The sequence below is a fragment of the Dendrobium catenatum genome, unplaced genomic scaffold (genome assembly GCF_001605985.2).
Source record: "Dendrobium catenatum unplaced genomic scaffold, ASM160598v2 fragScaff_scaffold_993, whole genome shotgun sequence".
Lineage (NCBI taxonomy): Eukaryota > Viridiplantae > Streptophyta > Magnoliopsida > Asparagales > Orchidaceae > Dendrobium > Dendrobium catenatum.
The window spans coordinates 733,273-805,361 of record NW_021319455.1 but is presented as its reverse complement, the minus strand read 5'-3'; the positions used below and the strand labels follow the sequence as shown (position 1 = coordinate 805,361).

Genomic DNA, 72,089 nt, shown 5'->3' with positions numbered 1-72,089 from the left:
GGCCTTGGACGGATAATTACGCTGAGTTCTCGATTAAAAGTTCCAAATGTTGCGAATCATAGACACGAATTGCCGCTGTCGAGATGCTTGACACCCGGTGGACTCATGTTACCGTTGAATTCGATGAAGGTTATGGTTTTGCTCGTTAGATGGCGTCGTAGAAGAACCCCCTGTTTTGGTGAGGAATTAGAACGGCATTCTTTTTGAGATAAGCTGATGCCTTGAGTCTCTGCCGTGTCCAAATTACAAAACGGTTCCATCGTGGGGAACGTACATATTTTTATGCAATGGAGAACTCCTTGCCTTCCTGATAGAATTACCGAAGGCGAAGCGCCGGAAGGAGAGATCCAAGAGCTCGGGCCGGCGGGCTGAGAGTTGAGATGGAAGGGAGGAGCGACGGGGAATCCAGTAAAGGCATGTGTCTTTAGCTGCGAAGCATTACTGCTTGCCCGACCGCGACGAGGTGAGGAACCAAGGCGAACATGTGCTCAGTTAGTATTCTCAGAATAATTGGATTTGATTCACAAACAATTTTGAATCCAACGTATCTAGATCAGAGCCCTACATGGGGTCCTGGTTGGGTACCCACTAGGTACCCACGTTCTGCGCTGGCGGGCTTTGCCCACCCACACCCACCTATTGTGACTTTCCGGATGTCATACCCACCCACACCCACCCACTTTCCAAGCTTATTGAATGCAGTCTGCCATAGAATGATGGCATTGTGATTTTATGCCATTTTCTTTGACTGCAAACATTCAAGCCACATATCAAAATTTATCATAGTCGTGACGCGGTTCAGTGTTGCGCACTGTATAGTAAGGATTATTATAATATATTGCATGTATAAGATGATTAGTAATGTAAATTGGTTCTCCTCTGATGTTGAGTACCCACCCATACCCACCCACGAGGCTATGGGCGTACCCATACCCACCCATGCCCATTGGGTATGGGTGGGTACGTGGGTGGGTGTGGGTATGGATACCCAATGCAGGGCTCTGATCTAGATAGAGGTAAACACTTAATCCCATTTATTCTTGCATCTATAAAGAAGATCCATAACCATCAATCCAACATGCATTTATTGTCTTTAAAGTAGAGAATTTATTGGACTTCAAATATAATTAAAATTTGTCTCAGTTCAGTGTAGCTTCTTGCAGTTCTTAGCTATGCTTGTAAACATCTCAGCTATGCACATTAACATCTTAGCCAAGCATATAAACCTCTTGATATAAAAGGCTCTCTATTAAGTTATATGGTGGTCTTAGAATCTTAATTAATACACATAAAGCTATCTGAACTTTGTTAACTGGTTCTTAATAATTCTACATTATATAGAGTTTTTTTGCATTTCTCTTCTCATTATGTAGAATAATCAGATGTGGCTCAAATTTATACTTAATTATACCTATATCTTATAGAAAATATGATTTCGTTTTGGACAAATTTTTGCAATTGTTTTTTTTTTTTATACTTACGAATAAATTTTTTGCTATAAAACAACTTTAAAAGATAGTAAGAAAACTGTCTCAAATGAAGTCTAAATATGTAATTCTATTGATAATATAATTCAAATCTTCTTCAAACCTTGTTACAATCCACACTTCTATGTTTGAATAAGGGTCAAACCTCATATTATTTTTGTTTATTTTTTAGCCTTAAATATGGCTTGAAACTCGTTTGAAGCTCTCCTTTGAAACTAGGATTCTCTTTTATAATATGACTTAGTTTGATTGCATGCATTGCAAGAGATAATGAAGGCATTCTAATCTACTTAATAAATAATAAATCAACATCAACATCAACATCTTTTTTTTAAAACAAACAATACAAAGGGAAAACGAAAGAAAAGCATGAAATACCAACAGCTAAAATATTCAAATAGATGACATATTGCACAACAACCCATAATTAGAGAAACAAGAACAAGGCCCCTAAATGGCCGCAAACTTAAAAAAAAAAAGAAGAAGAAGAAAGAAAAATCACACAAATCTAATAATATTAGGATAATTCCATCATACGTGAATCCTTCCCTTGCGTGAATCAAAATTTCCTGAATTTTATTTTACCATTGGTGCCCAGCTAATTTTTTTCTGGGAACTAATGATTCTTTGAGCAACGGCGGTTGCTGGGCTTGGCCCTGCCGAAACCCCTTGCAGCTTGCACAGTATAACATCCTCCATGTCAGGCCTTTCGTCTGGCTTTTCCTGAACACAGGCCATTCCCAGCTTCAGCATCCATGCCTTCTCCAAATCTGTTTCAGCCATATCATCTACTTTCTCGAGCCTTTTCGCTTCAATGTCTTCGCAGTATTTTCGCGCCGACTCAAACAGATTATTGTCCACCGTGTTCCTCTCCCAAAAAACGGTCTCCAGAACGACGATGCCGAAGCTGTACACATCCGCCTTCTCCGTAACATTTTCCCCCTTGGACTGAACGCACTCGGGAGCCACATAACCAGACGTCCCAGGTGCTGAGGTCCGCGTTGTCGATGTAGCCTGTAAGCCTCCCACCAAAAGCTTGGAGATGCCGAAGTCGGAGATCTTGACTCTCCAATTCTCATCAATGAGGATGTTTTCCGGCTTTATGTCACGGTGAATGATCTTGGTCTCGCACTCGCGGTGCAGGTAGTGAATTCCCCGGGCAACACCGAGAAGGATCCTGGATTGCTTCTTCCAGCTAGGGGGATCAGACTGTAATATCAGATTGGCGAGTGATCCCCTGCTTATGTATTCGTATATCAAGAGACGTTTAGATTCTTCGTAACAGAAACCGAGCAAGCGAACCAGATTCGCGTGGTGAGCTCTCCCGATGATCCTGATCTCTGCATGGAAATCACTCTCCCCTTTCTCCTCTTCCGCGCTGAGTCTTTTCACTGCAACAGGGACGGGGTTTGGCCTTCCATACATGGTCAGATAACCCTTGAAGACAATCGCGTGGCCTCCTCTCCCCAATTCCGAGGCGAAGGAATTCGTGGCCTTGGCTAGTTCTTGGAAGGAGAAGCTCCGCGGCGCGACCTCCTCCTGAAACGCCAGCTCCCATTTGCGCCATAGCAATCGGTACCTCCCATAAAACAACCAATAACCTCCGGTGCCGGCGACCAGCAAGGCTAGAAAGACGCCGGCGTTGATTGCGACGCACAAGAGCACGGCCTTCAGGTGTATTAGGCTCCTCTGTTTCTCCTCAGCTTTGCCTATCTTGATGTAAGCAGTGCTAATGCCTGCGGTAAAGTTGGTACCTTTAGCAGCGCGACTGATCGGTAGCTTATGCTTGGCGCAGTTCTTGTTGAAAAACACGGCAGCCTCGCAGTTGCATTCGGCAAGGCAGGTGCTTCTGCATTCATCCTCGCTCTCGACGGAGATAATGCTGTAGGCCTCTTCATACAACACTAAATTGTCAACGTGCTCCATCGAGAAGGTGGTGGTAGTATCGGAAGTGCCTGACCAACAGTTTGGTTCGGTAATACTTTTCTGGCATCCATTGTCCGGAGCGCCGGAATCGGTGAAGTTGAATCCAGGCAGGCAGCGACACTCAGCGCTGCTGTTGCTGATCACGCAGTAGCTGTTCATGCCGCAAAAGCTTTCAGTCTGGCAAGCGTCTTGATGAGTAAGAATTTCGTATACCGGAGTGGACCTGTTGGTGCCTAAGTTCAGCGCGAACAGCTGGAAGTATTTATTCGAATCTAGCGTCGCATAGTAGAGCATTTTTGTTTTGCTGTCTTTTGGGTTATACTGTGTCAAATTGATCTGATTGTCAGCGGTGCTGAGGAAGAGACGGCCATCTTCGCCAAGGATCCACTTTGTGTACCTGATCGGCGAGGCCCATGTCTGCGAGGACCATATAGCAGTGCGCTCTGTTCAAATCCAATTTTTTATTTTTTTCTAAATCTTTCTTACTTGATCAAGAGATTGGGATAATAAAAGGACCGTAAAGACAGATTAATTACCTGTAGTTGTATCACCATCCGCAGCAATATTCCTCTTGAACGAGTAAAGGACCAGGTTGGAGTCGCACTGCATGGTGAGAAAGTAAAATAACTGGTCGGTGCTATTCTGGCGGGAGGTCAGGCCGGTGCCGCAATTCAAAACCTGACCTCCTATCATTGTGTCGGTCGGATTATCAAAACTCTGCCAAGTGATACAAGAGTCGCCTTTGACGCCGCCACTCCCGGCCTGGACGGATATTACGCTGCAGTTCTTCGTAAAAGTCCAATTGTTGGAATCATAGACCACGAAGTTGCCGCTGTCGAGCATGCTTGCACCGGTGGACTCTGTACCGTTGAATTCGATGAGGGTTATGGTTTTGGCTCCGTTAGATGGCGTGAGAAGAAACCCCTGTTTTGTGAGGAATAGAACGGCTTCTTTGGAGATAAGCTTGATGCCTTGATCTCTTGCCGCTGTCCAAATTACTAACGGTTCCATCGTAGGGGAGACGTACATATTTATGCCAATGGAGAACTCCTTGCCTTCCTGATAGAATCCGAAGGCGAAGCGGCCGGAAGGAGAGATCCAAGAGCTCGGGCCGGCGGGAGAGTTGAGATGGAGGGAGGAGCCGACGGGGATCTCAGTAAAGGCATGTGTTTTAGCTGCGAAGCCTATTACTGCTTGCCCGACCGCGACGAAGGTGAGGAACAAGGCGAACATGGCTCAGTTTCTCGGGCCTTTCTGCAAGCTAGGCTTCTTTCTGTTTATCTAAGCAATGGAATGATGATAAATAGCGGAGAGTTCATTGACTAAAACCCCACGCAAGTCAAGTAGGAAAATAACATTTTAATTTAATCCCTAAAGTTTTTAATTTAAATAGTCTTAAAATTCATGCATAATCTGATTTTTTTTGTATTTAAAAAGATTTTTTTAACATTATATATAATATATTAAAATGGGGAGAGGTGATTGGTTGTTGACTTGAGGAAGAAGAGTCTACTTGGAATTATTTGGCCAATATGCCTTTAATTGAAAGGATATTTGATTTAATTTTCATTAGAATGTTAAACAAATCATTAGATTTATTTTAACATAAATATAAAACATTAATAATCTACTAATTATAAATTTATAATATTATATCCAATTTAAGTAAACATAAATTAAAAAGATTTATCAGAACTAAGTTTTATTTATTTTTTTTACATAATTTTTTTAATGTCTATAAATTGGACAATTTTCTTATATTTGTCTTTTTTTTTTTAATTAAAATGTATCTGGTCATTGCTTTGCTTGGGGAAGAATAGCTGGCTTTGATAATACTAATAGCATGCCTTTAACTAATTCTTTTATTGCTATCTATGCTTTTTAATTAAAAAATTTCTAGTTCAAGATATTTTTTAACTAAAAATATACTTTAAAAACAATAATAAAGTCGTTTCTAATGAGAAAAATTATTCTGATTGGAGATTTGGGTGGTCCGGAGGCCAACCAAAATGCGCCACATCACCCGGTACACAACGATACTTAGCACCAATTCGAGCAAAAAAGTGATGTGACGAGTTTTGATTGTCCTCCAAATAGCGTATGGTGTCTGCATGTACAGAATATTTTTTCCTCCCTAGAGCTACAAATTAAATATATTTTTCATGATGAACCGAACAAAAAAAAAAGAACATAAGAACTCAAATACTAAAAAGTTAAATAAATTCCTTAATAAAAGAATACATGAATAAATAGTTAGATGGCCTCAAAGAAATGCAATATCTATCATTTTTGTGAAAATCGAACCGAATGTTGAAACAAAAGGATGATATATTCAATTTTCAAAAGTTCAAATTGGGATGAAAATAATGAAGTAATACAGATATTTTAATATAGCTTAAGTGACATTATATGATGCAATAATGATATTTTTACTAATCAAATATATAATATTTTAAATCAGGGAACTATGCCATTGAAAGCGTTGAATTTTTTTCTAAATCAAAATTTTGGGAAATGATTGTTTGATTATTTATGAGATTGTTGCGGGCTGAAAGATTCGTGGCAATAGAGTGAATAAACTTTTTGTCCTAGTGATGCACGGATATCCAACACGCAAACAGAAAGATAAGAGTAAAACACCTGATATTTTTTTACGTGGAAAGCCCGAAGAGGGAAAAACCACGGTGCCTCGCCCAGGTGAAAAGATTCTACTAAACTTTAGTGAATTACAAGGGTTGACCCGTCCCTCGATTTAGAGGCGGTCGAATTACAGTAATTTGGAGAGCTAGTCAAAGGTATGAAGATGGTCGTACGGATGTTCGGCGGCAATCATCGGCCAGGCAAAGGTCCGGCAGCCGGGAGAAGGTCCGGGGAAGGCGGCAGCCGGGCGAAGGTCCAACGAAGGTCGGGCTGAAGTCCAACGATGGGCGGCAGCCGGGAGAAGTTCCGGCGGAAGGCAGCGGCCGGGCGAAGGTCTGACGAAGGTCGATCTGAAGTCCGGCGATGGGCAGCGGCTGGGCGAAGGTCCGGCGAAAGGAGGCGGCTAGGCGAAGGTCCGACGAAGGTCGGGCTGAAGTCGACGCACGGACGGTGGCTCGGGCGAAGGTCCGGCAGCAAAGGGCGGTTTGGTCCGGCGCAAGGTCCACGGCGGCGGACGTAGTGGTCCAGCTTGCAGGCGGGCGGTTCCTGCGGTTTGTCCCCGACGAAGTCGGGCTGGAATCCGGCTACGGGGGCGGCCGGACGTGGTCCGGCGCAGGTAGGTGGTCGACGACAGGTGTCGATGGATCCGGCGACAGGCGCTGCGGGCGGTGGTTCTGGCGACGGCGGCGGACCGATGTGGTGTCTGGCAGCGGGGCGCGCGCCCTGGCGGTGGTCCGCGATAGGAGTCTGCCAGGACAGGTAGGTGGCTAGAGCTCTGAAGCTTCAGACTCTCTCAAATTCTCTAGCCTAAAGGTCCCCCTCATGTAGAGAGTGGGTCTTCTATTTATAGATTTTCATGGTGACCCACACACTAAATCTAGAGAAGATTTTGGGGGCAGTTCAGAGGCTCATCGGATTGGCTCGTTATTTGATTCCTCCGATTGAGTATGGAGTTTTTCAACTGTTTAAGTGCCTTAACAATTCGGAATTTGAAGATCTTGGGTTCGTTGGATTCGTCTTGCCGAGACGCTCGATTTGACTATAAGCATGCCATATTTGGATATGATTTCATTATCCAAATAATGCTTTAACCCTTCTAAATGTGGTTCGGGCCCCCGATTCTCTACACACAATCAACCTGTGTGCGAATATAATTGGAATGAGAATCATCAAGGCTTAGAGCTCATAAAAAAAACAAAATATTATGCTTACTACGGGCCACCAACAACATCAATAATTAAAGCAAGTAGACCAGAAAAAAGAATTAGACAAAGGACTTGTGGCTAAGAATTACACCTTAAACTTTCATGGACTAAGAATCTGCCTTTTTCAATTGGAATTCATAAAAGAGAAGCTTTGGGGGTAGAAACTTCCACCGCTTTTTCTTATTGTTTTCTTTATATAGCTTAACTTTTTTACTATTTTTTAAAACAATTTTTTACTACAAAATTTTTTAATTAAATAAAAAATTATACTAAAAAACTATTTTAGAAAGTATTAAAAAAATCTATCCCAAATGATGCCTATATTCCTTTCCCACCAAATAATTGAAAACATGACAAAGACATTTAAGACAGAGCTTCTTAATAATAATATGAGTGAAATGGGAGCTAGCTTCTAAAACTTGAAGCTTCAGAAGAAGACAATTTCCGTAGCAAGAAGGCAATAGATGAATGAGCTTGTCATGCAATACCTAAGAACTGTCTCTAATAATTTAATTTACCTATTGGGATGAATGAAAACATCTACACCAAAACGATCTTTATTGAACCGCTAATACAAATATTGGAACGGAGAAACGAGCTAGAACCTGATGCGGAGCATCACAGTTTAATGTCACCTCAAGACTATCTTATCATTTTATTCTTAGTTGTTATTCAACATCGTTCTGTTTTATTTAGCATTGCATTTTCATTCTGTTAGTACGACATCACTTTTTGTCGTTTTGTCCTTTAGAATGTAGTGGCTTGGTGACTGAATCCGCCTAAGCCTAATATATATAGTTTGCTTGCTTAGATAATAGAGACTTTTGATTGCTAATTTCTACAAACGACTTGCATTTTGCCTCTGTTTTCCTTTTCTTTTTTGCTTCTTCTGCAGGCGTTGCTTCAGCTTTGGTATCAGAGCTTGATATCATGGAAGAATGCAATAAGTGTGGGACTGGTGAGTAAAATCGCAGTCTAGAAGCCCTTTAGGCCTCGCACTCTAGAGTAGTCCGACAGTTGGATGAAATAGCTTCAGATTTGTGTCGAATCTCTGCTGAGATGAGGCGAGAGTTCCAATCCATCAGAAGAGAGTTAGAATAGCAGCAAACACCGTGTCCGACAATGCAGCCACTAGGTTTTCCACATTGGCACAGAGCTTGTGTTGGTCGGAATCGGAGAGGGATTCATATAGCTTTAGAAGTCACTGATTCTGAAGAGGGGGTTGGGAATTTTATCCAGAACATGTGTCTGAGTCAGACAACAAACACACTATGCAGCGACCTCGACGACATCATCGCAAACAGGAGTAGCACAAAGGTGAATTTAGGGTGAAGATGGACATACCGTTCTTTGATGAAAAATTGCACATCGAGGATTATTTAGATTGGGAACGTGCTGTTGAAACATTCTTTGAATACATGAAAATAGAACCTGAAAAACAAGTCAAATATGTTGTGAGACGACTCAGGGGTGGTGCGAGTGCGTGGTGGCTCCAGTTATTGTAATGTTGTAGGCGTGAAGGTCAGGGACAAGTCCATAGCTAGTATAGGTTGAAACAGCTTCTTCGCTCTCATTTCTTGCCAACGGAGTATGAGCAAATGTTCAACATTGTACCCAAGGAAATCGTTCTGTTAATGATTACACTGAAGAATTTTATCGCTTGAGTGCGCGTAACAATTTGAATGAAACCACGAATCAATTGGCCGCAAATTATATCGGGGGTTTAAAAGAGTCCATCCAAGATAAACTTGAGCTTAATTCAATTTGGACGTTGTCACAGGCTGTCAATTTCACGCTCAAGGCTGAGATCCAACTAGCTAAGCATTCCAGACATCAGTCAACTAGAATATCTTATTTAGAACAGCTTAATGACACTTTTAGAACTCTAATTACTAACGAGCCAACACCTGCTCCGCCACAACCTATTATGCAAGCATCTATGCCAGTAGATCCAAAGGGTCAGCCAAAGGCCAAAGTACCATTTAAAGAAAATCCATATGCTAGACCTTCTACTATCAAATATTTTCGTTGCTTCCAACAAGGCCACAAGTCAAACGAATGCCCGCGGAGACAACAAATTCAGCTTCTAGAGGCCGAGGCTGATGAGGAGGGGGAACATTCAGAAAATGAAAAGGAAGAAGAACCGAAAGATATAGTTGGGGATGAGGGAGAACAACTTATTTGTGTCATAGAACGGTTGTTGTTAGCTCCACGACAACCAAATAATTTTCAGCGCAATGCTATTCTCAAGACCAAGTATACTGTAAAGGGCAAGGTGTGTCAACTTGATTGACAATGGGTGCACTGAGAATGTCGTGTCTCAAACTATGGTGCAAGCGTTGCAATTGAAGACGACAAAAATCCTCACCCATACAAGATAAGTTGGGTAAAGATGGTAATGGAAATTTTTGTTATAGAAATGTGTCGCCTCACTTTCTCAATTGAGAAGAACTAAATTTTTTGAGGTTTTATGCGATGTGGTAGACATGGGTGTATGCCACTTGATTTTGGGCAGACCATGGCAGTTCGATGTAGGTGCTATTTATGACGGAAGAGCTAATACATATTCTCTAGATTGGAAGGGAAAAAGGTTGAGACCAATATCCCAATAATCCGACAGCTCTTCAATATCCAGTGAAAAATCTGCTATACAACTAGTCACGGGACCAACCTTATTGCACGCGTGGAAAAAAACTTATGTTTTATTGGCTTTGGTGGTTAAGGAACAAAGTGAGAATATTAATTCTTAAGGCACTCCAGCAGTTATTCAGAAGCTGATTGAGAAATTTAAAGAAATTCTATCAGAAACAATGCCGCATACATTGCCTTCATTCATGGCACTTCAACATCAAATTAATTTTATCTGAGGATCGGTGCTTCCAAACGTGCCCCACTACCAAATGAATCCTAAAGAGCAGGAAATCATGCAGCAAATGGTTAATGAATTGTTGGAAAAATAGTTGATTCAATCAAGTTTGAGTCCTTGCGCTGTGCCGACATTACTTGTACCGAAGAAGGATGGCAAGTTGAGGATGTGCATGGACAGTCGCACAATCAATAGAATAATAATAAAATTTTAATTTCTTGTTCCACGGGTCAAAGAGCTACTGGAAAAATTCGTGGATGCCTCAATCTTTTCAAAGTTTGATTTCCAAAATGGCTATCATCAAATAAGAATTAAACCAGACGATGAGTGGAAAACTATTTTCAAAATGCGGCAAGGGCAATTTGAATGGAGAGTTCTCCCATTTGGTTTGTGCAATGCACCTTCTACATTCATGAGATTAATGAATGAAATTTTAAAACCATTCCTTAATAAATTTTGCGTTGCCTATTTTGATGACATCTTAGTTTATAGCTTGAATTTGGATGATCACATCAAGCATCTGACAGCCATATTTGAAATATTGAAACAAAACAACTCTATTTAAATGAATCCAAAAGTCAGTTGTTTCAAATGTCTATTTTTTGGGATGCATAGTTTCAGCTGATTGTGTTTTGGTGGACCAACGCAAGGTGGCAGCCATTGCCAATTGGCCGGTACCTAATTCTTTTTCTGACATTAGAAGTTTCCATGGTTTGGCTAACTTTTATCGTAGATTCATTAAAGGGCTTAGTTTGATAATGGCCCCAATTACGGACTGTTTGAAACGTAAACACTCCAATGGACAAATAAACAACAAAATAACTTTTAAGCAATCAAGTCCATGCTTACAGTGACGCCCGTCTTGGCCCTCCCCTACTTCAACAAAACTTTTCATGTCCATATAGATGCTTCATCAATGGGTATAGGGGTTGTATTAAATCAAGTGGGTCGTCCAATCGAGTTCTTGATGCAGAGCATCTTAGCTAAATTGTTCCTTAAGCATATGTTAGTTGTTTTGTTACAAGTTTGTTATAGGATTCTAGAATGTTCTTGATTTCTCTAAGTTTCTTTGCTAGCTTATAAATATAGGAATTGTGAGAGGAAAGGGATATGAATGAATATTTTTGGATTTTAGAATAGCTTGGCTGTTTTGGTCTCTTGGAGCTGTTGAGCTCTTCTCCATCATGCTTCTTTGGTGATTCTCCCCACATAAGATGGTATCAGAGCCAGGTATGACCCTTGACATAGATCAGGGCCCTGGGCTACTGCTACATCAACCCTTGACGTCGATCGGGGTTTTGGATGCTTGGGGAAGTCATGTATGAAGTTAGGCTGTCAACGAAGTTCGAAGCATCCACCAGCCGGCAACCATACTGGCAAATCTACACATCCCGCTAGCAACCATACCAGCGATTCCATTGCTGGCAATCATACCAGCAAATCGCTCTTCGATGGCAACCATACCGTCGGAGATCTCCACACATGATTCCGCCATCCGCGACCTTGGTTGCGTTCCTCGCAGTCGACTCGTCTACATGTGATATGTGCCCGTGCTTGTGTAGTTCGTGCGAACGGCCATGCCGTCCACGCCGCTCGCGACAGCAGGCATCCGCCCATTCTCGCGCCCGTCCACACCCGGGTAATCATTCCCGCTCGCGCTCGCTTCCTCTCCGGCACGTGATTTCCCCTCAGATCCACCCGCGCAGTCTCGCAACCCAATCCTCATTGTCTCCATCCCCAACGACCAGATCCATCCCATTAGACAACTTCTCGCAAACCCGTGGATCTGCCTCCCGTTCCCGTCTCACGCACGAGTCCGACCATTGTCCACACTCTCGTGTTACTCTTCCGCCAGTCCGACTCCATTTCTGTTTTCTGATTCCGTTGATACCAAGATCTCTGGCTCTATTCTGGCTTCAATTAGCCGCCTCTCCAGTCTGTAGACACTATCTATTGCACAGCGATGCTCTCAGAACCCACATCACCCATGCACAAAGCCGTGCTCAGTCGAGACCATGCTGCACTAAAACAAATCCTTGCCGCTATTCCCCGCCTTTTCAAAGCCTAACCGAGGCCGAATCCATCACCGAGGAAGACAAGGCCAATGCCATCTCATCTGTCATTGATCGCCGCAATGTCTATGAGCGTGAAACCCCTCTCCACCTTGCCATCAAACTCGGTGATGCCACCGCCGTTGAGATGCTCATGGCCGCCGGAGCGGATTCAAGCCTCCAAAACATGCAGGGATGTAGCCCTGTTCAAGAAGCCATCTGTGCTCGAGAGGAACAAATCGCAAAGATCATTGCTCAGCATTACTAGGCCTCAGCCTTGGTCAAGTGGTGTCGCCGAATGCCACGCATTGTGGCTGCCATGAATCGGATGAGAGATTTCTATATGAAGATCATTTTCCATTTGAAGAGCTCCGTGATCCCTTTCATATCAAGAATTGATCCATCTGATACCTACAAGATATGGAAGCGGTGATCGAATCTGAGAGCAGATATGACGCTTTCCGGCTTCGATGGTTTGAAGATTAAGCGAGCCGAGCAGAGCGTTTTGTTTTTGGGAGCAGGTTCGGCTGATGGAAAGGTAAAGCCTGTTAGGTTGTACTTAATCTCGCATAAGGATAAGGAAGTTCTCGATGCTTTGGATGGAGCAGGGGACTTGGTTTCTGATGCTGAATTGCAACATGAGGTTGCAGCTCTGTTTAGAACCAATATTATTCGACCAGGGCTTGATGTTACCCGTACGGTGCTAGTTCCATAGATGAATTGGAGAAAGCAGCAAATGTTGGAGATGATTGGGCCATGGAATGCTAAGGTCTATAACATGCATCATGTAGTTGCTAGTATAAGGTCACGGCGGGTTCCTGGTGCCATGACTGATGATGAGATATTCGCTGTTAAGAATGATGGAGTGGATGTTGAGTTTGGTGATGAGCTCATTGAGGGAGAGAGGAAGAAATTGGAGGCAACTTTAAAGATGGAAAATTCAGATTCTGCCTATTTCACTCAGCAAAATGATCAGAGTCCGGTTGTTGTTAAGAACTCCACAATCAATGCAGTGGTGGGTGGAAAACGCATTGGAGTTGCTTCTACTCAAAAGACAAATCACTTTCAGACTTTGATCATTTTAGAAGAACTTTGATTGCCCTAGTTTAGTTTTTCCTTCTTTTTCCAGCTCGAGATACACAGAGAAGTTATGCAGGTTGTGGCTAACAATGTCCCTCGACATTTGCTCGAGAAAATCTATAATATCAAATTGCCAAAACCAAAGCCTTATGAGCTGCAATCGAGGCCACCGACAGCTGCTGAACTGTTGAAGACTTGCTCAACAGTGAGGCCAGAACCTTCAGATGGAATCTTATCGCAAATGCTGCAAGGACTAATCCTCAAGGATCTTACAAGTATGGTAGCATCACGGTCCAGATCCCTGAACTTTTCAAGTTCAGGAGTTTCAACACCAAGTTTAAGTATGCACAATTTTCTCCACGACCCATCTCCCCAGCCCTCGCCTGCATCCGTGTGTTCCATCCTGACTCCGCCCCAGCTTAGCTTTCTTCATACCAGAGGAGAATGATGCAGAGCATCTTAGCTAAATTGTTCATTAAGCATATGTTAGTTGTTTTGTTACAAGTTTGTTATAGGATTCTAGAATGTTCTTGATTTCTCTAGGTTTCTTTGCTAGCTTATAAATATAAGAATTGTGAGAGGAAAGGGATATGAATGAATATTTTTTGAATTTTAGAACAGCTTAGCTATTTTGGTCTCTTAGAGCTGTTGAGCTCTTCTCCATCATGCTTTTTTGGTGATTCTCCCCACATCAGTTATTTAGTGAGAAATTATGTGATTCGCGAAAACAATATACTATTTATGAGAAAGAGTTATATGCAATGGTGAGAGCGCTTCAGCACTGGGAACACTGCTTGTTACAACAAGATTTCATTCTTCGGAGCGATCATAAAGTGTTGCAATCTATCAATAGTCAAAAGTCGATTAATTGCATGCATGCTCATTGGATACTCTATTTGTAATGTTTTACATTTATCCTCAAACACAAGACGGGTGCATAAAACATAGTAGCTGGTGCTCTTAGTCATTGTAATGGTCTCCTTATCCAACTTCAAATCGAGCTAATAGGAGTTGAATGCCTTAAGGAATTGTATATTGAAGATGAAGATTTTCAGCAGATTTGGCATTCTTTCTTACAAGACGGCTCCTCAGGTGATTTCTCCATTCGACGTGGTTACCTTTTTAAAAATAATCTATTGTGTATTCCCGATTCGTCATATAGGTATCAGCTGATTCAGGAAATTCATAGTGGAGGCCTTGTGGCACATGTTTGTCGCAACAACATCATAGCTCAGCTTCAAACCTGTTTCTATTGGCCTCAACTGCGTAAGGTTGCTACACGATTTGTAGAGCGGTGCAGTATTTGCCAAAGCTTCAAAGGAGACAGCAACAACACTGGTTTACATTTATTGTTGCCAGTCCCAGACACCATATGGGAAGATTTAAGTTTAGACTTTGTGCTTGGGCTACCACATACCAAGCGAGGCAATGATTCAATCATGGTTGTGGTCGATAGATTTTGAAAAATGGCTCACTTCATTGCCTGTAAGAAAACATTGGATGCTTTAAATATTGTCAAAATCTTTTTAAGGGAAAATCGTGAGGCTACATGTCGTTCCAAGAAGTCTTACTTCAGACCGAGATGTAAAATTTATCAGCCACTTCTGAAGAGAATTATGGAAACGACTAAACACAGACATCCGATTGAGCTCGGCATACCACCCTCAAACAGGTGGCCAAACTGAAGTCGTCAATCGAACCTTAGGCAATATGCTTCGCTGCTTAGTACTAGAGCATGTGAAATCTTGGTATGACCTCTTGGCTCAAGATGAATTTGCTTATAATTCGATGCCTAATCGATCTACAAGTAAGTGCCCCTTTAACATAGTTTATACTGAGACTCCTAATCACACCGTCGACATTGCCATGCTTCCCAAATGCAAGAGTACCACTGTTGTGTCTCTAACAGACCAGTTTTTCACCATACTCAAGGATGTCCGCAGCAAGATAATTGAATCTAACAGTAAATACAAGCAGGTCGTCGACCAACACAGGCGTGAGCAAGTTTTTTTATCCAGGAGATTTAGTAATGGTGCGATTGAGGCATGAGCGATTTGCACCCGGAACCTATTCTAAACTTAGTCGTTGAAAAATTGGTCAAATACTAGTGTTGAAGAAGATAAATGACATTGTTTATGTCGTAGACTTACCCGGCAAATATAATACTTCGTCTACCTTCAATGTTGCAGACATCACCCCGTATCATCCACCTCATGAAGCAGCAACTGTTACGTTGAACAACTCTTTTTCAGCAGGAGAGATCTGATGTGGATCATCATAGTTTAACGTCACCCTCAAACTATCTTATCATTTTATTCTTAGTTGTTATTCAGCATCGTTCTGTTTTATTTAACATTGCATTTTCATTCTGTTAGTACGACATCACTTTTTGTCATTTTATCCTTTAGAATTGTTGCATCCTAGAGTATTCGTGGCGGTAGAGAAATATACAGTTTAACGTCTTAGCATTGTACTAAGATCCAGCACACAATCAGATAAGAGAGAGCGTGTAGCGTTCATAAGAGACACTAGAGTTTTTACCTGAAAAACCCCTAAAAGGGGGAAAAACCACGGGGCCTGGCTCAGTTTAAATGAATCCACTAGTATTTGCAGTCGATTACAAATGAGGCCCTTCCTTGGGATAAGGCATTGGCTTGATGATACAAATGTACTTCATATAGAGCACATTACATGGTGGTAATTACATAGACATGTTTGTTTGGTCGACATGACCATAGTTGATGGGATAGAGGTTGGAAAGACCGTTGTCTGGTGATAGAGGTTAGAAGGACCATAGTAGGCGACGGAGTTCAGAAGGACCGTAGTCGGCAGGAGATCGGGGCCAGAAAGATCGTTGTCTGGTGATGGAGGTCGGAACGACCATAGTAGGTGACGAAGGTCTGAAGGACTGTAGTTGGCAGTATTCTAGGAGAACTCTGGGCATCAGGTGGGGGCCTGATGGAGCTCAAGGCCTCAAATAGTGGTACGACAAAAGTCTGGGCCTTAGGTGATGTTTTGGTGGACTACACGGCCTTAAGTGGTGGTCTAATGAAGGATTGGATTGGCCACGACCGCAGCCCCGTGTTGCCTTAAGGGCAGTGGTGTTTCTGGAAATTTGAAGATAATGTAGCTCACTGGTAGTTTCATGTGCGAGGTAGAGCTATTCACTAGAAAGAAGAGTATAGAGATCGTCCAAACTTAATGGTTGAAGATTGGTGCATATGGTGGTTTTGAAAGATTGGTAGGTGTGCAGTAGACCGTCCAGAGTGTAATGAATGATGTCTTCGTTGGTGATAGGGGCGCTGGCTACAGCGAGCGAGTAGACTTTGGCTTTGATTTCAAGAAGATATTGAGACATCATTTTGTCCTTCATCGTAAGGTAGTGAAGCTCATGTTTAAGTTGGATGATTCTTGAGTGGGTGCTGTGGACCTCCGAAGGAGCACCGCTCGCGGGGTTCGAATGCAGAGGATACGACCGCATTATCCCAAAGGACAAAACGATCGTAGGCCTATACGCTTGACACAAACGGGTTAATGGGAGGGCAGATTGGATCGCGCATACGACTAACCATTGAGGATAGAGGCTGTCGCCAACACACCTCGATGGGTAGTAATATATATGACCTAGTCACGGGTTTCCCCTACCCGATACAGGAGTTCGAGTGGGGTTTAGTAGATGTGGGGCCAAGTTTCCCACGGGCGCAAGCCCCATGGTTAATTACATCCCAGACCGAAGCCCGAGAAAACTCTCGATTAAGGATCATACATTATCCCTTCCTAAAATGGGATTGGCACAAAGGGGTAGACTAGGAAGTCCTACACAAAAGGGAAAATGGATCCCAAAAAGGCTCAGTCAAACATGCGTGGCTCAGACCAGCATTCGGAGGCTCTAGGGTACTAAAGAGAAAACTGTAGAAAAGAAATCCAGCACTCGATCACATGCGTGAGAGAAGGATGAAGGTGGCGTCATCCTGTGACGCAGATAAGTAGAATTTAGGGTCCCTAAAAAGAAGAAACCTACCTACTATTTTAGGTATACTACGAGACCGAGTGTAGTAGCCTCGAACCCTAAATCTAGATTGGGCTTAGTGTTCTACGAACAACACTAAGACCCGTGTCCTAGCTAATGCAATGCAAAGATCTAGACTTATCCCGGCCTAGATGGGGGAGCCAGCTAACCACCTAATAGCTTTAAAACCATGCTGTCAAGTCATTTATGAAAGATGGGTGGGAGGTACAGTTATTGGAAATAGGACCGACATTTAGAGAGTTTCCTAATTGGTCCTAAACTTATGTAGGGTGAATGCCCCTAATTAATGCAATTAAATTTTAATTAATTAGTTACTAATGCAATGCATGCTAGTTGAAATAAAAGCTCATGAATAATTTGGATTTTAAAAATAGGCTTAATATAAAATAATTTTTAGAAAAGACTGGGTCTCCCTAGGTCCGGCACTTCATCCTCATAGGTCAGATTATCCTGACTCTACCCGCAGGCAGGGAGATGTCTTATAAGAAGGAGACAAAAGAATGCAATAATATGCATGCGACCCCGAACGATTCCGGCAGTTCCCTAGGTTCGTTAGATTTCTATATTATTTAAAATCCTAAAATTTTCAAAAGATTAATTGCGAGTAAAAGAATTTTTATAATCCTTAATGAGCCTAATACGATCTAAGCGAAAACAAAAACGACAGGCAAAAAAGAAACCAATAAAAAGCAAGTATTTCTACTGCGCAATCAATGTAAACACATTAATATAAATCCAACAAATCAAGTAAATGTCCATAGGCCCTTTAATTAAAACCAGGGTATGCAAGAAAATAAAGTGGCCAGGCACCACTGCCAACAACCCGGATTTCTAAGACTATGACAGACGCCAACAACTTTGAGTGGGATATTGGGTCTTCAATCTTCAGCCTTCTGGATATCTTCTCCATGGACTTCTTGGATCTCTCCTCCTTGGACTCCTTGGATCTCTCCTCCTTGGACTTCTTGGATTCGTCGTGACTTGAATATCCAAACGAAGAGACAATTCTCCCTTCTAGGGAGTATTTCCTTTTCTCTTTGAATATCTGAAGCCATCCAGCTCGATCTTCCAAATGGAAGAAGACTCTCCCCTTAGGGATGCCTTCTTCTTTTGGAATCCGAGCTGGATAAGAATATCCCAACTCAAAAGTTGTTTTCACAATTCTTAATAATTATTATAATCAAATTTACATCAAATGAAAAGCAGTAAATCTAGAGAGCTCCTGCAAGGTTATCCTAATAAAATCTCAAGCATTTATAATTTCTCAAGCAGTTTATATAAAAATAAATGCACACATCCACATTCTTGGCCATGCTCTTAATCATTGAGGGCTAAGCAGTCAATCTGTAGCACCTGTAATAGTTATAATTATTAATATTTTTATTTAGCCCTCATTTATTTGGGGGAGCTCAGCAAGCACCTGCATAAGACAACATTAGAAATCGTGACAGGCCCCCCCCTTTAGCATAGCGTGATCATGGACACCTGCAAGAAGAACAGTATATATATATCGTTCCTAACCTAGGGGTAAATCTAACACCCATCACATCATATCCAGAGTGCGGGAAAAGTAAGCAAACACACCAGCAATTTTAAACATCATGTAGTGGAAACCACGAAAAGCTCCTGCACACAGCAAAAAAATACAATCCAGTGGCCTAGCCTAAATCTAGAAGTGGTGCCCTAGCAAACAATTCTATGTGTGTGTAATGCTTGTGTGGTTTGGATAGATCCTAAGTTAGATAGCTAGTTAAAATTGTCTAAAGTTCAGATCTGTTGAAGGTCAGAAAAGGAAACTTTAATTGAAATTCAAATATTAATGGATTATGATCCATTTTAGTTATTTTAGTTTGTTGATCAGTTTTAAGAGCTTAGGATGCTGATATTTAAAGTTCAAGTGATATTAGTCAATTTTGAAAAGTCCCGGGTCATCCTAGGAACTAGACTAAGGGTCCAAAACGTCACTATGGGAAAAAGGCTAGGTTTGGGTCTATTAATGTCTTAGGAAAATACTAGACCTTAATACGAGTAGTTAGACTAGTAGCACACTGAATTTGGAGTTTTCTAGGCAAAGTTATGAATTTTCTAAGTTCCAGGCCCTAGACTCTAGGTTGGGGTTGACAAAAAAGTTGACTTTCTAATTTAGGTTAGTTTCTGGACATCTAATATTTTTTATAAATACTAGACCCTAATAGGAGTCTAATTCCACTGTGTTTTTCTAATTTTGAATTTTCTACAATTAGTTATGAATTTTCTAAATTCAGGGTATTTATGGAATTATCTAAATTATCTACTAAAGGGTTGATTTTATGATTTTGATCCAAACCAGCTCCAAACTAATTGGAATCACTCCCAAAGGTTAGGGATGACCTGAGAAAGTGTTCCCAAGTGTTTGGAGAAGATTTAGGATTTTTAATAATTTTTAATTAATTATTAGGGGCAAAACGGTAATTTCTAATATCTTTAAGGCCTTCAAATATCAAACGAACGGTGCATGATCGTAGGATTCGATATCGGCCGTACATTCAACCACTCCCTATTCGCCCCTGATCTCACGCCTATTTACAAGTCATGCCACTCCAGAAAAACTATAAATAGAGCCCTCATTCTTCACAAAGGGGGGATCCAAGCAAGAAGAGAAGGAAGAAGCTCTGCCTCGATTACCGCCGGAACTTCGCCGGACCATCGCCGGAACTTCGTCGGACCACCGCCGAAACTTCGTCGGACAACCATCGGAACTTCGCCGGACCACCATCGAAACCTCGTCGGACCACCGCCGGAGGTTCGTTGCACCACCACCTTAAGGCCCGACGTTCTTCTGAAGGCCCGACGCTCTGCTCAAGGCTTGACGTTCTACTGAAGGCCCGACGTTCTACTGAAGGCCCAACATTCTGCTCAAGGCCCGACATTCTGCTCAAGGCCCAACGTTCTGCTTAAGGCCCGACATTCTGCTCAAGGCCCGACATTCTGCTCAAGGCCTGACGTTCTCAAGGCCCGATGCTCTACTTAAGGCCCGACGTTCTCAAGGCCCGATGTTCTGCTCAAGGCCAGACTACCAACTAACACCCGAACTTCCAGATGACACCAGGGTACTGTCAGACTATCAAGTGACGCCGGGTCTAACACCAGACTTCTATCGAACAATTGCTAGTTGTAATCTGATCGCCCTTGGAGGCGAGTTAACCCTTTGTAACCGACTCAAATTCTAGTTGAATCATTTTCAACTGGGCTAGGCCCCGTGGTTTTCCCCCTTTTCAAGGGTTTTCCACGTAAAAAATCTTATGTTCTCTGTGTGTGAGCTAGATATCCGTACAATGCTAAGACACAGAATTATAACTCTATCGCCGCGTATATTCTAGCCTGCAATAGTTTGGCGCCGTCTGTGGGAATATGGTTCCCGACCGGTGGGCAACTTTTGCTCCAACCTCAAAAGGTCGCTCTTATCAACTTCCTTACATCAGTCATTGTTGCATCAGATGTGGACTGGGGGCAACTTTGACCCCAATTCTAGTCTAAAAGATCCTCCGATGCTTTCTATATCAAGACGATATATAAGGAAACTACCGGCAAATGCAAGGACATTTCCAATCAATTACGATCTTTATATAGTCCCCTGCTGGACTTTTTCTCCTTATGTAAGGTCTTAATCTCGGCCTCAAAAAGGCAGTAATGGTCTAAAGATAGACCCTTCTTCATCTTTTATTTGGGATATACGTGGTGTTCGCCCGCTCTCATTCAAAGAGAAATTGATCCCAGGGGGATCTAACTCGACCTCTTCCACACAGGTTAATGTCATCGAGCAAAAGCTTCGACATATAACCTTGGATAGGTCTCACATCCTTGGTGGATTCTCTCGACCTCTTCCACACAGGTTAACGTCGTCAAGCAAAGGTTCCGACATACAACCTCGGATAGGTCTCACATCCTTAGTGGATTCTCTCGACCTCTTCCAAACAGGTTAACGTCATCGAGCAAAGGCTCTGGCATACAACCTCAGAAAGGTCCTACATCCTTGGTGGATTCTCTCAACCTCTTATACACAGGTTAACGTCATCGAGCAATGACTCTGGCATACAACCTCGGAAAGGTCCTACATCCTTGGTGGATTCTCTCGACCTCTTCCACACAGGTTAACGTCATCGAGCAATGGCTCTGGCATACAACCTCAGAAAGGTTCTACATCCTTGGTGGATTCTCTCGACCTCTTCCACATATGTTAACGTCATCGAGCAAAGGCTCTAGCATATAATCTCAGAAAGGTTCTACATTCTTGGTGGATTCTCTCGACCTCTTCCACACAGGTTAACGTCGTCGAGCAAAGGCTCCGACATACAACCTCGGATAGGTCTCATATCCTTGGTGGATTCTCTCAACCTCTTCCACACAGGTTAACGTCATCGAGCAAAGGCTCTGGCATACAACCTCGGAAAGGTCTTACTTCATTGGTGGATTCTCTCGACCTCTTCCACACAGGTTAACGTCATCGAGCAATGGCTCTGGCATAGAACCTCGGAAAGGTCATACATCCTTGGTGGATTCTCTCGACCTCTTCCACAAATGTTAACATCGTCGAGCAAAGGCTTCGAAATACAACCTAGGATAAATATCACATCCTTGGTGGATTCTCTCCACCTCTTCCACACATATTAACATCATCGAGCAAGGCTCTGACATACAACCTCGGATAGGTCTTACATCATTCATAGATTCTTTTAACCTCTTTCAAACAGGTTAACATCATCGAATAAAGACACTGACATACAACCTCCGATAGATCATACATCCTTGGTTAACGTCGCCAGAATGTCGTCGATGGAGTTTCATTGGACTTTTCCACAAAGTTAAATTTGTATCCGATGTTGAATTTCCTCCTGTAGCTGAATTTTTGCATTGCAGGACTTTCGTCTGTCTTTTACTCGACATAGTACTTCTACCCGACGTCGGACTTCTCCCTATCGTCGGACTTCTGCTCATCAGCAAACTTCTACTCATCGTCGGACTTCTGCTCGTCGATGAACTTTCTTCGGTCTTCTACCCAACGTCAGACTTCTCCCTGTCGTCAGACTTCTGCTCGTCAGCGGACTTCTACTCGTCGTCGGACTTCTGCTCGTCGACGAACTTTCGTCGGTCTTCTACCCGACGCAAAACTTCTACCCGACGTCAGACTTCTACATGTCGTCAGTCTTCTGCTCGTCAGCGGACGTCTACTCGTCGTCGGACTTCTGCTCATCGACAAACTTTTGTCTGTCTTCTATCCGACGTAGAACTTCTACCCGACGTTAGACTTCTACATGTCGTCGGACTTCTGCTCGTTAGCGGACTTCTACTCGTTATCGGACTTCTGCTCGTCGACGAACTTTCGTCGGTCTACTACCCTACGTAGAACTTCTACCCGACGTCAGACTTCTAGTCATCATTGGACTTCTGCTCGTAAATGAACTTTCGTTGGTCTTCTACCCGACACAGTACTTCTACCCGACGTCGGACTTCTCCCTGTCGTCCGACTTCTGCTCGTCAGTAGACTTCTACTCGTCGTCGGACTTCTGCTCGTAGATGAACTTTCATCGGTCTTCAACCCGACACATAACTTCTACCCGACATCATACTTCTCCCTATTGTCGAACTTCTGCTCGTCAGCGGACTTCTACTCGTCGTCGAACTTCTACTCGTCGACAAACTTTCGTCGGTCTTCTACTCGACGTAGAACTTCTACCCGACGTCAGACTTCTACATGTCGTCGGACTTCTGCTCGTCAGCGGACTTCTACTCTACATCAGACTTTCACATGCCATCGGCCTACTACCCGTCGTCGAACTTGTACCCGTCAATGGGCTTTCCCCGATCTTCTACCCGACGTCGTACTTCTACCCAACGTCGTACTTCTTCCCGACATTATACTTCTACTGAATGTCGGACTTCTACATGATATCATATTACTACCCGAAGCCAGATTTCTGCCCGTTACCCATCCTATCAATATCCCTCCTAACAACGATCTCTCCGACCTCCATCGCCAACTAATTAACATCAGACCTCCGTCGGATCTCTTGAAGAAAAAAAGGGATCTCCGGACTTCCTTGCAAATAGAGGGGCCTTGGAAGACCAAAGGAAATCCTCAATTGTAAGAATAGAGGGAGAAGGGGGAATCTCCGGACTTCCTTGCGAAGAGAGGGGCCTTGGAAGACCAAGGGATAGCCTCAATTATAAGAATAGAGGGAGAAGGGGGGATCTCCGGACATCCTTGCAAACATAGGGGCCTTGGAAGACCAAGGGAAAGCCTCAATTGTAAGAATATAGTGAGAAGAAGAGAATGAGCAATTTTTCTAAAGGCCTTAGGGGGCTATTTATACTTTTTTGAGAGAAGGAGGAAGTTTCTAGAGTTTTCTAGAATTTTCAAAAAAATTAAATTTTTTAGAATTTTTTCGAAATTATTTTTAATTTTCTGGGGTTTTTTCTGAATTTTTCGGATTTTTTAAATCCATGTGGGCCCCACAAAAAAATTATGGAACCGCTTTTCAAGGGTCGCCTCACGCGCGCCCCTTCAGCCCACCAACGCGCGGGTTATCGCCGGCGGTCGGCCGGCCGGCCGGCCGGTTCTGCCGTCAAGGTTTCTCGGGCTCCAATTTTTGGCCCGAACGGACCAAATTTGACGTTTTTGGGGTCCCGAATACATTTTTCGATGTTCCGGACTCAATTTTGACACTTTTGAAACTCAACGGGGCCTCTACAATCAAGTTTGAGCAAGCACTTAATTTTCGGAACGCAATTTTTGGCGTTTCGGCCAATGCAAATTGTCGACCTGGAGCATCGACGTCTGAAAATAGGGGGGCAACTGATACGTCATCATGAAATTATCTTGATCGGGTACGAATCTCGAGGCAAAAATCAAGTTGGGAACTTCAAAAATTAAATCCATGAGCACCCAAACTCTGATTTTTGTAAGCTTATAGTCAAATTGACCGTCTCGAAAATACGAAGTCAACGACACCAAATTCGACTCAATCCGAGCCCAAATGAGCGCAAATCAATGACTCGAAGCGCTATTGGAAGGTTCAAATCACAATTTGAGTTACCAAACAGCCTTCGATTTTAACGAGCTTATACTCGAATCGAACGGCTCGACGAGACGATTTGAACGAGCCTAAGATCGCCGAAGTCTGACATCTCTAAGGCCTTCAAATATCCACCGAACGGTGCATGATCGTAGGATTAGATATCGGCCGTCCATTCATCCACTCCCTATTCGCCCCTAATCTCACGCCTATTTACAAGTCATGCCACTCCATAAAAACTATAAATAGAGCCCTCATTCTTCACAAAGGGGGATCCAAGCAAGAAGAGAAGGAAGAAGCTCCGCCTCGACTACCGCCGGAACTTCGCCGGACCACCGCCGAAACTTCGTCAGACCACCGCTAGAACTTCGTCGGACCACCATCGGAACTTCGCCGGACCACCGCCGGAGCTTCGTTGCACCACCACCTTAAGGCCCGACGTTCTTCTGCTGCTGAAGGCCCGACGTTTTGCTGAAGGCCCAACGTTCTGCTCAAGGCCCGATATTCTGCTCAAGGCCCAACGTTCTGCTTAAGGCCTGACATTCTGCTCAAGGCCCGACGTTCTTGCCCGATGTTCTGGCCTGACGTTCTTCTGAAGGCCCGACGCTCTGCTGAAGGTCCGACGTTCTGCTGAAGGTCCGACATTTTGCTGAAGGCCCAACGTCTGCTGAAGGCCCGACATTCTGCTCAAGGCCCGATGTTCTGCTTAAGGCCCGACATTCTGCTCAAAGCCTGACGTTCTACTTAAGGCCCGATGCTCTGCTCAAGGCTCGACGTTCTGCTGAAGGCCCAACGTTCTGCTCAAGGCCCGACATTCTGCTCAAGGCCTAACGTTCTGCTTAAGGCCTAACATTCTGCTCAATGCCCGACGTTCTTCTGAAGGCCCGATGCTCTGCTCAAGGCCCGACGTTCTGCTGAAGGCCCAACGTTCTGCTCAAGGCCCGACATTCTGCTCAAGGCCTAACGTTCTGCTTAAGGCCTAACATTCTGCTCAATGCCCGACGTTCTTCTGAAGGCCCGATGCTCTGCTCAAGGCCCGACGTTCTGCTTAAGGCCCGACATTCTGCTCAAGGCCCGACGTTCTGCTAAAGGCCCGACATTCTGCTCAAGGCCTGACATTCTGCTCAAGGCCCGACATTCTGCTCAAGGCCAGACTACCAACTAACACGCGAACTTTCAGGTGACGCCAGGGTACGGTCAGACTATCAAGTGACGTCGGGTCTAACACCAGACTTCTATCGAACAATTGCTAGTTGTAATATGATCGCCCTTGGAGGCGAGTCAGCCCTTTGTAACTGACTCAAATTCTAGTGGAATCATTTTCAACTGGGCTTGGCCCCGTGGTTTTTCCCATTTTCAAGGGTTTTCCACGTAAAAAATATTGTGTTCTCTGTATGTGAGCTAGATATCCGTACAACGCTAAGACGTAGAAATATAACTCTATCGCTGCGTATATTCTAGCCCGCAACTAGTACTAAAGGCCGAATAAGATCAACCAACCAACGACTTGACAAGGTCTCCCGGGCTTGAGGTTCAGACTATCACGATAACTTAAGCGATGTCCATTAGATGTGGAAGGTTATTTCATAAAGAGAATTGATGTAGGTAATCATCAGAGGAATGAGACAAGCAAAACAACGATAGAATAGAAGCTCTGTGAGCACGATAAATTGGTAGAAACCAAGGAATATATTCTTTTCTATCTCATTCTTCCTCCTTTACAACTACATATATGCCCTGCCTTCTTTACTATACTAGAAAAGGCGTAACTAATAAAAAGTAGTAATGAGTTGTATAATAACAAAAAGGGTAAAATAAGTAGTGGCAAGTAAACTACTGAGTAAAAGTATAACGGAAAGGTAAACTATAGGTAAAATTTCTTCCCTGCTTAAGCGGTTCCGCATCAAGAATTATTTATAATAAATCATATTTTATTGAGATAGGAAACTCATATTGATTTATTAGTTGAAAGTTTTGATTATCAATCAAAAGATTTTGAGTAGGAGAAATTATTCTTTGCAGAGTCTGGACGGAAAAAGCATTCCGAAGTATGTATACATTATAAGTGATGTAAATCAAAAGCTGCTCAGAAGATCTCCAGAACAAAGTCTTAGTTTCTATAAGATATCGATAAAAGTATAAATTTGAGTCACATCCGAGAATTCTAAATGATGAGAAGAGAAATGTGAAAAGCTCTATATACTGTAGAATTATTAAGAATCAGCCAAGAGAGTTCATATAGCTTTATGTGGATTAATCGAAAGGTTCTAAGACCACCATATAACTTATTTGAGAGCCTTTTATGCCAAGAGGTTTGTATGCTTGGCTAAGAGGTTAATGTGCATAGCTTAGATGTTTATAAGCATAACTAAGAACTGCAAGAAGCTACACTGAACTGAGACAAATTTTAATTATAATTGAAGTCCAATATATTCTCTACTTTAAAGACAATAAATGCATGTTGGATTGGTTGTTATGGATTTTATTTTTAGATGCAAAAATAAATGGGAATAAGCTAGTGTTTACCTCTATTTAGATAAGTTGAATTCAAAATTGTTTGTGAATCAAATCCAATTTTATTGAGAATACTAAGCGAAAAAGTGAATATAAAAAAGAGAGAAATTTTAGAATAAGAAACTCTAGGATTTTAGCAAAATAAATCAAAGTATAAAAAAATACATAAATTGTGCTCACCACTTAACCCCTTAATTGTAAATTTTAGTTGGGACTTGAGCATTACAGAATTGATTGTATAAATGACTATATAGAAAATAATAAAGAATATAATGATCGTACAATACGATTAGAATGTCCGAATTATATAAAGTTGTATGTTGAGCTCTTAAGAAGTCATCGACTTAGGACATATTGATAGCCGAGTAGCTGAATAATTGACCAATAGTTTGTCTTTCAAAAGTTGTCCTTGTTTGAGTAGCCTCTAGGATCAACTTCATGGATAATAGTCGCCATGGTGACTAAAGGTCATACTCATCCAACTGAAACGAGTTTGTAGATCTTCTTGAGGTGAGTTTTCTTCTAGACTGACTAATTTCTTTTGGGGTTGAGACCAAGTTAATTTAACTTGCACCAGCTAATTTAAGCTTGAATCGAGTTTCAAGTATATTTTTTACATTCTTTTGTTGAGCTTTTGGTTCAGTTTTTCTTAGTATAATTTTTGATTGTTTATCACAATCTATTACATATAACTATTTCTTATAAAGAAATTTGACCTTTGCAAAAAAGAAAATTTGTGGGCCTTTTATGAAAAATAAAAAAAATAAAAAATTTGCGCAAAAGGAGAATCCTTATCTCTACACTACTTAAGAAAAGCCTAGTCCCTAAAAAATTCTATGAGAAAGAAGACTGACCTCAGGTCAACAAGTCTAATAGGCCTTTTTATTTTTAGGAAATGTGTAAAAGAAATTTAGTGTTCCAAAAAAAATATGATGGATGACAAGATGACTTTTTTTTTTTTTTTGGGAAGATGACTTCTTCTAACAAAAATCTCCGGATGGCAAGTAGATATTTAATGACCACTAAAGACCTCATAAGATCACCAACGATTTGACGAGAGATTATTAGGTGCGGAGTGCGGATATGAAGAACCATTCGCACACAAGTATAGGGTACCCAGCTAGATACCACTCGGTACTGTTGGGTTGTGCCTAGCTGGGTACCAGTGCTTGTGCGGACGGTGCACACTCTCCTCGACTTGAGGTCAGATTCTCACGACAACTTAGTGGAAGAGTGGAAGGTCATTTCTAAGAATTAGAGAAATTATTGGACGCAACTCTCGTCCGGAGGCGAATGAGGTGCAATCATGTCAGTAGTATCGAGCGGTACTAAGCTTCGGTACCAAATAAAGATGACATGCATTTTGATTAGTTTCCGGACGACGCTTGAGGTCTTTACAAAATAATTAGAGAATTATGAATTAAGAGATTTTTTTTTTAATTTAAAATTTAAATTATATGTGAAATTTTGATATAATTGACGGGAATGTTCCAAGGAAATATTTCATTGAGGATTACTTTATTGTTGACCTGTTGACTTCAATTACCGGTTAAAGAAAGTTTTGCATTTTTATTTGAGAGCATAGCTGTGCTGCATCTTGTCATCCTCTTCGTGCTAATTATTTTCCTACTTCCGCTTTGTAAATCTGTTGAAATGGAGCCTGAAAGAGCTTCTGCTGCGCTGGTACTTATTGCGTCCCTTATAGGTCTCGTCGGAGCTGTCGACAACACCATGGGCACGGGTTCCATCCTCTCGGCCACTGGCAACAGTACTTGGCTATCCAGTTCCGGCAAGTTCGCCTTCGGATTCTACAATGAAGGGAGCGGCTTTGCCGTGGGCATCAAGTTCTTTCCCATGCCCAACTCAAATTACTCAACCGTGATTTGGACGGCGGATCGGGACCATCAGCCCATTCCCGCCAATGCAAATCTGACTTTCGGATACGAAGGCCTTGTGCTTCATCTCGACGAGGGTAATCGGATCATTACCGGCGACTCATACGATGGCAGTTCGCAGCTCGCGTTCGCTTCCATGAAAAATTCCGGTAACTTCATCGTCTACGACTCGCACTACAACATAGCATGGCAAACGTTCGATAACCCTACGGACACCCTCCTGGCAGGCCAGGCGTTTCCTATGGGCCATAACCTCATCTCCAGCGTTTCGGAGAACAACCAATCGAGCGGCAGGTTCCGATTCTCGATGCAGAGGGACGGAAATGTTGTTCTTTATCCGGTTAACACCCCGGATACCGAGACAAACGCCTACTGGTCCTCAGGAACCAGTGGCTATAACGGCCTTGTCCTAGACCATGACGGCTCATTTAGATTAACCGATCTTAATTTCATTGGACACCCCTTTTTTCTAAGCCTAAACTCATCGCCGGACATGTCGGTAGAATTCTTAAGAATAGAAGCCAACGGTTACCTCCGGATTTACTCCACCAACCAATCTGGCTTGATGATGGTATCTGGTCAAATCCCGGACGATAATAATAAGTGCTTCATAAAAGGCATATGTGGATTAAACAGTTACTGCAATTCCACAGGGGACAACGGCGATGTGCAATGCCTCTGTTTGCCGGGCTACGTTTACATTGACCGGAGCAGAGTATTCGTCGGCTGTGAAAGGAACTTCACCAGGTGGAGCTGTGAGGCGGCGGTTAATGGAAGCACCGGCAATAGTGCCTGTTATAACATTTCCAGATTGCATAACATAACCTGGTCGGATGATTCCTACAACCGCTCCACGGTCAAATCCGAGCATGAATGCAGCGACGTGTGCTTCAGGGACTGTGATTGCTATGCTGCTCTATTCTTGCCATCAACAAACCAATGCAACAAGCAGAGGTACCCGTTCCAGTACGGGAGAGTTCTACTTGACCAGGACGAGCCAACAGTAGCGTTCATCAAGGTCGGCCTTGCAGAGCAAGAGAATCAACCATCAGTAAAGCCGGTCAGCAGAGAAAATCTACGAGTGCTGGGAACCGTTCCTCTGGTTCTACCGTTGCTCCTTACGGCGACCTTTGCCATTGTACTCGATTTCTTGATCTTCTTCCTGTGCAGGTACCGCATGGGGATATACCGTAGACTCTGTGAGAGCATGGAGACCGGCCTTGCTAAGGCGATGGCCCCGCGGTCCTTCTCATACAAGCAGCTTAAGGACGCCACGGATGGTTACAAAGAAGAGATCGGTGAGGGGAGATATGGCAAAGTCTTTAGACGATTACTTCCCCTGCGTGACGCGGGCACGCCGATTGCTGTCAAGAAGCTGAAAAATGTTCGGGGTAAAGTCGAGGAGAAGTTCCGCAACGAATTGAAGTCTATTGGAAGAGTGCACAACCGCAACCTGGTGCGACTGCTCGGTTTCTGCCACGAAGGATCCGATTGGATACTCGTTTATGAGTATATGAGCCGCGGCTCTCTCGCTGACCTCATCTTCCAGTCCCACGAAGCCCCGCCAAGCTGGAAGCAGAGGGTGAGCATCTCCATGGATGTTGCCAGGGGACTTTACTATCTGCATGAAGGATGCGATGTCGCTATCATCCATGGCGACATCAAGCCAGAGAACATCCTCATCGGGGACGATGGAATTGCCAAGATCGGAGATTTGGGCCTTGCCAAGCACCTTCAGCCAGGGAATCAAATAACATACACTCGTCCGAGAGGAACCCCAGGTTATAAAGCTCCTGAATGGGCAAACGATTGGGTATCGCCCAAAGTGGATGTAGTCAGCTTCGGAATACTTCTTTTGGAACTCCTATGTCTCAAGAAATTCTGGCATCTTCAGGAATTGGATGGCGAGTTTAACCTCGCCTCTTGGGCATATAAATATTTGAAGGGGAAAACAAAATGGCAGGTCCCTGGAGGGGATGTTGATATTGAGGAGCTGAAGGAGATGATGAAGGTAGCTCTTTGGTGCTTGCACGGATCGCCGGAGAAACGCCCGTCCATGTACGATGTTGTTATGATGCTCTGCAGGAAGAAGATCGTGGAGTTTCCTCCAGTTCCTTTGCTAGATTGGAACGACCGTGCGGACACGGGCCAACCGCCCATGGCCGACGTCGAGAGGGGATGAAATCCAAGGTTTTCCATAATGAATCGTGGATAAAAAAAATCCTAATATAACATCCATTAATTCCTTACATAGGAACCTCTGCATGGAATTACTGGGCACTGAAAGTATTAGTCATGCGTATTTGTATTTGCCAGTCTGCTTGTCGTATGTTATTTCTTTTGTACTCCTAATATGGAATCTTCTCAGTCTTCTGTATTAGAATTAACGTTAGATTGTGTTCTTATCTATAACTGTAGCAAATGCATGGAGCCAACATGATGAGTGAACCATTCTAATCTTGGGTCTGCATATGATGGGAAGTGACTCTCTAACGTACAAGAGATTATTACGTGTGGAGTTCAGATATAGAGAAGCGTTCTGTTTTATGACTGTGAATAATAAATGTGCAGTTATTGTTCAATGCTGCACTTTTACTGTTCACAGTCACAAAATCTAATGATTTTCTGCGTCCGGACTCCGCACGTAATAATCTCTCCTAAGGCACATACATTATGACTATTGTGGTGCTAAGACTTATCTTGGATAAGAGAAAACTAGTATTTAATTTTTAAGAGATCTATCTATCATATCATGTCGATTATAATTACCGGTTAGCAACATTAATTCTTAAGGTGGGGACAAATACATTGCGATTTATCATGCTTTTTATGACAAGATAGAAGGCTTTGGATAGGACACAAGAACCCTTTCAACTTTTAAGAGAAAATATGTGATTTGATCATAATTGTAGGCACACAAAACCGTAGATGGAGAATTTTGTAGAGCTTATTTATATAAATTGTTTTTTGTCAAACATCTCAAATGAGTTAAAAAAATATGTCATGTTTATAAACTCTATTTATAAGAAGAATTTAGTTCTTAATTGAAAATATTCAATATATTTATCAATAAAAAATAGTGAACTTCATATCCTCTCATGATTAAATTATGATATAATGATGAAGCAGCTACATTGACCTAGCTAGATTACCCAAAATCGAGCTATTGTGAGTAGCCAATTGTTGACTCTATGAGTCCATGATGTGCAGGATCGCATGAGCTAGCTTATTTTGATGATTACTAATAAATGTTTGAATATTCTAATTATTTATATTAAATAATTTTAGGATTAAATAAGTGCATAAAATTTGAACATCAAAATAACTACAATTTAATGATCAAGAGATTTTGAAGATGAATAAAAATTTTAGAAAGGAATTCAAATTTCTAATTATTGTGTCCTCGATTTTACAATCTTTTTTCTCATACTGAAACTCTCGACCTTTCCGTCGTTCATCACTAGGGGTGTCAAAATTGGGTTTCAGGCTGAACCTGTCAGGTTGTCCCGACCCGATCTAACCTGTCGGGTTGACCCGACCCGACACGGTTGAGCTTCTCGATGGCGACATCAGCACAATGGCACGGCGGCACGAACGCTGGCTGGCAGGCACGGGCGCGAATGCTAGCGCTGGCAGGCGCGGTCGCTCAGGCTCGACACAGGTGGGATCAGGCAAGTGCGGGCAGCTTGGACGCGACACGGGCTTGGGTTGGCGTAGGCTGCTTCGGGAACGACGCGAGCTAGCTCGGGCAAGTGCTGGCAGCCTCGGCATGGGCGCAGTCAGCTTATTTCAAATGGGTTTGTAGGTTGGCCCAAACTCAACGGTTCAACCCAAACCCGACCCATTTTTTCAAATGGGTCGAATCCGAGAATCCGAACCCGACCAATTTTGAAAACGGGTTGGAACCCAAAATTTTCAAGTCATGTTTTCGTGTTGTGTCAAATATTGACACCCCTACTAATCACCATTTCAAGCGGTTTATAACTTTTTTTTTTTCCATTTCTTTGAGATTTGAGAGGTAAAGATTCTTATCTTCGCTCTTTTTTAATTTACTATGATTTGAACGGTTAGATTTTATTAAAAATGCATTTTAATCCGGAGAAAAGTTGAACCATTTCATTAATATCTTGTTTGTAATCATTGTTGGATTGTTAGTTTGATTATGATATTAGTAATTTTATAAAGCAATATTTTTCGTTTTCATAAATTCATATGTAATTTTGTAGTGTATAATTTATTGATTAGGTTTAAATTGTCATGAATGAAGCAAGTTAAAAGAATATTGTTTGGAACTATGTCATCTCCACAAAGAAGGTCTCTCCAACATAGATTATTGATTCCAATATTCATTGTGTTTTTTTTTTTTTGACAAATTAAGCTTGGAATGTGGAAGTTTATTCTTTTGAAGTGGAACTTATATTTAATAGTGTTTGACAAAGGAAAAAATATTAGGTCCGGACTCTACATTTGGACGTTAATAACACGTCGTCACGTGCGCTTACTCTTTACCGCGCGGCCTGACGACCCGACCCGGACCGGAACCCGGTATTGCTATGTTCCAGAATTGCTCGGTATTGTTCGGTATTGCTTGACAATAACGAGAAATACAGCTCTGTCAAGACCAATACCTAGCAAAACCGGAATATTGCTCGGTATTGCTCGGTATTGGTCTTGACAGAATAGTATTTCTCGTTATTGTCGAGCAATACCTAGCAATACCCTGATCTGCACAAATCTACCAATACATAGCAATATCGGGTCCGGGTCGGGTCGTCGGGCAGCATGATAAAGAATAAGAGCGCGTGGAGACATGTTATTGGCGTCCGGATGTAGAGCTATGTCCAGCGTTCGGACCTAATAATTTTTCTTGACAAAGGGGGCTGCTTTGATCTTGAGTTAAATACTTGAACCCAAAGTCAAAGGGAAGGGTCAAGGAGGACCACGGTGAGTTTGAACTAAGTTAATTAACCCATTTATGTAGATTGGGCTATTATCAGTTAGCTTCAAGAAATAATTAACAAGTTTAGTATTTTTGAGAATTTCAAGATTAAGCTCTTTATTATTTTAATGTGATTGTTTTATTTTTAGGATTGTTAATTTAAACTATATATCGATATCTATTTTTAGAATATGCTCTCACCAAGGAGATAAAGGAGATGAGACAAATACAAATTAATATACTGATGCAACAAACTGAAATGTTAACGCAACAATCCAAAATACTTGTAGAACTGCGATCATCTATAACAAAAAAATCGAAAGAAGAAGAATTGATAGCCGAAGTTTGAGGAGAGTGAAGACAATGAAGATGATTAGATGTTTTACATTTATTGTAAAATGTTGTCAACTTTATGTTAAAAATGACAATGATGTTTAGAAGATTAATTAAAATATAACTGTTGTAATTCGAATATTTGTTAGATTTATATTTTTAATGTTTTTTTCGTTACAGTATTATTTTAGAATTACAAGAACTTGTTATATATAATATGTTTTTAGAAATTGTTGTAAATTTCTAATTATAAATTGTTCCATTGCAATGACGAAGGGATGGATTTTTTTTTTTTTTTGTAATTACTAAAGGATTTTGGCAGAAAATCTGTCGATAATCTTCTATACAAGGTTATTAACATATGTTTCGGTAGAGAGCAGATGTGATTGTGACAGAAATTTTCGCTGTGAAAAATTTCGCCATCCTCAACTTTTTTTTAAACATGTCCGAAATTTGCTTGAAAATTTTTTGTCGACATTGTACCTACCGGAATATTATTTCTAAAGGACATTTTACCGGCATAATACATTCGCTCGAAAATCCATCGAAAAATTGCAAATTATTTTAATTTTTTATTTAATTATTTCTCTATGGTGGTTCAATCTCCTTGAAAGGCATTCTTTATTATGCTCATCATTTATCATAATAAACTCTATTTGATGACCTTGCATTACCAATTTAAGTGAAAAGTCTTATGGAAAGATTGCAACACTTCATTTAATATTGTCATATATTATTTGAATTCAATTCTATGTGATGTGTACAAAATATATTCAAATAAACTTTTTGAAAATGTGATGTTTTTTAAATTTCCACTAGAATTATTTTCTTAATTCTTATGTTGAGATAGTTGATAATTGCATAAACAACTTGTGTTTTTATTTCATCTTAAGCCAAAAAGTGCCACTAGAAACCTAAAAAAATGATTGCAACACAAATGTCCTTAATATTATTGCATGTGAGGTTCATTGAGTATTTATCACAAAACTAAAAAAAGAGGGACATTTGCTAATACTTGGTAGGTATAACAGTATTAAATTTGTAGTTCGCCTTTGTTACTTCTTTTCTATGAAGTATTGGCCTCTAAAATTTTTGAAGCACTATTATTAAAAGTTTAAAGCTTCCTTTGTACACTACAGGAAAATCATTTATTACCGATGAATAGTTCGAAATTACCGACGATTTGTAAAATTTTCGGTGGTTAGAGAACCGTCGGAATAAACCGCATAGGAACCTAACCCCGGCGGTCTTTTTATAGTAGTTTTTCGATGACTACAACCGCTGGAAATACATGGCAAAAAAAACCCAGGGAAACCACCAAAATTTATCGGCAAGAAGACCGTAGGAAAGCCGCCGGCAATTACCGGTGGTCAAACTGCCGCTAGACCACTAGTAATTACTGGAGATTAAATTTAAGAACCAATGGCTATAAAAACCAACCATTATCGAGTTTTTCGACGGCTAAACCATTGGTAAGCTGCCAGTAACCTGTAGCATTTGAAAAAACCCCCACCACCCCTCCTCTCACCAAAATTATTTTTTTCTTGGCTAAAGTGATATAAGAGATTAAATATATATATTTTTAAAGAAAATTAAGAGGTTGATGTGCAATTAAAATATAATTATTCAATCACGATTTTTACAACATGTAATATATTCATAAAAAATAGTTACATAATTTATTGATTTTTTTTTTCAAAATGGATCTTAAAAGTATTGTATTTATTTTGAGAAATTTGTAATATACATTTTAATTGATTTTTTTTTCCTTTTGCACTCATTTTAAAGCAAATTTAAGTGTGGAATATAAGTTTACATAAGAAAATTAGCTTTATTTTCATAAAAAAGACATAATAATTCTATGATTTAACATGCAAGAATATGCTTTAGGCTTTGTTCGGAATAGTTTTCTTACTAATTTTCACAATAAGTTTCTTAAAAAAAAAAATTTACTATGGCTGCAATATCATATCACATGCTCAAACAGAGACCGCTCCCAAATGGTTTGCTTTCCCTCGACCCAAATGGCCTACTTCGTTTTCCCCTTGCTCCTCTTTCGCGACTCGCGACCTCGAGCACGACTTTCAGTTTTTCTTTCGCTCCTCTCTCACCATGTTATTTACATTATTAATTTTAATCTTACAGCTCCTCTTGGCTCCAATAATAAGACGACAAACGAAACTATTTTAATGTATTATAACATTCCAGATGAGATGACAAACCATCGAAAAATTAACCATCAGAAAACCTCCGGAAAATTGACCGCCGAAAAATTTTGTCGGTAATGGACGATTTTCCTGTAGTGTTTAATTTACATTATTAATTTTGATATTATAACTCTTGGCTCCAATAATAAGACGACCAACGAAACTATTTTAATGTATTATAATATTACAGATGAGATGACAAACCTCCAAAAAATTAATCGTCGGAAAACCGCCAGAAAATTGACGAGCGCCAAAAAATTGCGTCGCGAATAAAATTTCTAGCACCGCCACTACCTGTAGCAGCTAAGTAATTTTAACAAAATAAAATACAATACCATAATATCCACAATCAACAGATTCTCGGAAGTTTAAAACATAAAATATAAAATACATGTACATTTAAACATAGGAAAACATAAACTTCAACTCGTTAAACAATATTTAAAACATAAATAACTAGTTCCACATCTATTTGCTCAAAATATATAAGCTAGTTCTTCAAACAAATACAAAAACTAATCATCATCCGTGTCCTCAATGCCCTGTGATTCATGTACAACCATCTGCTCTTTGTTCTTCTAATGTTCATCTCAGTATGATCGGAGCTCAGTCTGCATCTCAGCCTGAATCTGTCTCATCTCCTCTATCTCTCTTGTAAAATCAGCAATCCTATGGCTAACAGTTTCTTTAGCTCCACTAACATCATAAAATATTGAAGTATGTGAACTGCCCTCAATAGCATATCTCTGCAAACTTAATCCATAAACCCTCCATCTTTGTCTTTCTCCAATAGCTTCTAACCACGTATGATACTCAGAATACTGGGTTGATCTTGAAGTCCCTCACTAGTACACGATTGACCCTTTCAAAGTTGTATAAAATCATCCTACTAGAATAAATCCATAAAAAAATTCTATTATTTTCTGATTATTAATAAAAAAATGATACTCAAGTGAGTTTTTCTTGCTTTCTCATCAACTTACCGATTATCAGTTTGATGTTAATAAGTTATAGTATGCAGTTCTAATGGTGTCGACTCTCGACCAACAAACTCTTTCTATAAATAGAGAGTATAATTAAAATTATTTTAGTTATAATGGTGAAATTAATTGAAATAATCTGTTACCTATCGTATTCTATGCTCACTATGAGGCACTAGACCACCATGTTGCGTATCTGATTTTCAGAAATAGAATTATAAGTATTGCAAACACTTCTGTTTTACTACGACTGGCTTGCCAACTAACATTTCAGATCCACATGATCGAGACTGTAATTTGAACCAGCTCAAGATTGGGTAAATTAGGTCTGAGTCAGTTTGTAATGTATTTTTTCCCTTTTTTGAGTCAATTGTAATCTTTGTGATGCCTAATGCTAAGTAACCCTACACACACACACTTGGGTGAATTTTTTCTATTTGACTTAGATTTTCTGTTTTTGCTAACATCATCTGGGATGATCTGAAAATTGTCCTAGACGATCTGTTAAAAATAGAAACCCTAACTCTAATTAAGGCATCATGGTTAAGGCAGCCGTCATTAAGCAGATCGTCCTATAAGATTTTTGTATCGGCCGGGACAATATGCTCAAATCAGAAAGAATCAGCTGCCAGATCTATTTATGAAGTTTTAATTTTTAATTATCGTCTAGGACATTGTCCTAGACTATGGGGTTCAATTATGCCTAAATTAATCTGGTGATTAAGGAAAGTAATTAAGGATGATTGATACGATCATATCGTCCTGGATAATCGCAGGATCAGCCAGGACGATAAGTTCAAAAACCTTGATTGCCCCTGGATGACAACTATCATACATCATCTGTTCAGAGCGATGTTCTGGACGATTTTGATCATATTTGAACTAATCGGCCAGGATGATCGCGAGATTAGCCTGGACGATCAAGTCATTTTGTTTTCGTCCAGACTCCTATTCAGAGCGATGTTCAGAACGATATTCCCTGATTTGTACTAATCGTCCAGGAGGATAATATATCGTCCTGGAAGATATGAACAAAAAAATCTTCTAATCGTCCCAAGTCATCCGGGCTGATTGAGCTTAATTTGTACTGATCGTACAGGACGATAGTAATATCGTCTTGGACGATAAAGTCGGTTCTTGAAAATCTATTTAAAAGACTCATGTTTTCTCAAGAAAAGAAGATCCTTTGTTATTGTCTTGACCTGGGAGAGCCTAGAGAAGAGGGAGAGAGAGAGGGAGAGAGAGGGAGGAACTTGTGAGGGGGAGCTTGTGAGGGGTTTCACAAGGGTTGCTCCAAGCAAGGTTCCAAGGCGTCTTCTCCAATCGTCGTTCCTCGTTCTTGGAGGTTCAAAGGAGGTCTTCTTCAGCAATTGATCGAGATTCTCTGCCTACTTCAGGAGGAAGCAAAATGAGTTGGGTTCTCTGCCCACTTCAAGAGGAAGCAAAAGAAGTCGGTTCTCTGTCACACCGGGGTTGGTGGAAAGGAGTTTTTGTAAAGGCTTCTCCGCCTAACTGTGGGGACTAACGGAGAGACACTAAGTTAGTGCAATAGTCTGAGGGTGCCTCCACCGAATCAAGCCCAAAGGTTAGGGGGATTCCCTATTGTGATAGGATATTCTATCTGAGCAGGATAGAAGTTGAAGGATTGACGTAGGTCAAGGTTTGACCGAACCACTATAAATCCATTGTGTTCTTTCTTTGTTTTTACTTCCGCATTTAATTTCCGCACTCATTATTTTTGTGGTGGATTGTGTTTTGGTTTCAATTCATGGTTTAATCGAAAAGTTTTTAAAATATCAATTCACATGCCCTCTTGGTTAGCCTCGAGACTAGTTCATAAGGGCTTAACACCCCTAATGAACTTTCACACTAGTATGAAGAGAGCTCCATAAAACCCCACAGTTAGATGCTCCATTTTGCTTATTCTACTTTCTCAATTTTGTGAACTTATGGCTCTCCCAAGCTTTGCTCCAATCAGCCCATACTCCCTCGCCAATCCATAATGGACACTGCCCATACTTTATAATATTCATGAACATGTCTCTAAGATGAGTAGAGCCTCTCCTCTCAAAATTTGTTATAATCCTCGAACTATGCTCAAGCAACCACATCAAAGTAGTTACATTCTCATCATCACATCATATCATATTAACCCCCTCAGAATCTTATACCTCCCAAATACATCATTACATTACATCATATAAGTCCCCTCAAGCCCATATACCTCCCAAGCATTTCACATGCATAATATATATCATGTACAGTAGTATTGAGTCAGCAACTTATCAAATCATTGGCACACACTTTCTAGAAGCTCTTATCCTTTTCTAAGCTTGAAACTAAAAAGATAAAGAAGAGGAGGGGATTGTAGAGGTTGGAAAATTTATTAGACTAGACAATAAGTGAAAAATTCTTGAACAACGAGATCAAAATACTCATAAAAATTCATTCGTGAAGAATCAAGTGATGCAATAAAACTTGGCACGATCACTGAATTGATTTATGATGAGTATTACTTCCTGTTGGAATTTCTCACTTTCTCTAGACGGATGAATGAAACGAAGCATTGAAATGAGAAGAAGGGTACAGTGGGTTGGGATATTAGGGAGAAAACAAGTGGCATTTCTGATGGTTAAAGCCAAGTGCCGCCAAGACCGCTGGTAAGCGAGTCGTAGTTAGAAATTAATGGCGGCTTTTATGGCGATCAATTGACCGCTGAAAATTCCTGAGGTTAAAACGCCAGTATTAGTAACGCTTTTTACTAGCGAACAAATCGACGGTTAAACCGCTGTATTTACCGTGATGATTTTACTGCCGGAAATGCCGCCGTTATTGATTTCTTGTACTGGTAAAAGGTTTTGAATACTCCCATCTTGATGGATTCTGAGCTGATGCTTGATGTTTTTAGATACGCCCAATAGGTTTTAATGCATGAGTCTTTCTTTCTTAGGGTCATAAAGTTGGGTCATAGGTCATTTGTAACTAAAGTATTATTTGGAAGGAAGCTTTAGTTCTTTTTTATCTAAAACTATATAGGTATTGAATTATAGCAAAAGACTACTTTGTTAACCTTCTTTTAGAATTTAAAAGGTGTATTCATATGATGTTCTTTAAATCACATTGATTGTAATCGGCATGGAATGCCCAAATATATGGATATAATATTTAAAGCTTATGATTTATATGCATTTTAATCAGATAAATGAATAATTTGATGTACAAATTATTAGTTCAGAATAAATCTTTTTTTAATATATAGCAATGCTTTTATTGATTTTGCTAACAAAGTCAAGGTTGATAAAAGTGAAGCTTTGCTTGACCTAATGATTGTAATAATACAATTATAACACTTAAAACTACATTTTCAATAAGTAATCAATTACATTAGACAAGAAGATAGAAGTAGAGAGAAACAAAATATTAATAAGTTGATTTTTCTTAGTATTTCTAATGAATATCATTTTTTTAGATCTTTAAAGAAGAAATCATAATTGTAGCACTATTGGAAAATGACTAATTTTCGACAGCCTTTCTTGTAGAGAATCGACCAATTTCCATCGAAATAATGCATTTCTGATGAATTTCTAATTTAAATTTTTTCGCCAGTAAAACACACGCAATAATACAAATATCAACAAATAAAATCTAACCCGTAACTATGTTAGGGTTTTAACCTCGCTCTTTCGGGAGGATATCTAACCCCAATCCACTCGATCGCTAAACAAAGTTTGTTAAAATTATTACTCTTTTTTATTTAAATTATAACTCAAAATACTAAAATAAATAATTAGTTAATTTAAATTAGCTCATTAGTTTACTTAATTAATATTGTGTCAATTTTTAGAAGGTTATATATTAATGACGTTTTTTGCCACTACTTTTTACTGCTTCAAAAAAACTTCATATTAAAAACTACTTCAAAAAAACAGTAATAAAACAATCACGCCATATTTGGAAAAGCTTTCTTATTACTTTCTAAAACATTTATCTAATACAAATTTCAAATTTTTTGTACTAAAAAACTTATAAAAAAAAATTAAAAAATTTATCCCAAACTATATCTAAATCTCAAAAACCAAGCCTATAAAACGCCCCATGTATGAAATCAAATAAAAAGATGGCCAACTCTGGCAATTAAGCAAAGGCATAGGAGAGCAGAAGGATAAGAAAGTGGAGTTCTCAAGAGTTGCATAGACAGCCATCAGCTTCCATCAGAGGTATATCATATAGAAGGGGAGGGGGAGATGTCAATCATAACTAGTGAGTTTTATGTGCAGGTCATTTAAGAGATTAATTTAAATTATTGGTACTAAACTAAAACTTAAAAAAAAATAAGTAAAAAATATTTGAAATTTTCTTCATTATCCTGAATCGGTTTATATTATTTCTCTAATTTATCATATCTTTATAATTTTTATTACAACTAAATATAACAGAAGCAAAACAATCAGAATAACATTTTGTAAAGAACAGAATATTGACAAAACGGGAGACATCCTTATAATTCACAAGCAGAAAAATATTTACACTGGCAAAGAAGAATATGGTCAATGAAAAATTGAACTCTGGCATTACCGAAAGGAATAGATGAATGAACTTAAAGCAAAGTAAAATATAATCATCAGAGTTCACTAAATTCATAAAACAAATGAATAAAAAATCAATACGAATAATTTTCTTACTATTTTTTAAAGCAACTTTTTAATATCAAAAAATTGCTTTAAAAAGCAGTAAATAAGCCATTCCAAACGAAGCCTAAATCTAAGAAAACTATTAAAAGTTCCATAGCACAATCTGCAGAACTGAGGTTTCTTGGAGGCTGGAGCCTTTACCAATCGAGACCTTGTGGGGATGGCTAGAAAACCGTAAAATCAAGGGAACATAGAAGAATTCCACAGCGCAAGGACAGATCCCATAAGGTAGATTTCATAGGTATAAATTAGCAAAATCTTCTGTGGTAGCACATCAAGGAAAGCTAAATCAAAATGACCATGGCTAGGCAAAACAAATCCTATTTTAACCCAAGAAAAGTAGGGCAGAATCCCAGAAAGAGCCACTAGACAAGCAAATGGGGATGAACTCTGGAACCCAAAGTAGCGAAACAACAGAGAAATAGAACCGTTGTACCAATTTGACCCACCGCGGCTTTAGCTCAGGTGGGGGGAGCTCGGCTGGGCAAAGCCCAGGTACCGGGCTCGAATCCCTTCAGTGGCCGTGACAGCCTTAAGTGTTGGCCACGATAAATTGATTTGAGTTGCCTGCTAGCTCGACCAAGATTTACTTGTTGCTTTGCGGCATGATTCCTTGTCACAAAGAAAGAATTCAATTTGTCTGCAGTAATGCATGTGCAGGACAAGAGCAGCCCATTCAAAAAAGGTAACAAGGGACCAAACTGTCTAAGCAGGCAACTAGACTTTAATTTGTTTCGAACTAGCCTCAGGTAGTAGCACGCAAACAACTAAATTCCAAGTGCAAGACTAGCATATAGTAACCCAGAGAGCACTAAGAACGAAGAACTATTAAAAGCTCGAGTGCAGCCTGTCAAAAATGTAGCTCTCGGTTAAACAAATCAAGAATCGTGAAGAAATACTGTCGTGAAGAAATACTGTCCCGTCTATATCAAAAGGCGTCTATACTTACCAAATTTCTATATCTGCGACCTGAGTAAAAGCACTGTTTCCAGCACTAACAACATTAGTAAGTACATGCAAGGCTATTTTCTTGTTGTTAATTATTCCGAAATTTAATACTGCCGTTGCCGGGTCCCAAGTCCTGGATGTGAAAAGTGGAGGGTTACGTTAGGTGGTCAACACCCAGCGTAAAATTTGTTGGATAATCATGACATGAATCATTTAAAAAATGGCGAAAAAAGATTCATGTAGCCGACCCCACATAGTGGGACAAAAGCTTGATGTTGTTGTTGTAGTAATTATTCCGAAGTTTCATGGACAAACAGTAATCTTACGGGGTTCCCCTAAAGACGAACAGTGCCAAATATTGATTTTGAACTTGATGAGTCAACATTCTGTCACTAGTGGTTCTATAGTAGCATCAAGATAAGTACCAAAGCACCAATTAAGAACCAGAAAGCAGAGTGATTGCCAATCAACTCGAATTTAGTATCAACAGTTGTAAACTAATGTACCAAGATCAGTTTCAGGTCAAGCAACTATTAAGCAGCAGTTGATGCAATCAGCAAATGAACATCTGACAGAATAAACACAATAGATCATCCAGTAAAAGATCCAAACTTGCAAAAGGAGAGCACGCCGGTAAATCTTAGAAGAAAAGAAAGCATGTTCATGGTTGCCAGTCACCAAGCAAGGAGCACGCCACCATGTAGCTTTTGACAAAAGTAGCTCCACCACAATTGACCACCTATGTCATCATCAAAGTTTGATTTTGCAAGATTAAACTTGGTAAGTAATAGGAATACACATAACATACCTGAAACAAAAGTGAGCACCTCATCAACTGCGATAGCTGCCGCCACTCGGGCGTTCATACGGACCAGAACGATCACGATTATAACGATCACTCCCTGATCCACCACGACTTCCACTATCTCGGCTACGTCCACTATAGCGATCTCCACCACGATCAGATCCATAACGGTTACTGCTGCCACCTCCTCCAGATCTGTCATCCCTACCTCCATACCTATCATCCCTACCACCATACCTATCTCCTCTGCTGCCATCACTAGGGCACTCTCTAGCAAAATGACCAGGCTTGCCACATTTAAAACAGTCTCCGCCAGAACCTCGACCCCCACCAGAGCTACGCCCACGATCCCGATCCCTATCACGGTCATAATCACGTCCTCCATCACGATCTCTGCTTGAACCTTGTGGCTGAGCTCTGTCTACAGTTATAGACCGTCCATCAAGGCTCATTCCATTCATTTTATCAATGGCATCTTCCATAGCTCTTTTCTCATCATATGTAACAAAACCAAATCCACGAGATCGACCAGAAAACTTATCAACAACCACCTAAATTTCAACATATGTAGATAGCTTCAACAACAAATAGGCAAAATTTTCTAAAAGAAAACAATGGCCAATAACAAACAAGTTCTACGCTTTCAATCACCCACACAATAATATTCAAGCCATGTAATTAAAAAGCATAAATTTTGTGGATAAAGAAAATTATTAAATGCTATTATTAACTATTGAAAAGTTATTCAAAAAAATTACACCGTTCAGAAGGGAAGCATGAGAAGAAAAAGAAAAGAGAAGGGATGGACAACAATGCAGCTGAAAGAGGAGCCTGCTTGCCCACGAATGAAAACATAAACTACATTAACAGTAAAGAGCTTAGGGGGGCTTTTCTTCATATACAGTGCGACGAACTCTCATGAAATACAATCCATTTGATAGATTCAACAGTAGTAAAATCAAGATGAAAGATTTTGATCTCCCTATAATAGGGGTGTAAATATGTAAATAAGCCGAATTGAGCCAAGCTCGCTCCACCCCAGCTTCAGCTTGAAAGAGACTAGAGTCAAACTCTAGCTCAGACTTAATTCTATAGAATTTGTCGGCTCACTAGCCAACTCATCAATACTAATATCTGCAGCGGTGTTATGCAGCTAGTTATCTTGCATAATTTAGTTATTTTATAACTTTTACATTTTTGACCAATATAATATAATTTGTTAGCAATTTGTTACTAATTTTCATATAAATAAGAAGCATTCTCAATCATTTAAAAAGAATAATGGTATGAATAAAATTCTTATTGTGGGGTGCATCCCATGATTCTGATCCTCGGTTTGTGAGATCTAAAACACTTTTGAGAAAGTTAATCGCCTTATTCAAGAGCACAAGGCTTATATATATATATATATATATTCCTTTTTATTTCCACAAGGCTCCCTACATCACCAGTTATCACAAACAAAACTATATAAGTCAGAGTTAAGCATTGGATAGAAGGCTTTATTAATCTGAATTCAACCTCCAAATTTGGGGAGACTCATTAAATGGGCGAGTGAAATTGCAAATGACGACTAAATTCAGGATTAAATAGTTAAAGCAACAAAACAACCTAACACTATAATATAGCATGGTTTAAAATTGCACAATATGCTCGTCTTGAGGCCCGCCTTTACGCAATTCCAGTAAAAAACGCCTCGATGCTTACGCCTCGAAATTTTTTTATGAGGTTTGCGCCTCAACTTTGTTAAGACCGGCCTTGAGGCCCGCCTCTCCTCACTGATATGAGGCTTACGCCTCACGCTATATATATTAAAACTTACATAAATCTTGAAGTAAATGCCCAACATTGGACTCTATAGGAGAGGAGGAAGGGGAGAGAGCAGTTCATCATAATGATGATTCAAATGAAGAACCCCTTAGTGATGATAGTGCTGATGACTTATGAGTTCTTATGTGATATGTCATTGCTATTTATTTTTGAAAATTGGAATTATATGTTAATGAAAATAATACTGGGATTTGGGAAAGATAGAATTTTGAGTTGAACTATATTTCATGTTGTCTAATTATTGGGATATTTTGATTTCACTTCATATCTTATGCTTTTTTATGTTTTATATTATTCACTCATTAGTATATAAAAAATTTATCATTTTATATTTACGCAATCTTTTGATTTTGAGGCTTACGTCTTAAAACGCCTTAAGGCTTACGCCTCGCCTCACGAATGAAAAACGCCTCAATACCCGAATACACAATTTTAAACATTGTAATATAGATAATCTTTTAGCGTCAATACAAGAAAATTCTTATAGCATCAAAACAAGAAAATATAAACTTTCCATAATATATGGAAGAAAAATTAAAAATTTAAATTAAGGGATACCTTGGCCTCAGTAAGATGGCCAAACTTCTCAAATGCATCCTTCAAAGAATTATCAGTAATGGACCATGAAAGGCCTCCAATAAAACAGCGGTATTCTTCCACATCCCCCATTAATAAATTAAAGCTGCAAAATATAAAAAAATGATATTGCAATGGTTAACTATTACAAAGTTGCATGATTGAAAAATCCAAGCTAAATCATGTAGGAGCACCCAAACTTTTGCATAGCTATTGGGAGAAAAATTAGTACAAATGACATTCATGGCATGCACAGAAGGAATTAAATGAATACCATGGAGCCATGAAATAAAGACATCACATGCACATAGGTCGACTTGTTAAAGCAGAAAAAATCACTTATAACCACAAGATGCCTCTATTGCATTATAAAATCAAATAAAAAAAACGCATGAAACCATATAATGATATACATAACACATAAACATATCTAATCTTCTACATAATAGCAAGAAAGACTAACATATAAGAATTGCTAACAGCCTAAAAGGCTAGGAAGTACTGCTCAAGAAAAAACAACAAAAATTAGTGCATTTTAAAAGCAAGAAAAAAAGGCATGAAACCATGTAATGATAACAGCCAAAAAGAATCTAATCTTCTTCTCCAGCCACTTGTACGAATAGCTAATAACCTAGAAGTACTCTCTCTCTCTCTCTCTGAAATAATTCCTTCCCACTTCTCTCTAGAGTCACAATGCTCAGCAGCCCCACCCAACAAAAATCTTCCTGGGCTAGCCAAGGTCCTTAAGCATCAAACTAGATATTTATTGCTCAGTCTGTTCATCACTTTCTTCACCTATCATTTGAGTATTGTCATTCCTAAAACCCTTACCATTCACATCAAATGGCCTCCCTCTTAAACAGCAATGACACTACACTACCACTCACATCTGCCTAACCTCCTTGATCAAGGACTGCTGCTATGTTTGGCTAAAAATGAATTGCACCGACTCCCCATCCCTAAATTAGTCTTTTGCTAGCAAAGCCTTAAATCTTGTTGACTGATCTGGTCTCCTCATTTAACAAGCCAAAGGTGACAGTGGCAGGTCGGTTTCAGAACCTCCTAACTTGTACCATAAAAATAAGAATTGAGAGGCATCAGCCAATCAAGTGTGGTAAGTATTTTAAACTCGTACATTTTTCTTCAATTTTGATAAAAATTACTTAATCTTATGAATTATCCAACTTTGGATAACATTAGTCAAATTGAATGTGCTCCCTCCCCACCTAAACCACCCCCCTCTCCTTAATTAATGAAATCATTCCTCTTATGCCTCTCTGGAATTGCATTGCTCCACAGCTCCTACCAAACAAGAATCTTTCATTATATGAGCTCATTCTAATATGAAAAATTCCTGCATTATGTGAATGCTGGTGATGAACATTGGTTTTAAATTCAGGTTTTTCAAATGAAATCTTCATTATATGTTAAAACCCCTCTGATTATAAGAAAGTACATTATTAAGCTTTACTAATTTTTTTATTTTACAAATTCCTTCTATTTTGCCATAATTTTATTTCTGCTTCCTGTGCTTCTCACCATCATAAGCATCTTCATACAAAAATATGAGTGTAAAATTTCTTGGTTCCCTAAATCTTGGTACTTGAAATGTCAGGGTTGTTAATGATTCCCAAAATAAGCTTATATATATATATATATATATATGCTTTTATTTATATGCACCATGAGATATATATTGCTAAGGGTGTATATATTGGATTTGCTTCAATTCGTAAGATTGAAATTAAGAAGAGATGAAAAAGATCACTTATGCATCAATAGTAGTGAGTCCAATATATGTTTCAGATTGTCCATGCCTGGATATTGCATACATAGTTTAAATGTTTAGTGGATATTTAAATAACTCAAGAATTAGTAAGTGAAAAACTAGAAAAATGAGTAATGTTGTATATAAAGAGAAAAAATAACATTATGCTCAAATATTGGATATCTAATCATTTAAATTGCGTGTGATATCCCAACTTCGACTTTACAAGTTGCCCTGATAGTAGAAGATGCACTTCAGGTTATGTTTTTATAATAGTTAGAGTTGTGTCATATAAGCGTGTCAAGCAATCAATCATACTTATTTCATCATGGAGACAGAATTTTTAACTTATGATGAGGCATCCAATCAATGATCTCCCTATCAAATTTTATCACTGGGCTACTTATTAGTGATAGTGTTAAGATCCCATTGGCTGAGTTGCATTTCATGAACATAAGTTTTTCAAAGTCAAACCATGATATAAAATTTCTTGCTGAAAAAGGAGTTCAATGTCTTCAGATGTCTATTAAACATATCAATTGAAACTTCATGATTATAGATCCGCTCACTAAAGGTTTACCAACTAATGTGTTTCACGATCATGAAACTAATATGAGTGTGGTTTATCTTAATAATATGCTTTTATAGTGGGAATTTTTTTGTTGATGATCAATTATTATGGACATCTTCCGCTAATTAGATGTAGATAACTCTTATTCCCTTATATGTTGAAAGCTATGAAGTAAAATTATTTTCGTTAATTGTAGTTGTGCATGAAATATTGAAATCGTGCTAATAACTCCTCTGAGTTGTAATTATAATTTAGGACCACCTAAACATATGCATTACATGATATCATATTACATAAGATTTCAATGCTACAAATTCATACTTGATATAAAGTATTGATTTTATCAACTTGGCAATCTGTTATGAAAAGTTAATAAAAAAAAATGCTTTGGTCCTATAGTAACAATATTGATGGTCCATATTATTTAAAGATGCTACACCACGAAAGATAGCAAATACTAAGTTTTTACAACAAAAAGATCTATGTACTCGAGATATACTTCGATGAGATGTATACTCATACTCATAATGGAAAATGTGTCATCCCCTTTGTCACATGGTTCACTAATATATAGAACCAAAAGATTGAGTCTTATCTTAATAACTGACTAGATGGTGGAAAACGGTTAATGGAAACATCATTGATTCTATCTATTCTTCTGCCGATCATCTTACCCTTGAAAGGCATGATAAATCTAATAATTTATAAATGTTAGCATCCTGAAAAATCACCACTGAAAGTACTATAAAAAATATCATCATTATTAGAAAACAGCTAATTTTACAAATACAATCTTCTCATTTGTTCAAATGCGTACAAAAGTTGGCTCAAATTTATGCTTTTCTTAAAAATTTAAAAGCAGAAGGTGTAAAAGGAGAAGTTCTTGCTTTACATAACCTAAGAACATGACCATGCAGTAAATGCTACCTATAAAAGGTTTTGATTTATTACATATTTATATTTTGAAAAAACTTTAAACAATGTATGTGCACAAGTGCACATATATTTTTTGAGTAATTATAAAGCATACACCAATTATTATGTCCCCTAACTTGAGTATTGGCTTTGCCACCATATACCCTCCTTTCATACACAACAATAGAAAATAGGGTTCAAAACATCTATCCTCAGGTCTACCTTACTTTTTCCATTTTAATTAAACCTTTTTTTTTCCTTTCATTCTAGCCTCTTCGCTTCTTACACATCTGAGTCAAAGCAGCAGCCCTCCATCCATGTCTAACTCCAGTTCCTCGAACCCAACCTCCACCAACAAATAAAAGTTAGATCATTAACCTCCCCATTTTGACCTAACAATTAAATATGCCTCTAAAAATTCTATGATACCTTCAACCCACCAAGGCCCCCTTTAGCTCCACAACATACATGTCAATGGCGCAAAATAGCAATCATCATGTTGTGCCATGGCACACGTCGCAGCGTAGCACACCTACGATGCCATCTATATGACGCGGCGCAAAGGTTTAAAATGACACACGCTATTTGCGCCATGTGGTCGCAATGATGCGTGGCATATGGCGCAATAAGCACACACAATTTTATTTAGGAAATTTTTAAAATAATTATATAGATTTTTTAATACTTACATATTTTTAATTTCTAAGTTAATGTAATAATGAAATTTAAAATTATATGATATAATAAAAATAGTTTAGCTAGGTTTTTATTAAACTTTATTTAGGTTTATTTGCTGCACAAACCCTTCGACACTCACGAAGGAAGCTTTACGGTTGTTGTTGCTCAAACCCTTCAACACTCCCGAAGGGAAAGGGTTTGATTGTTCTGCTACTACATGTTCAATTCGCTTGTTCTGCTTATTCGCTTGCTTCCGCCGCCTTCTCCTTCGTCGCTAGTCAGCAGTCACGATTCACGACACCCTCTTCGTCATCTGCTTCAACGAAGACGTCTGATAAGAAGTCACAAAGAAGGCTCGCCATAAGGTAACGATCTCCGATACGCCTTTTTCGTCCTTCCATCATTTCTTCCTATGCCTACATCGACAGAATGTAACAAGAGCTCTCTACATCATCACTAGGTCACGACTCACTCTTCCTGTCGGATAGAAAGTCGCACTTCACGAAGGTAGCGACCGTAAGTTTATTCCTGCGCCTTTTCTTACTTCAGCTGAAGGTAGCAAGCCATCTCTCCTATATTAATCATTTATCCATCCATAAATTTTCTTTTAGGTTCAAGACTCCTGTTAGACCGGCGCAAGGAGGACCGGTCCAGCCGGCCCAGCCACTTGGGCCGGTCCGGATGTATTCCCGCAAGAGGAAGCAGGCGGACTCAAAGGAGAGGGAAGGAGTGGGGTCCACTTGAAATTCAAATGTTTTCTTGGAGCCAAAAGGAAGGGTAGCATGGGTAATTAGGTCCTTTTGTATCTAATTTGAATTGTATGCATTAAGTAGGGAAAAGAGGGAGGATTAGGGTTATGTCATGTTTTGGTGAGAGTTTTCTTGTCTTCTTTGGTAGCTAGGGCTCTAGATCTAATTCTAGAGATTGGGAGAGTGCGATCCTCCTCTCGGATAGAGGATCCTTGTATCTTTGCTAATTTCCTTGCATCTACTAGTAAAATACAAGTTTTTCTATGAATTTCTCTCAGTTTTCCTTCAGTTTTTCCGCTGTTTTCACTGTTTTCCCGCTCCGGACAGCAGTTTTTCTTGGAGATTTGCTGTAAAGGTGAATAGGAAATACTTGATTTCAAGTATTTCCTATCAGCTCCATGATCATCAAGTTTAATGTCTTCATTCCATATCTAATTTTATATATCAGATGATGGTATCATTATACCTCTATTATTTTTAAACTTCCATCAATAAAAAAATGTCTAAAGTATGAAACCAGTAAGAGACCTTCACCTTGCTACATATTATTGTCCAGTTGGCGAAGATGCTTCATATATGTATGTATATAAAGCCTTCCTAACAAATGATTGCAGTTCCTTGCAAGCTGAACTTCTTCATGTTATAGAGTCTAATTGTTTCTCACTTTTTCCACAAAAATTGCAATGGAATGCAGAGATTTATTTTAAGATGTTTGGAGCAAATGAGCCCACAACATAATGCTCTGAATAGGGTTGTAAATTTGAATTGATGATAAAAAATCTCTTAAAAATCAAATCAGCATTTTGCTCGATAAAAGTGCCAATCTAAATTAATGAAGCAACAACCTAACAAAGTCAAGCTTGCATTGAGCCAAGTTTAGGTAGAGTCCTAACTTTAAATTGGATCAAAGTGGCATACACAAAGTATCCTTATATTTGTTATGTACTTCTTTATATTTAAATTATTGTAACATATATGCATCTATGGCTCTCTATATATAGGTATCTATATATGGGTGGATGTTTTATGATGGACAAAATTTAACTTACAAGTTAGAAAATTAATCAACCTTGCATTGAAATAACGAGACATTCCAATGTGAGATGGACTTTTATTAGACTTTGATTACTTGAATTTATGCATCACTTTGATTTTCTTTTAATTATTATGATAATTTATCTTTCAATTTATCGATGTTTCATATTAATACCTATGTTTTATAATTATTTTATAATTTGCGCCAGGTTAAAAATGGCGCGTGTCGTGCGCTATGCGTCATGGTGTGTCATTCGCCGTTTACAAGTTCCACAAGCATGCTCCTTCACTTCTTCCCTTCACCTTGCTTTGGCCCATTTGTGTACACTCTTGTGTAGGACACACTTATAAAGAGTAAGGTTCAAACCACTCCAACTTAAACCTCCCTTCCATCTCCTCTCTTATTTACCATACATAATTCTTCTCATTTTGCAAAATCTCCTTTAGCTCCAAAACTTTCATTGCAATATGCATGCTTATTACCTTATTCTCTTCAACTTTTTTTCTCCCTACTTTAATCATTTGTGCAACCTACTCTAGAAAACACAACAGCATAATGTTGAGTTCAAACTTCAAACCATCCCTCATCATGCATCCCTTCCATCAAAATCTCTTGAACTAATCATTAAAAAATAAATAAATATTTGCAAGACCACAATTAGGTCCACAATCTCCCTCACCAAATGTCTGCTCCTTCACCTTCTCCCTTAAACTTTTTTCTCATGTTTCTTTCATCCATTTCTATACCATTATCAATAGAATGCAATGATTTAAACAGAAGTTCAAACCATGCCTCCTCATATCTCTCTTCCCTTTCTTCCATTATTCAATGGTCATAATTTTTTCAATTTTTGCAAGATCCATTATGCCACTAACCTTAATTACCAACCCCCAACCCCTCTTCTCAAACTCCTCAAAATTTTAATTCCCAACATCTTGTTATATTTTTCAACTTAAAATACTAAACCACTAAATTAGCACAATACAATCTCAAAACTCAACCCTAAAATAACAAAGTTACAATATGAATAAGTAATGCTATGTTAAAGATGAATTAAAAAAAAAAATAGATGATTGTGCCACCTATGAGGTTCTACTTAGAATAACAACATCCACTTCATATGAATAAAAGGAGAACTTGGACTATAAATACTGAAGGGTGTAAGATTTAACACCTATCTCCACTAATAAAAAGGGTAAACTAAGGAAAATCCAAAATGAAAGATAGGGCTCCTAGCTTAAACCATCTCCACTAGCAACTTAACAGTCCATGAATGTCAATAGTGCACAATAGCATATGTTATTTCCCCAGCATAGTGATGGGTAACAAAGTATAGGGCGCTATTTGCACTATGTATGGGCAATAGTGCCTAGCGCATTGCCCTTACAGCGCACGCTATTTAAATTCCTCTAATTTATTACTTAAAAATAATGTTAATATTATTTGATTTATCTTCTTATTAGTTTTCATTTTTTTTTTTTCCTTAAATTTTGCCAAGGCTTCGAGATGAACATAAGGCACATTGGGCTTCAACACCAAGAATTGAAGTGGATTTTGAAGACGAAGGCAATGACAATGACTCCAATTGATGTATTCAACCTTGACTTGGAGCACTATTGAAAATCCAGTCATGTTTATGATAAAAAAATTACAATATTCGAAAGCAATCTGAATAATTAAAAAAAAAATCTTCTTTTAGGTTTAGCATACTTGCAAAGGAACATAGAGATAATGAGGGAGACAAAGAATATTATAATTTAGGAGATGATAACGATGACGGTGAAAGAGATGATGCAATTATTTGTTATGATGATGATGATAATGATTCTCAATATGATTTCTTTTTTTAATCTTGACTAAAACAAAATGTAATGCTATGAATTTTGAGTGGTTGAGCACTTAAGCCAAATCATAAATAATTTCCATTATAAGAAGGGTTGTTTTATTTATAAACTTCATTATTTATTAAAATAATAGTTTATTTTACAATCTAGTTATTTTTCATAAATGATCATGTATATTTAGCTACATCATTATACATATTTTTTTTAATATTTTGCACTATATTTAAAATAATATGCACTGCACCATATACTATGAGCTATGTCTCCACAGGATCTTTGTGGTATAGTGCAATATCTACTGACAAACGTAAGACACCAAGAATTCCAAAAACACCCCCTTTTTTCTTCTTTTTTTTAGCAATATTACACCATAAATCATTTTTTATATTTGCTTAGGAATATCATATCGTTAAAATCTTTTATACATATCATATGTAGGAAATCCAATAGTTGGCAACATATGGAGGCTTCCCTGACCAATAAGCTTTATTTTAAAGCTTCCAAAATGAGAATTAGCAACCAAAATTCACCAAAAAAATCAATTAAGGCGGCATTTAAGAAGAAAAATATTGAAGTATAATCTACTAATCATATTACCATGTGACAAGAAAAATCTGAAACACCAATGAAAAGAGAAGATCATACATCAATTTAACCAAAAACTAATCGAAAAAAGGGATGATAGTGCCAGGAATGAATCAACATTCAATAATTTCAAGATTAATAAAAAAAAAAGATTGATTGTAAAACGGGATATTAAAGGATATTCCAATGATGCTACATAACCACAGATAGTCATATTCATCTCAAAATCCTAAGCATCTTACACAGTATTCAAAAAAATTAAAAAATTAAGGTCCTATTTGGGATCATATTTGATTTTTATTTTTTTGTTTTTGTTTTAAATAAATATGTTTGATTTATGTTTTTTTGTTATTTTATATTTTATTTTTGAAAGAAAACCAAGCTATTATTGAAAATACTCAAAACAATTTTTAGGATTTTTCAACTTTTTAAAATGAAAACCACCCTGATCACTGCCCACTGCCACCGGCCACTGGTCACAGCGGCCGCCATCCAGCGCCTTATGCAATATTCAATAGAAACAAAAATAGTATTTATTCAGGATACCAAACCAGTTTTACGTCACATTAAAACATAATCAAAACTAAAAAACATGAATTAAAAAAATTAAAACAAAAAAGTGATCTCAAACATCTACATACATCCACCGCTATCTCATTACCAACAGAAAAGTACACCAGTAAATTTCGATAGAGTACAGGTGTTTTGGAACATCAGATCTAATACAAAAGCAACTCTCCAACAAAAAAAAATCAATCATCTAAATAATATACCGATTACAACAATTAAAAAGAGAAAAACGCCATGAAAATGGCAAGAACTAGATCAAACACTGTAAACATATAAACCAAATATAAAAAATTAATTGAAGGATACGCATAGTGCTGGGAAGTAAACGAATATACCTTTTGCACAGCTTGGCGAGCACAGGAAGAAACCCTAGGGCGAAGCGGGATGACTGACGAAAGCGGAAAGAAAAAAGGGTCGCCTATCTATAGCTGCGCTGCGAAGATAATTTAGATTGGCCGGCGGTTTGGAAGCATATGTGGAAAGGCATTTCGCGAATCATTTGTGGGCTCTTCCGTAAGAGAATACTAAGCCCTTTCATTATGGGCTAATGGAGGCCCAAATGAAATAAGGGATTACCCAGCCCAGGTTGATTAAAAAAAGTCAAAATTGGTAGGAAAAAAAAATCTAGTTCAACGAGGGTTTGAAAATTCTCATGTCATCCAATAAAATAAATAAATAAATTATTATTTTTATTATGTTATATGTCGGATCATAATATGTTCATAGGTGACATCAGATCTTACTAGCAAGCAAGCTAAGAAGATTATGACTCATGAACATATAGTGAGTATAAAAGGAGAAGATATTTTTTTAAAAAAATGATATCACTAGCTCAATAATTTTTTTTAGAAAGTGCCAAAAGATCTAAAATATGGCTATTTATCATTTTTATAGGGATATGAGAGTTATAGGAATTGCAACATTAAAAAGAATAGAAAAAAATTACAATAGTAAAGACCCTTAGTACTGGCAACACATAACCCATGTTATGCTTTGATAGGCCCTTTGAATGGTTGCATTTTTTAGTTCAACTTCTTAGCCTCGAGGAAAATTCTCATTGTGACAAGTACCCACAAGCAAGTAGATATAATATGCTAATGAGGGTCAAACCAAGAGGACTATTGTTGGCGAGCCCTTTGGAGGCATTGGTGACCTATTGGTTGGAGTCCCTAGACTACTTTTAATGTGGGATGTAAGTTTACTTAAGTCGTGAGGGCAGTAGCCTCCATGGTTAGCCTAGTGCGATGAGCTGAGCTTGAATATTCTTAGGAGGGTCCTTCCCTATAGTAAGGATGATGGGTTTTGTTGATGACTCTTCACCCGAGGTGATGGCAAGCATCTCTGAGGGTTTTCTTTGGTAATACATAACCTTAGTGGTCCATAGGAACCATTGATGTTTCTTGATAGGCAACTCCTTAATAGCTATTTGTTGAGTTGGGGTTGATGAGACCCTTAGGCGAGTCTTCATTTCTAAAGACCACGAGATCAAGTTCGTATGTTGACACATGTGTGATATGCTTGTTAAATACTTGAGAAGGCATAGGAGAGAGTACATTATATAAATTGTTAACTTTCAACTTATTCATGAGATTGATTATAAAAGGCATATGGCCAATGAGAGTAAGAGATATGGTAGAAGTTCTAAAATTATTTATTGTTTGAAAGTAAGAGCCTTGAGATAATTATTTTTTGTTCCCGAGGTCATCTTCACTACAGGAAAGTTGTGTATTTCCCACGGAATTTCAGGAAAAATTTTTAGGTTTCCGATGGATTTTGAAATTTTCCGGTGGATTTCCAATGAAAACGTGTTCGACGGTAACTCGAGCATCGGAAAACTTTTCCGTCGCAAAAAATTTACTAGAAAAAAATTTCGCCGGAATATTTTTCCGGCGGAAAAGAACCATAAGAATAAATAAAACGGTTAAAAAACTTTTTTTGTCTCAGTCGCCCAGTTTGAGCTGCTCTACTGGTCCGCAACCCTAGCCCAGCCACCAGCAGGCGCCTAGATTAATAATCAAAATAAATTAGTTAATTAATAATTAATTAAAATATGTTATTAAATTAATAATTAATTAAAAATATATTATTAAATTAGTAATTAATTAAAACAAACTATAAAATTATTAATGAATAAATTATATTTTCAGAGGTTTAAATAATACGTCGGAAAAGCCGCCGAAAATTCTTCTTGAAAATTTGTCAGAAATGTTTATAAATAATCCGTCGGAAATCCTGTCGTTAATGAGCTATTTTCCTGTAATGCATCTACCCCTATTCATAGTGGGATTTAGATGTATATTTATTAAGAAAGTTATATAAGAAGAAGCTATAAAAACTATATGATAGTAAGCCTATCAAAAACAAATTTTAAAGGTTTAATATGTTTAAAACTTCACAACTAGGGGGAAAACCCATTTGTTGTTATTTGATTAAGTTAATCAAGATTAACTGAATCTATATAAGGTATTATATTTGAGGCTCAAAAGATTTCGTTCCTGGTTGGCCTTCATGGCTAAGTTGAGATACCAATAACCATGTATGATTACAATTAGCCAAAGAGACCACCCAGATGGTTGAATTTTTTGACCCTATAGTTAGAGTAGGAACATTTATTGTGCTAAATCATCATAGTCACTTAGTTTAACTTAAGGTTGACCAGACTGATGTTCAAATATACATTTAGTTATGTAATTCTTTTATATCATTGAATCACTCTAAAAATATTAAGAAAATAAATGTTCTTTTACATAAGTTTAATGTTTGATCATGACTCTTTATTTAGATTTGGTAGCTCCTCCCCTTGAGAACTTATAAGGGTGAGGGTATTTATTTTTCTTGAACTTGTTTGGCTTATTATGTTTACTTCAATAAGGTCATGGAAAAATATTGATGAAGAAGCATATTGCATAAGAAAAGCACAAGGCTTTAAAGAAGCCTTCAACCTCCTATCCTCCAAAGAAAGTTAACAAAAAGGAACTTACAGAAGTAGTGGACATTAAGGAAAAAGGTCAAGTTACTGTTGAGGAGCCGACTATAACTGATATTCTTTGAGCTTTTCTTTCAAGCAGAAGTATTAGTGCTAGCCACTTTTTACCGAATTTATTGGGAATGAAAATAACAGGCTCACTTTTTTTTTTGGGACATTTAGGCCATTTAAGGCAAACTCACACACACAACGCATACACATAGACTCGAACCTTGGACCTCTTAGTTTGAAGCATAAACTCTCAACCAATAGGCCAAGGAGAGTTGTGTTAACAAGCTCACTTGCTTAGTGATTTTGCAAACTTTCTTTTCAGATTGAATTGTCCTAAGGTCAAATGAGTAGGCCAATAAATGCAAAGCTCATACTAGTTTGATGTTGGGGTATGTTTGTAAAAAATGTAGGATAAGATAAGTTTTGAGGCTGTCAAAGTATTAAAGCAATGATTCACAATTTTCATTTTGCCTTGGAACTTGACTGATTGAAGACCACTAGAAGATTGTGGAGTTTAAATTTTTTTGGAGAACAAAAAAATGAATAAGTGATTTGATGAAGCAATTTGATTTTTTCTCCAAGAAGTCCAACCCTAATCTTAATAAAGTCACTTTGAATTTTAGTTGAAAATTGAATGATTTGAAGGATGAGGTCACACTCCTAAGAAAGAGTTGAGTGTCTCCAAGAATGAATCAATAAACTTTAGGTGTTTAGTTCATTTTTTTGACATTTAATTTGTATGCAATTAACAAAGAAAGATCAAATTAAAGATCCTATGATCCAATAGCTACTGGGAGAGTATATATATTTTCTTGTGGGTGTGTTCGCATATTTTCCATTGTCTTAAGTTATTCTCATGCATGTTAGTCATTTTTTTTTGTCCTTTTAATCAAGAAATAAAATTTCATGGAAAATTTCTATTTTTGTTCTTTTATTTGTATGATGATTTTCTTTCTTTGAGGTTATGGTTGATGTTAGATAACGGACAAAATATATTTTCATGATAATAATGATTTTATTGATAAGTATCCCGTGATATCCATATTGTATGTGGATTAATCCCTGAGGATACTCAAGTAGTTACAAATACTTTTATGATTTCAAAGTTTAAAGAAAGGATGTGCTTTTAAAATTTTAAAAGAGATGAGTTAAATTTTGGAATAGTTCTTATAAAAAATCAATGGAGAAAAATTGAAAGGGCTGGATACAAAGAAAAACATAAGCACTCCAAATTATCCTATGTTATGGCTTCATATTTTAAATTTTAGACTTAGTATTTGAGTTGTTCATTTTAATAAAAATTTGGGCTCATGTTTCATTAACAAAGAATTAAGATTTTTTTTAAAAAAAAATTTGATGACTGGAGAAAAATTGAAAGTGCTAGATACAAAGAAGGTCATAAGCACTCCAAATTATCCTATGTTATGGCTTCATATTTTAAATTTTAGACTTAGTATTTGAGTTGTTCATTTTAATAAAAATTTGGGCTCATGTTTCATTAACAAAGAATTGAGATTTTTTTTTTAATTGATGACTTATAATCTAGTGGACAAGAAGTTATAGCTTTCGATCCTAGAATTAAAGTGAAAACCACCACCGAATTAGCAACTCAAACCAAAGCTTTATTAAATCCAAGGGACTTATAACTTTCAATCCTACCAAGAGTCTGAGTAAGCATAAATCAATTGGACTTATAATTCTACCTAAAAAGGATTGGTCGTTAAATCCACAACATTTTAAAATTATGATATAAAAGTCTTCATACAATATATTATAGATTAGGCTATTTTTATTTTAGAAATTAAGATTTATGCCTTTGCTATTAAAATTTAGTATCCCTATTATGAGGGTGTGTTATTGTTAGTATAATTTATTTATTATTCAAGTATTAAGTGACATATAATCATTTCAAGGACATATATGTTCTTTAGCTAGACTAAGGTTTAATGTTAGTTTCATATTAAGCACATCTTTATGAATAAAATAATCAGTCAAACAATAATCATAAGAAACATTCCACATTACAACTTCTACTTCATTTTTTTACTTCGTTGTGATTGTTTTAAAAGTTGATATATTTTATGTAATTATGTCTTGGAATATTCACGGTGGTAGAGAGAAACAGAGTTTAGCGTCTGTTTTGATTAAAAATATACATTTAGGTATATATAGTTTTGAAAAATATTTAATTTTCTTTGGGAAATATTTAATTTTGAATTTTGAAATTGAACACGTCATTATAAATAATATATCATCTAGAAAGGTGATTATATCGTTCCCTAATGGGTTCAGATTTCAGAATTTTGAATTTATCCGGATTATCGTAGTCAGACTCAAGGAGAGACAACATATGATCTCGAAAGATCAAAAATGAAGTCCAATCGATTGCTTGAATATAATAATTTGGATAAGAGATCGTTAATCTCATAATCAAAATCACAACAGAAATTGATATATCTCTCCAAAGAAAGAAGCTACCAATCGCTATTGATCATTTTAAAGTAGAGATAACGATCGTTAAAATTTGGATTTTCCCAAAGATAATTAATTAAAGTTTTGAAAAAAAAAAATTATTTTAAAAATAAGTTCTGGTTTCTAAATCTCCTACGAGCGCAAGCCCTCGTAGTTAATTACATCGTAGGAAATAAAAGTTTCCTACGAAAACTCTCGATTAAAATAGCGGTAGAAATCTCATTTTAGATTTTCAAAGATCGATATCAAAGGAGATTAAGGTTTGGAATTTTCAATCGGGATTGGTTCAAGTTTGAGCAGTTATTTCTGGAGTCAAAGGAAGAACTGTAGGAGGCGTTTTGAGATTCTGAATTACTTTAGAAACACCACAATCTATCCTAATTGTTAGGCTTGTATTTGAGTGAAAGAAATTTTTAGTTTGAGTGGCCGACGGGCACATAGAAGAGTGACGACTCTTATTGATAGACCAATGTATGGATATCTACAACAGCAATATGGATTCTACAACAGCAACATAGCCAGTTGAACTTGTTCAGTAAGACTATTGATATAGATTGTATGGATTTGTATGCGTACGGATTTGATTTATTGATATTGATATGGATTTATAGATTTATTGATATCGTATGGATTTCATCGACGGATTTATTGTGATTGCATTGATTCATTGCTATTGATTGTATCGACTTGACTATGGATTATGGACCATGGATTATGGACTATGGATTGTATTGATTCATAGACACCGGCACTGATATTGATATGGATTCTATGTATTGATTCATAGATATTGACACCGACATTGATATAGATTATATCGACTGATAGATACCGACATCGACATCGATATGGATATGGTATGGACATATGGATACTATTGATATGACAGATTCTGACATGCTATTGATACACTGATTCATCGTGCCGATTATTGATTGATTGAATGGATTGATTGATTGATTGATTAAATGGATTATTGCCGTATGGATTTGATTTATCGCTTAATAGATTTCTTTATTGAATTGATTGTATTGATTTCAATTGACCTGACGATTTCATTGTATGGATTTGATTTCGATTGCTCTGTCGATATGTTGATTTGATCGTTCTATGGATTCCCTGCTGATTGATATAATGGACTGGAAAGTGCTCTATTGATTGAGATGATTCATCTTACGTCGTCATTATGGAATTGTTCTTACTGATGATTGACATTAAATATCGTATATTGACATCGAGTAAATTGTATTGAATAGTTGACTGACTGATTTGTAAGAGTACGTTCTGATACGAGTCTCTTATTGAATTGATTTGATGCTATGGATTGCTATTGACTGAAATAGATATTCAATTGATTGGATGGATATTATAGATACAATGGAATGACTAGACGACACGACTGATTGAACTGATAGTATTAATTGATAGACACTGCTACGATGGATAGATATTGACTGAAAGCACTTACAGATTTGATCGCTGTGACGTATTGATTTATTGAATCCTTTTCCGTCGTATTGACTATTGATTATTGATTGATTTGATTTTATTTTATTTCTGTATCTGCATAGATTCATTGATCATAGTCTTTTGACTTGCTTTGACTTGACTTGATTGACCTGCATATTGTTTCAGTGTTGTGCTTTGATTTCAGTTGTAGGCTTTGGTGACCTGCTGGGCTAGTTAAGCTCATTATATGTGGTTAATATTTCAGGTGTAGAGCCTCCCGCGTGATGCTTCTTCGGTTGCTGTAGCTTTATTTTGTAGCCTTGGTAGACTTCTATTTTGTAGCCGTATTGCTATTGTATATGACCTTTTGGACGCTTCTGCTGATTGTACATATGTTGATATGTGAATTATAGTCGCTGCTGTTTTCTTCTCTGTAATGTAATTATCTCTTGCTCTGGATAGACACATGTATGGATTGAAACGAACAACTGATAGAAAGATATCGTAAAAGAAAAAAAAAAAGAAAATGAACGATTAGATGAATCTTTTCGCTACACGGATCTTGGGGTCGCCACATATCCAAACCCTTGATTATGACTTGTTAAGCATTAATCTGTATTTTGGTGGACCCACTTTAACCCCTAGTTGACTAGGGGTCAAAATAACCAAAATGCCCCTTAAGGGCAATTTCAAGTTTTCTCCAAACTTTAACATGGGCCATTCAAATCAAGCCCCAAAACCTCCTCCAATGCATCCTAAACACTATTAATAATTCATGGGATTCAAACCCAGACCCTGAGTCAACCTGGTTGACCAAGTCAACCAGCGTTGACCAAAATACCCCTTAGGGTTTAAACAGTCAATCTGATTGAAATGATATCCCCAGCCCTTGGGACCACCTCCAGTAGACTTCAAATATCATTAAAAACCTATTGAACCTATACCCAACCCCTAGGTCAATTTGGTTGACAAAGTCAACCTAGGTTGACCTTATAGCCCTTTAAGGGCCTAAATGGTCATTTATACCATTTAGACCTTTCTAACCCAGGAAATTACCTTTACTAGACCCCATTTTTCATTTCAAATATGTTCAACCCTAACCCAAGTCCTAAATATTTAATTTAATTGATTAATTTACATTAATTATGTAGTAGAAATTACATGTCTTTTCTAGCTTTTTTTAATTGCATGCCAATTTTGATTTTCCTAGGAACCCGATTGAAAGCTTGTGAGGATATGATTCAAAATTTTTTTTACTTTAACAAAATTAAAAATTTTAAGATAACATAAAAACTCTTACAACTTTAAAAGGTAAGATCAGATTGCTGAGGGTCTCAGGCATACATATTATATTTTCTTTAGCTTGTTAGGCACCTTCCTGCATACGGATTATTGTAGGCCACCTGACGTATTAGGGTATAGTTCTATCAAGGGAAATTTATGTAATCTCTAAGAAAAAAAATCAATTTTTAATTCTTTTTAAAATTGCATCATATTTGATTTAAGTATTCATTGAGTTGACTTGCATGCATTGCATTGGATACAAATAAAAAATGACTAAAAAATTAATTACATTTACTTTAAGCATCAAATTACCCAACATCAGTCAAGAGGCCAATTAGGATTTGCTCTAGATGTCTGCTTGAACTCCTCAAAGCTTAATTAAACATTTCTATCGCTCTTTCATAAATGATCGGATTCATGGATTTTAAGCTATTAGGTGGTTAGATGCTCCTCAATCTATACTAGAATAAGCACGATTTCTCTGACAAACTTGCAACTGAGTTCCTCCATGCATCAAGATTTGTCTTAAGGGAAGTTTTTGGAGAAGATCTTTTTATTGATAAAGGATCCGACTTCTTTGCTACACCGGAAAAGGTGAAAGTGATTCAAGATTCTTTGCCTCACCTAAAGGGTGAAAATGATTCTAGATTCTCTACCTCATTTAGAGGGTGAAAAGGATTCCAAGTTCTCTGCCTCATTAGGAGGGAGAAAAGGATTCCAAGTTCTCTGCCTCACTAGCAGGGAGAAAATGATTCTAGGTTGTCTACCTCTCTAAGAAGGTGAAAAGTATTATAACCCTCTGTAGCACCGGGTTGGTGGAAGAAATTTTGTAAGGACTTCTTCACCTAGCTGTGAGGCCTAAAGTTGAAACACTTTCATGATAGTGCAATATCCAAAGAGGATGACTATGGGGAGTTGAAGTAGGTCATGGTTTGATCGAACTACTATAAATCTTTGGTGTGTTTGTTTTGATTTTCTACTTTTGTATTTTATTTCTGTGATAACTGCTTGGTGATAATCTGCTATATATATATATATATATATATATATATATATATATATATATATATATGTTAAAATTAGAATATAATCACCATCTTTATAATTTTTTACAAGTAAATTAGCTTCTACATTAAAGTGAAAGTATTTCTTTCATTTTAGTGTGCCTATGAACAAATTCACTTAGGCTTAACATCCGTATTGAACTTTCAGAATATTCTAATAATGTGATGAAAAAACTTCACTTGATAGATCAAAGATTTCAGGCTATTAAGCTTGTTTGGCATCTCCAAGATTCTTAATTTTCTTGGTTATAAGTGAAGAGCAAACATCTATTGAATATGGGGAAACCATTCAAGTATACAAGAAATTTTCCTTCTCTAATTGAGATATGCAATAAATGGGGCCATTCATAAGTTTATTGATATACTAAGAGCTTGCATTGGACTAGTTTAATTCCAAACTAGCAATTTAGATCTAACTAGGTAAGTTACACAAGCTAGTCAGTTGGGTTGCACAAGCCCATTGGTTGAGTCATCATTTCACTGATAGATTTGTAGATGATTGTGATGAGATGCATAGATCAAGGTGTTATATTTTGGATCTCCAATTTTTTGATTTTTTATGAAAAAGTATTATGTTCTCTACATGTGATATTTACTTATTTTATTATGTATGTGAATAATATCATTCATAACTACATCAATTAAATATCTCCCTCTTTTGATAAGACTTCAAGCACACAACCATTATTTTATTATATTAATGAAATAAATTAAAATTACAATATTAATTATTATCATTATTATAACAATTGACAACTATCTTAGGGCCTTTTTGAAATAACTTTTATTTTTATTTTTATTTTTTAACAAATATATTTGGTTAATATTTTGTAATTCTCTTTATTATTTCACTTTTAAAATAATTTAAGTTATTTTTAAAAACACTTGAAATAACTTTCATTTATTTTCATTATTTTCATTACATAAACTCTCAACCATCCGATCACACACGCCATGCCAACAAACCTCGCACTTGTTGTAGTCCAAACCCACACCTACTACCAGCCTACCCCATACTAATCCAACCTACTTCTCCCGACAACTAACCTCGAGCCTAAGCTAATAGCCAACCTTACCCCGAAGCCAATAATGTCTATGCTTAGTCCCCCAACATCTCTAGTAACTACACCCCACCCCTTCCAAACCACAAAATAAATAGGCTTATATGATATTTAATAATAATAAACCTATGTTTAATACATTAAATACACTTTTATTTTATATCAAAATATAATCAAAATAAAATAAAATAAAATAAACCCCTATAAATACTCCCAAATGACTCCCCCCTTTGATAAATTAGTTATACATGATGATGAAATCATGTAAGAGGTGCAGTTGCTATATAATGCTTTAAGGGTCATATTTCTTGCAAAAATCATACTCACATAAATTATGATTCATTAGATATAAAAATTTGATGAAAAAAAAAAACATTACAAAATTTGGCTTAACATTTCTCATTAATTTTTAGTTACATCGTTTGGTGCAAAATAAATTTTACTAAAATAAATAAAACTTAGGCTTCGTTTGGGACGTCAATCCAGACTGCTTTCTAAAGAAGTTTTTTAATATAAAAATTTTTTGAATGAAAAATCTTTAAATTACAAAGCTGCTTTAGAAAGCAGTAAGAAAATTATCCGAAATAAAACCTAATGCATATCATACAAAATTTTTATTATTTATGAAACAAATGAACTATCTAATTCATATATTTCTTTATATCATAATCAACACATTGAAAATTTAATGAAAATAGAGCAAACAAGAAAAATAATTATTATGATTTTCAAGATTTGAATTGTCTTACTGCAATTATATGTATTTGAATGATATTTGTATCAATTACTAAAGTTTAGGTTCTACATAAGAAATTGCCCCTCAGAAAATAACTAAAGTTTAGGTTCTAATTGTATCAATAACAATGTCAGCTTGCAAAAACTTTGCATATTCAACGATGATCTTTTTCAATTTGTTACACAAATTAATTGACAAATGTAATAAGAAGAAAATAATTGACATGCGGCAACGCTTTGTTTTTAAAAGACTTTAAAGGTTAAATTGATTTTTTTAAAAAATATATATATATAGATTAATATGTTTGAATGTTAGCCGGCAATAAGAGACGAAAACTGCCGGCCATCAGAATTATTTAGTAAATATTAAATATTTGCTATCCTTTTACTATCTTTTGCAAAAGCACAGCGAAATGACAGTAAAAGCGCAACAAATTTGGATAGTTCTCTCCGTCATGTGTCCCCACAGAATAATTAAAAGCTGATTGTAAACTGTTGTGAAGAAAATAACTTGTTTGAAAGTTGCTGAAAAAAGTAACTTCCTAATATTTTTTTTTAAATCGAAGAAAAAATAGTGGTCAAATAAAAGTGTTGGTTGCAATCTGAAAAGTAAAGTAATAAGAAAAATGTCCCAAATAAAATAATATTTTTTAAAATAGCAATTTTCTTAAAACTATCACATATTATTAATTCTAATTATAAAAAATAATTTCTCATCATAAAAAATTCTGAAAAAATAGTAATAAATTAACTAAAAAACAGCAACAAAATGAAACTATAGTCTAAAAAAATAATGTGATGAGAAAGCTATCCAAAGAGACATTTCGCACTGTTTTTGCAATAACGAATGTGATCAATCTAAAAAAAAAAAAAAACTTTGTTTACAAAACCTCCAAGCAAGCATTCATAGCCATGTCCTTCCACACTTGATCAATCTAGTTTTTATGTTTATCTACTGTTTTATGTGTGAATAATTTGTGTAATGTTATTGACGAGTTGTAAAGTGTATTTTATAATGTAAATTGGATGAACGGAAGTTTTTAAAATGGTATTTACACTAATAGAAAATAATAATGAAGATAAGAAAAAATTTTCTTATCAATCTTAATAAGTTTAAAGTAACTCGTAGAAGTCGCCGCGCTCTTATCCAGGTTTAAGTCCTATGCCATATGATATAATGAATATAACAGACTTGTCAGAAAAAGAAATGGGTGAAGTAATTGTATTTGATATAAGAGGGTGTATGTGTTGCAGATCTGAACCCAAGCACTGTGATTTTGATGATAACAACTATTATTGTTCATTGACTACTGTCATTCATGCATATCTATTTTATGTGTCCATCTCACTAACCTTTTAGGTCCATAAGTTCGCTTGGAAAGTCAATTAGCTCAAGATCAAATAGACAACGATTGAGTTAGTCTGTAATTTCTATTTCCATATATATTTTATCTTTTCTTGAATCAAATGTACTTTGGTAGATCCTGAAGCTAAGTAATCTTGCACACACACACTCAAGGGAAAAAATTTAGTGAGTTAGAGTTTTTTTATTTTTGATAATATTTTACAAGACGAAATCGTCCTGGACGATCAGTCAAAAAATAGAAACCATAATTATGACATATGGGTCATGTAAACTTGCTTAAGAAAATTATCCTGGAAGATACTCCCATCGTCTTGGACGATATGCTGAAATCAGAAATACTCAGCCACTAAACTCATTTAGGCAAGATATTAATTTTAGAATTTTATTCTAATCATACAGGATAATCTCATATCGTCTCAAACGATTCATTACAATCATTCCTAAATTGGTCAGTTGATTAAAGAAAATAATTAAAGTTAGATTGATCGATTATATCATCCTGGACGAGATCGTCCTGGAAGATCAGTTAAAAAAAATCTTAGTCTTCTCCTGAGTCACCTAGACGTTCCGAATTATCTGCTGGACGATTAGTTATAATTTTTCATCGTCCAGATGTTTCTCCTAGATGACCTGAACTATCTGCTAGACGATAATCACATATTTTGAACTATTCGTACATGACGATCCAAGCATCGTCCTAAATGATCAGTTATATTTCTTCATCCTCCAACATGTATCTCTTGGACATCCTGAACTATCTGTTGAATGATATGTTTGATTTTGAACTAACCGTACAGGATGATGTCTACATCGTCTTAGACAATCAGAACAAATAATATGTTCTAATCATACGGCAGATCTAGATCGTCCTTGTTAGAAGGGCTGAATTACACTAATCGTCCTGGACGATCTTTGACGGCAAGTTAAAAATTAGGGCAATTTTTAAGGCCTTCTTTATAAGATCGATTATTTATTAATGAAAGTATCTTTTGCTATTATCCTGACCTGAGAGAGCTTAGAGAATGAGAGGAAGAGCTTGGGAGAGAGAGAGAGAGAGAGAGAGAGAGAGAGAGAGAATGTTGTGAGGGGGAGTTTTTGAGGTGTTCATAAAGGTTGCTCCAAGCAAAGATTCGAGTCGTCTACTTCATTCATTGTCCTTGGCTCCTTGGTGGCTCTAGAGAGGTCTTCGTTAGCATTAGATCAAGGTTATATGCCTACTTCATGAGGAAGCAAAAAGAGTTTGGGTTCTCTGCCTCACCGGGGTCGGTGAAATGGAATTTGTAAAGGCTTCTCCGACTTGCTGTGGTAGCAAAAGGAGAGTCACTATATTTTAGTACAATACCTGGAGGAGAGGCTCCGTAGAGTGGATGTAGGTCAAGTTGACATAACCACTATAAAATATATATATTGTATTCTTTCTGTTTTATTCATAAACTTTATTTTTCACATTTTAATTTATGTGGTTGATTGTGTTTGTTTTAAAATATTCAAAAATATTTCAAAAAGATTTTGCTTTTGTTTAAGAATTTTTAAAACTATCAATTCTCCCCCCTCTTGGTTAGCCTCGAGCTAGTTCATAAGGGCTTAATAACCCTAACGAAATTTCAGTATGTTGGCTTAATATAAATAACTTGAACTTAATAAGGCCATAGGAATTGTTTTTTATAAGAGAGATGAGAAATGATGATCATAATTGGCCTATCGCGCATTATAACTGTCTTTAATAATGACGGTTAAGAATCTTTTTATGACATTCTGAATTGGGTGGAGGGAGTCATTGTAGAAGCCGTAATAATTTGAGCTATCACAATAGAAAAGAGAGTTAATTGCAAGATAAATGGACAAATCTATAAATTATAAGATCGTAACTTAAAACCTCCAATGGTTGTAATGACCCCTTTACAATCCTTGCTACATGGATGAATAAACAATGTTGATGGTGGAATTACGTGGTTACTAGAGGTTGGATGCTTTTTTATTGAGTTTTCAAATTACTTGAAATGTTCTAAATGAGTGCATCAAAAAGATATGAATGCTCTAAAATGGTTTGAGAGATCGATGCATAATAGACCAAGTGTCTAATCGATTCACCAGATGAAAAAATAGGAAAATTATGTTCAGAAAATAACAAAAAGAGTGTGTGCTTTAATAGGTTGGTTCTTTAGGTAGGAAGAATCATTCACTCTATTAATAGAATAAGTGAAGTTAAAAGAATGGGAGGGGTAAAGGGAGGAGGAGGTGGGAGTGGGGAAGAGGTAGAACACATGAATTTTATATGATTTGTATAGATAGCCAACATCCATTATGCAAAAAAAGGAGGATAAAATCTCACTATCTAAAGAAAATGATTGCAATTCACTCAAGTACAAAGCTCTCGCCCTAACAATATATGTTCTAATAGAGTCTTAGTGTGAATGAGCTATTTACAAGTGGTTAGTAATCTTTAGGTGATTTGAAGTGAATGCTAACATGAAAGGCACATGCAACAAGTTGTGGTGAAAAAGTGATAAGTTGGAGAAAACTATGATGCCACATTGTGACAATGAGATGATTGACTCTTTAATTGCCAATTATTATTCCTAAAAGCAATGTGAATTTGTGGCAGCAACGCTATATTACTTCAAAGATTCTTCGAGGCTTTATCGTTGCTTTATATAAGGAGTGCTCACGTAACATATCCAAAGTAGCTAGAGTTGACAACCATAGTTGCTATAGCTTCAGAATTACAAGTGGGATCTTTTAGAATCCATGATAGAATACGGCTAAGGAAATTGGGTATTTTGTGAGACCGAGCTACGTGGATATCTCCCAAATTATTTAATCAAATATATGTGGAGAGAGTGCATCAATGCTATTCCCAAAAACTCAATCAGATATGTTGGCAAATTTCCCTGCCTCGAATCAAATAGGAAAGAAATAGGTTGACTTCTCATATGGGTTGTAGATGCACTAAAATATTGCATTGGGTTTGTAAAAATTGAAGATTGATTTTGAATCAAATGGGATGACTTACATAAATTAACCAATTGAATCTTTAGATATATGGTGGACATTTGGACAATTGTAATAAGATGAACAGATCGTGATATTATACGTGAATTTCTTATTTTTAATTTTTTTATATAAAAATATTGTAATTTATGTATGGTATATTTATACTTATTTGATTTTGTAACTGAACATTTATAGCTAATGTTTCGATTGGGATGGCTTTCTAATTGCTTCTTAAAATAGCTTTTAAGTATAAAAATTTTAATTTTTATACTAAAAATTTTACTTTAAGAAACAGTAAAAAAGTCATTCCAAACAAAGCTTAAGTCATACAAAATATCTCCTTCTATCAATAGGACTTCTTACACAACCACTATTTAATTATATTATTGGTATAAACTAGTATTACTTTTATTATAGAGATAGACAAGTTTCTTAATAAACATATTGTTCAAGATAGTGACAAGTTTCTTAATAAGCATTTCCAAACTTGGCTTAATATAGCTTCCATTAATGTTAAGCCTAATAATTGAAACAGAATTTAAATAAGTAAAAATCCAGCTAATTGAACCCAGGAGAGAGACCGATATTATTCCCTTTATAATTTCCTAAGAAACATCAAAACTTAAGGTTCCATTTGGCACAATTTTTTTAATATTTTATTTTTCAAATCTCAACCATAATTACTATTTAACTATTATTTTTTTTCCTGCAAATAATTGATGTGCTAAGAAGCTTCTTATTATCATAGCTTTCAAAAAAGTTATTTTACTCACAATTATTTTATGACCAACTTTATAAAAGCTAAAGCGGTCCCTGCCAGACCCTAAATGACAAACTATACAACAAGAAAAATATTGAGGAAAAGCTCTATTTACTTCTCACTTTTTTAAAAAAAAATATTTAATGATAAGCCAACAACAAGAAACAAAAACTATCATATACTCAACGACACGTTTATTCGGAGTTCTCGCTGGAGGCTAAGAATTTACCACACAATTTATATTTATTTGGAACCCTTTGACAAAGATAGGGACAAATCATTGAAAAAGAAAGGCCTACTTAATAATTTATGTTCTTTACCCTTTAGGTTGCCTTTATTTTGTCATAAAAGTGGGCAATAATACTCAAAATCATTCTTCCAATCACAATAGCAAATGCATCTCATCTTAATTTATTAATTGGGAGATTTGACTACCAACCAAGAGCTTTTGAGCTTGAAGCTTGCGTATGTGTGATGTATGTGTGAATTCATCTTAATTGATCTAAATGTCCAAAATAAAAAAAAAATTACAGTAGCAATGAAACAAACAAATAAGGCATTGTAGATCTCGAGCAAACAGAGCTCATAAATGTTCAATTAAAATTGTGAGAATGATGACAAATGTGAAAGTTTAAATTTGGAAATCAAGCCACACAGGCTTGATTTTGGGCAATTTTTTAGTTGACTTTGTAAATTTGCTTAACGATTTCAAAATCATTGCCTAATAGTAGCCCATCAAAATTGCTTTTAAAGTCAAATTTTCAATGTTGTTGCATGCTAGAATATTTATATTATCAAAAGGTGAGTAATGCGAGTTCATTATTTTAAGTTTCATTTGGAACAACTTTTTTATTGCTTTCTAAAATAGTTTTTTAGTATAAAAATTCTGGTTTAAAAAATTTTTATTAGAAAATTGTTTTAAAATAGTAAGAAAGTCGTCCCAAATAAAGACTTAAAGCTTCATTTGGGACGGCTTTCGAGTCTTACGTATGTGATGTGTGTATGAGTTTGTCTTAATTGACCTAACTGTCCCAAAAAAAAGAACTTTGTTTACAAAACCTCCAAACAATAATTCATAGCCATATCCTTCCACACTTGATCAATCTGGTTTTTATGTTTATCTACTTTTTTTTTTTTGATAAATTTGTGTAATGTT

The 72,089-nt window shown here is 37.4% G+C and overlaps 2 protein-coding genes and 1 pseudogene across 3 annotated transcripts; 2 read left to right on the top strand and 1 right to left on the bottom strand.

The window, feature by feature from the left end:
* Positions 1 to 12,087: 12,087 nt before the first annotated feature.
* LOC110100039 lies at positions 12,088 to 13,271 on the top strand (annotated as a pseudogene).
* Positions 13,272 to 28,389: 15,118 nt separating this feature from the next.
* On the top strand, positions 28,390 to 31,151 carry LOC110100022 (G-type lectin S-receptor-like serine/threonine-protein kinase LECRK4). Its single transcript, XM_020827375.2, has one exon. It carries the CDS (start codon positions 28,505 to 28,507, stop codon positions 30,926 to 30,928), a length of 2,424 nt encoding a protein of 807 aa, XP_020683034.1. The 5' UTR covers positions 28,390 to 28,504; the 3' UTR covers positions 30,929 to 31,151.
* An 11,968-nt stretch (positions 31,152 to 43,119) lies between these two features.
* Positions 43,120 to 55,245, bottom strand: LOC110100044 (glycine-rich RNA-binding protein RZ1A). Of its 2 annotated transcripts, none has more exons than XM_020827427.2 (4): positions 55,107 to 55,245; positions 46,038 to 46,161; positions 43,653 to 44,200; positions 43,120 to 43,583 (listed from the first exon to the last, which is right to left on the bottom strand). In XM_020827427.2, the coding sequence occupies exons 2-3, from the start codon at positions 46,146 to 46,148 to the stop codon at positions 43,676 to 43,678; spliced, it is 636 nt and encodes a 211-aa protein (XP_020683086.1). In that variant the 5' UTR covers positions 46,149 to 46,161; positions 55,107 to 55,245; the 3' UTR covers positions 43,120 to 43,583; positions 43,653 to 43,675. The 2 variants fall into 2 exon arrangements, with proteins under 2 accessions (XP_020683086.1, XP_020683087.1); XM_020827428.2 differs by having other exon boundaries at positions 43,672 to 44,200.
* Between the last annotated feature and the right edge of the window lie 16,844 nt (positions 55,246 to 72,089).

Excerpts from the sequence above, each read along its gene's own strand:
- LOC110100022 (XM_020827375.2), top strand. The coding sequence starts at position 28,505 with ATGGAGCCTGAAAGAGCTTCTGCTGCGCTGGTACTTATTGCGTCCCTT.
- LOC110100044 (XM_020827427.2), bottom strand. The coding sequence starts at position 46,148 with ATGGGGGATGTGGAAGAATACCGCTGTTTTATTGGAGGCCTTTCATGG. Across the intron at positions 44,201-46,037 it reads GCCATCTTACTGAGGCCAAG|GTGGTTGTTGATAAGTTTTC; the intron begins GTATCCCTTAAT and ends GTTGAAATTTAG.